The following is a 72,089-nucleotide window of genomic DNA, read 5'->3' on the forward strand; positions in this document are numbered from 1 at the left end:
CAATCGCAATCCAAATTCCAACGGCATTTTTTAATGAGATGGAGAAAAAAATTCAACTTCATATGGAAAGGGAACAGGCCCTTTATATGTATAGCATTATGGAAAAAGAAGAACAAAGTGGGAGACCTCACAGTACCTGATTTTAGAACCTATCATACCGCCACTGTAGTCAAAAGAGCCTGGAACTGGTACAACAGCAGATACATAGACCAATGTAACAGAATTGAGAATACAAACATAAGTTCATCCACCTATGAGCAGCTGATATTTGACAAAGGCCCAAAGTCTGTTAAATGGGGGCAAGACAGTCTCTTTAACAAATGGCGCTGGCGTAACTGGATATCCAGCTGCAAAAAAAAAAAAAAAAACAAGGCCCATACCTCACACCACGTACAAAAACTAACTCAAAATGGATCAAAGGCTTAAATATAAAATCTAAAATGGTAATGATCATAGAAGAAAAAATAGAGACAATGCTGGTAGCCCTGTAGTATACAAACCATAACTAACAATGCACAAACACCAGATGAGAAACTAGATAACTGGGAGATCCTAAAAATCAAATACTTGTTCTCATGAGAAGACTTTATCAAAAGAGTAAAAAGAGAACCTATAGACTAGGAAAAAATTTTTGACTATGACATATCCAACAAGGGTCTAATCTCTAAATTCTACAAGATACTGCAAAATCTCAACAAGAAAAAGACAACCCAATTAAAAAATGGGCAAAGGATATGAACAGAAACTTCACCAAAGAAGACATTCAGGCGGCTAAAAGATACATGAGGAAATGCTCATGATCAGTAGCCATTAGAGAAATGTAAATGAAAACTATGAGATACCATATCACACCAAAAAGGGTGGTACTAATCCAAAAAACAGAAAATAATGTTGGAGAGGTTGTGGAAAGACTGGAACACTTATGCACTGCTGGTGAGAATGTAAAATGTTCTAACTACTTTGGAAATCGATTTGGTGCTTCCTTAAAAATCTAAAAGTAGAAGTACCATAGGGTCTACCAATTTCACTCCTTGGAATATATTCTAGAGAAATAAGAGTTGTCACACAAATAGATACATGCACATGTTCATTGCAGTACTGTTCACAATAGCAAAAAGACAGAAACAACCTAGGTGCCCATTAACAGATGAATGGATAAACAAATTATGGTATGTACATGCAATGGAATACTACCCAACATTAAAGAATAATGATGAATCCTCAGAACATCTCACATGGATGAATCTGGAGGACATTATGCTAAGTGAAATTAGTCAGTTGCAAAGGACAAATATTGTATGAGACCAGTATTATAAGAACTCAAGAAAAGACTTAAACACAGTAGAAAGTATTCTTTGATGGTTACTATGTTGGGGAGGGAGGGATTGGGGAATTCATTAAGTAGACAGTAGACCAGGATCATCTTCAATGAAGGGAAGGACAACACACAATACAGGGAAAGTCAGCATAATTGGACCGAGGGAAAAGCTAAGAAATTTCCTGAACACATCCAAACACTTTGAGGAACAGAGTAGCTGGGACTGGAGCCTAGGGACCATAGTTTAGGGGGACATCCAGGTCAACTGTCTTAACAAAGTTTGTTAAGAAATTGTTCTGCATCCTTCTTTGGTGAGTGGCGTCTAGGGTCTTAAAGCTTGCGAGCAGCCATCTAATATGCATCAGTTGATCCCAACCCGCTTGGAACAAAAAAAAGGAGAATGAAAAACACCAAAGACACAAGGCAAATATGAGCCCAAGAGACACAAAGGGCCATATAAACCAGACACACAACCAGTCTGAGACCAGAAGAACTAGATGGTGCCCAGCTACCACCAATGATGGCCCTGACAGGGAACACAACAGAGAGTCCCGGACAGAGAGGGAGAAAAGTATGGAGCAGAGCTCAAATTCACATAAAAAGACCAAACTTAATGGTCCGACAGAGACTGGAGGTACCCCTGAAACTATGGTCCCTGGATGCTCTGTTAATCCAGAACTAAAACCATTCCCAAAACAAGGAGGAAAAAAAGAAAAGAAAAACTGCTTCTGTTTCTTTTTTTGTAAATTATTTTTCTCTCTGATATTAGTATGTTTTTATTTAGCCTGTTAAGCAAATAAATTCACAATAGGGTCATTTTTAATACATTTGTTTCTCGAAAAAAAAGCAAAATGGTATAAAGAATAGGTATCCTCCTAGCATCCTGGTCAATATTACATGGTCAAGGTAAGAACAAGTTATTATTATCTTGTCCAAATCACCCTTTGAATGTGAATAACATTAGACTGAACAAGGATGTAATGTGCTGTTACAGGGAGCAGTAACATTCAAAGATGTGACTATGGCCTTTACCCAGAAGGAATGGGAGCAACTGGATTCTGTTCATAAGAACCTGTATAAAGACGTGATGCTGGAGAACTACAGTAACCTAGCCTCAGTGGGTAAGGACAATTCCTTTGTAATTCAAAATATGTCCACTATGATAACATCCTCTCTAAAATCCTTGATAAATTTGGCCTCGATTTTTATGGGTCAAAAAATTTTGGGTACTAGAAAGGATATTTATGCCCCCACCTCCAAAACTGAAGGTAAGCTCAGTTGAGGTACCAAACCAAAACCAAACCCACAGCTGTTGAGTTGATTCCAACTTCTGGTGACCCCATAGGACAGAGTCGAAGTGCCCCATAGGGTTTCCAAGGCTGTAAAACTTTACAGAAGCAGACTGCCACACCTTTCTCCCAAGAAGTACCTGGTAGGTTCAAACCACTGACCTTCTGGTTAACAACCAAGTGCTTTAGCCACTGCACCACCAGGGTTCCTTAGTTGAGGTACAGGAACATCTAAATTGTGAAGCTTTAGAAGTCATGTCTTTTTTATCCTTTAAAGGCCCTGAAGCTCAAATGTCGGGGCTTGATTTCTGGAGTGTTTGTCGCTCTGCATTCAATTTCTGCCATTTCCCACAAGCAGGGTATGAAGCTCCCAAACCAGACATAATCTCCAAGTTGGAAAAAGGAGAAGAGCCATGGTCGAGGAAGAGGAGGAGACCCAGTCAAGGTTGCCCAAGTGAATTAGCGAGATGTACGCAAATAGGAGCCAATGGAGGTAAATTCCTAGTTTGGTCACAATGGAATTTTTCAAAGAATAATTAATTCTTAAATTCTTTTTAAGGACTTAAGATCATTCTTTATTAACAAGGAAGTGGCAGTAGAAAATTATCAGAGTCCCTTGGGGGAAGTGCAATTCAAACTACAAAAATTTTCTAACTTTGGCGATTCTGACATCTTTGTCTTCTATAAGCCTCTCCACGTGAGAGGTTCCCATGGGAGGTTCACTATATAGTGAGACATTCTTACTTATGGGAGTTTGGCTATACCATGTTTATCAATCAGCTTAGGCTAAGGTATGCTTCATTAAGAAATGATCCAAAATCTTAGTGACTTAAGAACAAGAAAAAACTAATTCTTACTCAAGCTGCAGCCCTGTTGCACATTATCTTCATTTGGAGACCTAGGATGAAGAAGCAGTCCCTATCTGGCTCATGCTGGTCTCATGGCAAAGGGGTAAAAGGGTGAGTGGAACCACATGGTGACTCAAAATTGCTGATTGCAAGTGTAGTTCTCTCTTTCAACTCATATTTTATTGATCAGAGCAGATCTCTTGACCACTCCCAAGTTGAAGAGAGCAGGAATGTATAATCCTTCCCCAGGAAGGAACACTGCAATCCAAACAACCAACCAGTGGGGCCCAAGAACAATACTACAGTCTACCATACTACTCAGGCTGTGGTAAGAACAAAATAGAAAACCAAGACTCCAGACTCTAATATCAATGCCAGTTAGTAGCCTGACCTGACAAGGACAAAGGTGTGTTCCCTAGTAAACTATTGAAAAACAATCTTATGTATATACTGTGAATCCAAATGCTGTAAAGTTTGTTTGCCAAGCTGATTACTGTTAATTTTATCATTTGATAAAAGCATCAGGGAATTCAGAATAATTATAGGTTTTTTTTTTTTTTAAACACAGATTTTCATTAGTATACTGGTCATGGGTGGTACAATGGAACATCCTTTCCTGCTTAACTGCTTCCAAACCAAACCCAGTGCCGTTGAGTCGATTCAGACTCATAGTGACCCTACAGGACAGAGTAGAACTGCCCCATAGAGTTCCCAAGGAGCACCTGGCGGATTCAAACTGCCAACCCTTTGGTTAGCAGCCATAGCACGTAACCACTATGCCACCAGGGTTTAATTGCTTAGTCACCTATAAAGTGTTGGATGCTCCTTGGCGGACTCACCATATTTTCTCTATTCTGGTCTTTTGGTTGTAATAACAAAAATTTACTTGATCTAGCCTAAGTAGAACAGAGGAATTTATTATACGGACATGGGTATAATTATATTATACCCTATTATAACCTAAGGGCAGGTACTTCAGCCAGATCTTACCAAGGACTAGAATCAGGAACTGGGAAGCCATTAGGAATTGGGGTTATGTGGATGGTCTCATTGGGGATATATGGTCTTACATCCCTGCTTCTGTGTGTGTATAAGCTTCATTCTTTCTACTGATGAGCTTTCTGTTTACACAGGGAAAATATGGCTATACTAAAATGAAACACAAACCAAACCCAGTGCCGTCAAGTCAATTCCAACTCATAGCGACCCTATACTAGAACCATCTTAAAGGAGCCCTGGTGGTGTAACAGTTAAGCACTTGGCTGCCTACCAAAAGGTTGGTGGTTTGAACCTACGCAGTGTCTCCTGCTTCCATAAACTTTACAGTCTAGAAAACCCCATGGGGCAGTTCTACTCTGTCACATGGGGTCACTGTGAGTCAAAAATTAACTATACTTAACACAACAACAGAAACCCTGGTGGCATAGCGGTTAAGTGGTACGACTGCTAACCAAGAGGTTGGCAGTTCAAATCCGCCAGGCGCTCCTTGGAAACCCTATGGGGCAGTTCTACTCTGTCCTATAGGGTCGCTGTGATTTGGAATCGACTCAACGGCAGTGGGTTTGGTTTGATTTTTAACACAACAACAGAACCATCTTATATAACTTCTTTAATTTATGCATCCAATGGAGACCAGAGTCTAAATCTTTAGGAGGAAGAATCTTAATGGACCTCTTGGCTGTGACTGTAGAGAGTTAGGGTACTATAGCACAGCCTCCAAGAGCTACTGTGAGTAGGTTGGCAATTTTCAGAGCTGGGCAGCTTAGGCTGGAGAGAAACCTCAAAAAATGTCAACTACAGTCACAAACTCTTCTTTTCCCTAATTATCTGTTCCTTATCTACTGCATCTGTGTTTATTTCATCTTCTGGCCCAGGTTGAAAATTCATATTTGTAAATAGTCAAAGCTATTTCTAATCATTATTGTCAATTTTCTTTCCTGTTTTTACTACAGCAAGTCCAAGAGGATAGGGACATTTTCTCTTGATATTTCTTTCTCTTTGGGAGATTAGGCTTGAATAAAGACTCAACCCTACAACAGGGCATTTTATTATAAATTTTATTCCATAATATGAGAGTGGAAAGATTCATAAGAACATCTCATTGAATTTTATTTTAGAAGAAGATCAGCAAGGTGATGGCCAGGTAAAGAAGCACCAGGAATCTCAAAAGAAACTCTTTAGGGATACTGTATTCAAAAAGGAAATTCCAACTAAGAAGACAGGCCTTGAGTGTAGTTCATTGGGGAAAAAAATCAGTGTGAGTACAAAACATGCTCCTTCCCAAAAAAGGCTTCTTAAATTTGCTTCACATGGAATGAGTTTGAAACAGAATTTAGACTCACCTGATCATACAAGAAACTATGTAAAAAAGAAACCTGATGCAGCTAAAGAACACAGGAAATCATTCAGCCATAACTTACCTGTTACAAAGAAAGACAAACCTCAAACTGGGAAGAAACATAAGAAATTATCCAGCCATAGCTCATCTGATAAGTGTGACAAACCTCAAACTGGGAAGAAACATGAGAAATTATCCAGCAATAGTTCATCTGATAAGCATGACAAAACTCAAACTGGAAAGAAACATGAGAAATTATCCTGTCATAGCTCATCCCATACTAAGCAGGACGAAATTCAAAGTGGAGAGAAATCATCGAGCTATAACTCACCTTCTACTAAGTGTGACAAAACTCAAGTGAAACCCTATGAATGTAATCAGTGTGGGAAGGTTCTTAGCCATAAACAAGGACTTACTGACCATCAGCGAATTCATACTGGAGAGAAACCATATGAATGTGATGAATGTGGGCTAGCTTTTAGCCAGAAGTCACACCTTGTTGTACATCAGAGAGTTCACACTGGAGAAAAACCATATGAATGTACTCAGTGTGGCAAAGCCCACAGTCATAAACATGCCCTCACTGACCATTTAAGAATTCATACTGGTGAAAAGCCCTATGAATGTACTGAATGTGGGAAAACCTTCACACATAGCTCAAACCTCATTCAACACGTGAGATCTCACACAGGTGAGAAGCCCTATGAATGTAAGGAATGTGGAAAATCCTTTAGATATAACTCATCTCTTACTGAACATGTGAGAACGCATACAGGTGAAGTACCATATGAATGTAATGAATGTGGAAAAGCCTTTAAGTATAGTTCATCCCTTACTAAACATATGAGAATTCACACAGGTGAGAAACCCTTCGAATGCACAGAATGTGGGAAAGCTTTCAGCAAGAAGTCACACCTAATTATACACCAAAGAACTCATACAAAGGAGAAGCCCTATGAATGTAAAGAATGTGGAAAAGCCTTTGGACACAGCTCATCTCTTACTTACCACATGAGAACTCATACAGGTGAAAGTCCTTTTGAATGCAATCAGTGTGGGAAAGCTTTCAAACAAATTGAAGGCCTTACTCAACATCAGAGAGTTCATACTGGGGAGAAACCCTATGAATGTAATGAATGTGGGAAATCCTTTAGCCAAAAGTCACACCTTATTGTACACCAGAGAATCCATACTGGGGAGAAACCCTATAAATGTAATGAATGTGGAAAAGCCTTCTGTGCAAAGTCACAGCTTGTTATACATCAGAGATCCCACACTGGAGAGAAACCCTATGAATGCAGTGAATGTGGAAAATCTTTCAAACTAAATGCATCCCTTACCAAACATGTGAAAACTCATTTAAATGCAAAATCTAATGAGTGAAATTAATGTGTGAAAATTTTGCACTGAACTAAAGGTTTTATATAAGTTAGAAATATTCTGAATTTAATGAATGTTAGAAAGCCTTTATCAAGAAGCCACACCACATTGCACATGAGAAAATTTGAAAATGATTCTTTGCATAGAAGTAGTGGATGGAAGTAAGGGTTCAAACTTGATATCAAATCTCTTATAGAAAAGAGTTTTAAAAATACTCAATTATAAATGATCTGCATATTCAGTTTGAAATATAAAGCTTTTAAAATTGTAAATAAATTGAATAAACAGAACAGTAGAGGAATAAATTGCAAGTATCAACAATTCCTGAGTTGCTTGGATTTTGTGTATTTAAGCATTACATATTAGAACTCAATTTGAAAATCTTTATTGCCATGTATAAGTAGGTGTGGCTATTGGTATGAGTGTCTTCTCTGATATTATTACCCAGCTCTTAATGTCTTTGCTTCTGTAACCCTAGAAAACTTAGCGGTTGTTATTTATGTAAAAAAAATGTTAACATAAAATTGAGAGAGAATGAAAAAAGCAGATGAGAATATACCTGTGCTGATAGGGAATGATGTCTGAGATGTATTGTTAAGTGAAAACAGCAGGTTGTTGAACCATGTATATAGTATATTCCCTTTTGTGTATGAAAGGGTGTATATGTGTTTGCCTTTGTCTCTCTGAGTCTCTGTATTTGTGTGTAGATATATTCACATATTTGTATGTAAATAGACTGTGTTTCAAAAAATACAGAAGAAACTTAAGCAGGGTTGCCTTTGTGCACAGAGCATAGGATTGGGGATCTGTGATGGGAGGTAGACCTCCTTTTACTGTATACTGTTTAAATTGTTTTATTATGTACAGATATTATATTCATAATTAAAATACTTCTAGTATGCATAAATCACTAATTAAAATTTTCAGTGAGCCCACTGCATAATGTTGTTTGATAAAGAAAAAAGTTTCTAGGCCTATTCATGAATGATGATGAATTTCAGAGGTACATGGCATTAAACTTGACATTGAATTCATAAAAACTTTTTTTATGAAATACAAATTCTTTCATTAAAATAGTGAATTGCAACCATAACTCAGTACTGTTTCTTCTGTTTGCCATTTTTCAAGAGACTGAAGATGAATTGTGATTGCAGGTGAATGAAAGTGATTTCCTGAACAATTATTACATTTTGTCTCATATTTAGGGCACTAATGCATAAATACCTGTATTGCAACAAATGCCACCACTCCCTGCTGTTGCTCAATAGCAGACATTGTTAGTCGATCACTGTGGAGTAAGCCCAGAACTGGTCTCAAAATCATTCCAGTCATTATCTAGAAGGTACTGTGAGTTCATTTGGGTTTGCACAGATGACCTATTTGCCATTGCATACCTAGATATTTTTTACTCTTGAGTCATATTTGATGAATATAGCTGAATCATTTTTTTAAATAATATTTTATTGTGTTCTTAGTGAAAATTTACACAGTAAATTAAGTTCCCATTTAACAATTACTACACAAATTGTTCAGTGACACTGGTTACATTTTTCACAATGTGTCAAAATCCTAATTCTATTCTGGGTGTTTTGTTTCCAGTAATCTGGTTTCCCTGTCCTCTTACCCTTTCATCCTTGCTTTAGAGTAATTGTTGACCATTTGGTCTCATATAGATGATTTTTAAAGGTGTTCAGTACTCACAGGTAATATTCTTTATTTTATGAGCCAACCTGTTATTTAGCTAAAAGGTGACCTCAGGGGGGTAGTTTCAGTTCAAGGATTAGCTGAACTATTTTAAAAATCATGTTGCTACGCTAAAAACAGACGTAGGACAAAAAATGATTTGTAATATAATATTTGGCATTATGTCACCTTTTACATTTTTCACAACATATTCACTATATTATCTCATTTATTTCTCAGAACAGACATGAGACAGTAAGCAGAATTTGTCTAGTCATTTTCAGTGCTGTTCAATAAATATTTCACCTCCTTTCCACTAAGATACTAGTCTAGCATAATGATAGTCCTTTAACAAGTATGTGATTAAATGTCATGTTTGCAAATACTTCCAGCTGAAATTCCTTCCATCCTAAATCCTCATTTCAAAGACTTATAAAGTGTAAATATTGAAAATTGTGTGTGTGTTGAGAGAGCAGTTCATGGATATTTTTCCCTCATCCCCAAGTAGCTTACTTACGCTCAGCTGAAGAAAATGCAATGTAAGAGCCATCTTCATCAGCAATTTCTTATTAAGTGAAAGTTTAGCATTATGCACAGAATAAATTCTCACTGACCGGAGATTTAGATAACCTTCACTTTTTAAGATAAAATGGTTGCAAGTTATGGCTAAGATGAGTTTCCCACTCCTCTTGGAGAGTCCATAATGATGCCACACCTGGGATAGTCAGGAATATAGGTATGCCTGAACAGTAGGAATGAATGCTGGAACCTGTTTAGCGCATTGACATCTGGGTGCCTCAGATTCCTCTGTAAAATGGGAATGTTGCTGTTAGGTGCTGTCGAGCCAGTTCCAACTCATAGCAACCCTATGTACAACAGAAGGACATACTGCCTGGTCCCTCACCATCCTCACAATTGTTGCTATGTTTGAGCCCATTGTTGCAGACACTGTGTCAGTTCATCTCATTGAGGATCTTCCTCTTTTTTTGCCGACTCTCTACTTTACCAACCATAATGTCCTTCTCCAGGGACTGGTCCCTCCTGATAACATGTCCAAAGTATGTGAGACAGAGTCTCGCCATCCTTGCTTCTAAGGAGCATTCTGGCTGTACTTCTTCCAAATCAGATTTGCTTGTTCTTCTGGCAGTCCATGGTATGTTCAGTATTCTTCACAACATAATTCAAATGTTCAATTCTTCCTTGGTCTTCCTTTTCACTGTCCAGCTTTTGCATGAATATGAGGCAATTAAAAATACCATGGGTTGGGCCAGGCACACATTAGTCCTTCTCTTAGTCATCTAGTGCTGCTATAACAAATACCACAAGTGGATGGTTTTACCAAAGAGAAATTTATTCTCTCACAGTCTCAGAGGCTAGAAGTCCGAATTTAGAGCATTAGCTCCAGGGGAAGGCTTTCTCTCTCTGTTGGCCCCTGGAGAAAGGTCTTGTCATCAGTCTTTCCCTGGACTAGGAGCTTCTCAGCGTGGGGACCCCAGGCCAAAAGGACGTGCTATTCTCCTGGCTCTTGTTTCTTGGTATGAGGTATGAGGTCCCCCTGTCTCTCTGCTTGCTTCTCTCTTTTATATCTCAAAAGAGATTGGGTTATAATTCTAGATTAATCTTGTAGATCGAGTTTACATAACTGCCACTAGTCCCATCTCATCAACATCATAGAGATAGGATTTGCAACACATAGGGAAATCACGTCAGATGACAAAATGGTGGACAATCATACAATACTGGAAATCATGATTTAAAGTTGACAGATATTTTGGGGGGACATAATTCAATCCATGACAATCCTCAAAGTGACATCTTTGCTTTCCAACACTTTAAAGAGGTCTTTTGCAGCAGATTTGCCCAATGGAATATGTTGTTTGATTTCTTGGCTGCTGCTTCTATGAGCATTGACTGTGGATCCAAGTAGAATGAAATCCTTGATGATTTCAATATTTTCTCCATTTGTCATGGTGTTACTTATTTGTCCAGTTGTGAGGATTTTTTTTTATGTTGAGGTATAATCCATACTGAAGGTTGTAGTCTTTATCAGTAAGTGCTTCAAGTCTTTGCTTTCAGCAAGCAAGGTTGTATCATCTACATATAAAAATATATATATATATATATATATTTTATCATCTACATATAATAGCAGGTTGTTAATGAGTTTTCCTCCAGTCCTGATGCCACATTCTTCATATAGTCTTGCTTCTTGGATTATTTGCTTAGCATACAGGCTGAATAAGTATAGTGAAAGGATACAACCCTGATGCACACCTTTCCTGATTTTAAATCATGCAGCATCGCCTTGTTCTGTTCGAATGACTGACTCTTGGCCTGTGTACAGGTTCCTCATGAGCACAATTAAGTGTTCTGGAATTCCCATTCTTCTCAATGTTATGCATAATTTGTTGTGATCTATACAATCAAATGCCTTTGCATAGTCAATAATGTTCCATGAATGTTAGCTATTGGTGGTATTATTTTTCAGGTAAAGAAGAAAGTCAATGAGAAACTGAGTGAGACCCATCATGGGGTTTGAGGTTAGTTCTAAAGAGAATACTGGACTTATATAGGTAATGGTTTAATTAGATTCAGTCTGAGCCACAAGCAATAATCCAGGACCTGCTGTGTGCACTGTGCTGCCCTGGGCAGTGGGGGAGGGCAGATGGATATCAGATAAAGTTCCTGCCTCCACAGCTCCCCAGACCTGCCCTGAAACCCTGGGTTCTAGTCATCCAGGGTGTTTAGAAGTCCTTAACTTTCCAGGCTGTTTGCTGCATGTGGATCATTGTACTGCTGTTCTTCTGCAGAGATCTCCATTCCCTACCTGTCTTCTGACAAATTCCTGATCCTCTTCCAAGATTCTGTTTTTATAAATCATGTCCTAAGCCTTCCTGAGACCCTCTGCTCACACCCCCACCGCTACCACTTAAGCCCTGGTTGAGTTAGTCCTCTCTTTCTCTGCCCCTACAGCACTACTCATGCCCATGTCTCATCACTGATCACAGTGTATCGTTACTATCAATGTCACACCCAACTCTGAGCTCCTTCCTTGCGTTGCTTAGCATGGATCCAGAGACTCCTCAGGCATCAATAAATGTGTGTGTAAATGAATAATTTATAAGGATTAGCACAAAACTGGTTCCTACGAGGCAGAGGTTAAAGATGTCCCGAATGTCCAACTTTTCCAGACAGTTTTAACACTCCATTATCTCTCCCCTCAGTATTCTTCCTCTGGTCTTTGGGTTTCCATGACTCACTGCAACTTCTCACATAACTCACAAACGATATTAAGGAAATGGCTCATGCTGTTGTGGAGTTTGGCAAGTCGCAAATTTGTGGGTCAGGTGTAAGCTTCTCCTAACCCATGTGGCTGTAGGGGCTGATGAACCCAAACCAGCCATTCAGACCACAGGCTGCTGGCTCATGAGGCTGCGGAAGCTGTTGAATCAGGTCAGATGATAGGCTACCAGCTCAAATCCCAAGAACTGGAGGTTAGATGATCACGAACTGGACACAGGGTCCAAATGCAGAGAGAAAGCCCCAGCAGGGCATCCACATATATACCTTATATGCAGGCCATGACCCAAGGAACTGTGTAATTTGAGCAAGGGTGGGACTTGAGTCACCCAAGGCACATCCCACACCAATCCTGCCTCATTAACAGTAGAGGTCAGGATCCACAACATATAAAATGGAGGACAACCACACAATACTGAGAATCATGGTCTACCCAAGTTGACACACAACCCCTCACAAATTCTGTATACCTTATGTGCATAGTCTCACCCAATAATTGTGTGTGAGTCACAAAGACCTTGTGTAGAAGGGCCACATTAAGTAATTCATTGCACCACAGTGTGGGATGAAAAAATGAGTGAGTTCACATTACAGAAAAAGAGTCAGCAGATATAGATGTATATACAACAAAAAGACAGGGAAACTAAGCTGACTCCAGCCCAGTCTCTGCTCTGAGTAGCTCTTGAACCAAAGGGTGGGAAAGATACCAACACTGAAAATCCCAGTTTCAGGTGACAAGATCTGTGATAGAAGGAGGCATATGCAGCTGTGCCTGTAAAAAGAACAGATCCTTGGGGGCTCTGGAAAAATCCTAGAGAGAAATGGGATGTTGGAGCCTGGCATTGAAGCATGAATAGCAGTTTTCCTGACATATGGTTGGGTAGGACAGTCCAGACGCATGAAGTCACCATACCTGGGAAAAATCTCTGTTTTAAAGAGCTGAGTGAACTCTGAAAATTAATCCATAGTGCCTAAGGCTAGATATTCTGTAAGAATAACACTATATGGTTTTCATTAACAAATGTGTGGATTCTAAAGTGCTTTCACTGATATTATAACTTTCTTCTTTACCTCAGCAAACATTGGCTTAAATGAGTATTTCACAACCTTCCTCTGCTTTACAAATGAGAGACGTGAAAGCTGATGTGGAAAAGTGGCTGGTCCAAGGCCACAGAACAAATTCAAGACCAGGATGAGACAAGAATTCAGGGTTTCTGAATTATCCTTCAGAGTTTATCCCCAAACACTTCCCCTCTGCTTATGTCTGATGTGTCTTTAGTAGGGGACAGAGTCTTTTCATCCTGATCCAGCAAAGATTTCCCAGGAAGGGACATTTGATTTAATTTTCCAGGATGATTAGTTGGAGTTCAGATGAAAAGCATCTTGACTTGCCCTCTCCCAGGGCTATCTCCCAGGGGATGACTGCTCCATTCTGACTTTGCCACCTGTATGGATTGAATCATGTCCCCTAAAAATATGTGTTGAAAATCTTAACCCCTATTCCTGTGGTTACAATCCCGTTTGGGAATGGATTTTCTTTGTTATGTTAATGAGGCAGTATTAGTATAGGCTGTGTCTTGAGTCAATATCTTTTGAGATATAAAAAGGACAGATTAAGCATAGAGAAGCAAACAGAGATGGGGGAAGAGAGATGCCAAGGCCATATGAAGATTCCCCAGAAGCAGGAGCTCAAAAGAGACAAGGACTTTCCTCCAGAGCCGACAGAGAGAGAAAGCCTTCCCCTAGAGCCAGCCCCCTGAATTTGGACTTCTAGCCTCCTAACTGTAAGAAAATAAATTTGTTAGAGCCACCCACCTGTGGTATTTCTGTTATTACAGCACTAGATTGTTGCCAGGTGGAAACCCCAGCTTCTGCTTGGCGTGACTTGTATTGGCCAATAAACAAGAGACCTAGACGGGACAGCAGAAAGGTGTCTTCATTCTGTTGCACAAGGAAAGGAGACAGTCGGAGTTGTTGCTGTCAAAACTGCTCAATGAGGGTGAGGGGAAAGGTTGCTTTCAAGGGGTTTACAAGTAGGAAGTTCAGACAAGTTATATCAGCAACATTTGTAATCATACTATGCAGGTGCAATGGGGTTTACATATAACTTCATGCATCGCCAGGATTTTAATGTAAAGTTAGGGAGTGTGCCAGCAAAGGAAAGAGGATTCTAATGCAAAGCTGTAGAGGGGTGGGAGAGCCGTGCAAAGGAAACAGGATTCTAATGCAAACTGCTGGAGGCAGTGGAATTTCCCACAGCCTGGGGACCTTGCTCCCTGAAAGTGAAGAAGACTTGAAGTACTTACTGAAGAAGTTCAAAGACCACAGCCTTCAGTATGGATTACAGCTCAACATGAAAAAAAAAATCCTTATTAAGACACTACCTTAAATAAAGCCTAAATTAAATAACCCACATTAGTAAATGTATTATTTCCTAGAGTTGCCATAACAAAGTACCACAAATGGATGGCTTATAATAACAGAAATATATTGTCTCACAGTTCTTTGACTTCTAGATCATTCTAACCTCTGCCTCCATTTTCATATGGACATCTTCCCTCTGTGTCTGTACTTACGTCTTATATTGGACAATGCGTAAAATCTCGTCTCGAGATGGCCTCTAAATTCAGGTGGGATATACTCAAGGGTGTACTTTGGTTCTGGTGGACTTGTTTTAATTTTCTTCAACTTCAACTTACATTTGAGCAACTGATGGTCTGTTTCACAGTCGGCCCCTGGCCCTGCTCTGACTGATGATATTGAGGTTTTCCATTGTCTTTCCGTAAATGTAGTCAATTTGATTCCGATGTATTCCATCTGGCTAGGTCCATGTTGCCATTTATGTTTGTGAAAAAAGGTATTTCCAAAGAATAAGTCGTTGGTCTTACACAATTCTATCATGCTATCTCCAACTTTGTTTCTATCACCAAGGTCATATTTTCCAACTACCAATTCTTCTTGTTTTCAACTTACACATTCTAGTTATCAATGCATCTTGACTGCATGTTTGATCAATTTCAGACTGCAGAAGTTGGTAAAAATCTTCACTTTCTTCATCTTTGGCCTCAGTGGTTGGTGTGTAAATTTGAATAATAGTTCCATTAACTGTTCTTCCTTGTAGGTGTAAAGGTATTATCCTATCTCTTACAGTGTTGTACTTCAGGGTAGATCTTGAAAAGTCTTTTATGACGACGAACACGGCGCCATTCCTTTTCAATTTGTCATTCCCAGCATATGATTGTCTGACTCAAAATGGTCAATAGCAGTCCATTTCAGCTCACTAATGCCTAGGATATTGATGCTTATGAGTTCCATTTCATTTTTGATGACTTCCAATTTTCCTAGATTCATACTTTGTACATTCCACATTCCAATTATTAATGTATGTTTGCAGCTGTTTCTTCTCATTTTGAGTCATGCCACATCAACAAATGAAGGTCCTGAAAGCTTAACTCCATCCATATCATTAAGGTCAACTCTACTTTGAGGAGGCAGCTCTTCCCCAATTGTCTTGTGAGTGAGTGCCTTCCAACCTGAGAGGACTCATCTTCTGGCACTATATCAAACAAAATTAGAACAAGTCCACTAGAGGCAAAGTATGACTGTGAGTATATTCCACCAGAATTTAGAGACCATTTCAAGAATAGATTTGATGCATTGAACACTAATGACCGAAGAACAGATAAGTTGTGGAATGACACCAAGGACATCATACATGAAGAAAGCAATAGGTCACTAAAAAGACAGGAAAGAAAGAAAAGACCAAAATGACAGAAGAGACTCTGAAAGTTGCTCTGAACATACAGTAGCTAAAGCAAAAGGAAGAAATGATGAAGTAAAAGAACTGAAAGCAAGATTTCAAAGATCAGCTTGAGAAGACAAAGTAAAGTATTATAATGAAATGTGCAAAGATCTGGAGTTAGAAAACCAAAGGGGAAGAACATGGTCTGCATTTCTCAAGCTGAAAGAACTGAAGAAAATATTCAAGCCTCGAGTTGCAATATTGAAGGATTCAATACTAAATGATGCAGGAAGCATCAAAAGAAGATGGAAGGAATATACAGAGTCACTGTACCAAAAAGAATCAGATGGCATTCAACCATTTCAGGAGGTAGCATATGATCAAGAACCTATCATACTGAAGGAAGAGGTGCAAGCTGCACTGAAAGCACTGGCGAAAAACAAAGCTTCAGGAATCAACGGAATACCAATTGAGATGTTTCAGTAAGTGGATGCAGCACTGGAAGTGCTCACTCATCTATGCCAAGAAATTTGGAAGACAGCTACCTTGCCAACTGACTGGAAGAGATCCATACTTGTGCCCATTTCAAAGAAAGGTGATCCAACAGAATGTGCAAATTATAAAACAATATCATTAATATAACACACAAGTAAATTTTTTCGAAGATCATTCAAAAATGGTTGTAATAGTACATCAACAAGGAACTGCCAGAAATTCAAGCCAGGTTCAGAAGAGGGCATCGGAACAAGGGATATCATTGCTCATGTCAGATGGATCCAGGCTGAAAACAGAGAATACCAGAAAAATGTCTACCTGTGTTTTATTGACTATGCAAAGGCATTTGCCTGCGTGGACCGTAAGAAATTATGGATAACATTGCGAAGAATGGGAATTCCAGAACACTTAATTGTGCTCATGAGGAACCTGTACTTAGACCAAGAGGCAGTCGTTGGAACAGAACAAGGGGATACTGCATGCTTTAAAGTCAGGAAAGGTATGCATCAGGGTTGTATCCTTTCACCTACTCATTCAGTCTGTGTGCTGAGTAAATAATTCAAGAAGCTGGACTGTATGAAGAGGGACAGGGTGTCAGGATTGGAGAAAGGCTTATTAACAACCTGCGTTATGCAGATGACACAACTTTGCTTGCTGACAGTGAAGAGGACTTGAAGCACTTACTGATGAAGATCAGAGACTACAGCCTTCAGTATGGATTACACCTCAACATAAAGAAAACAAAAATCCTCACGACTGGACCAATAAGCAACATCATGATAAATGGAGAAAAGATTGCTGTTGTCAAGGACTACATTTTATTTGTATCCACAATCAACGCCCTTGGAAACAGCAGTCAAGAAATCAAAGGACATGGGACAAGGAGAGAAGGCATGAGGGGAAAGGAAAGCTGGTAATACGGAACCCAAAGTCAAGAAGGGGAGAGTGTTGACATGTGGAGTTGGCAACCAACATCACGAAATGTTATGCTTACTAGTTGTTTAATGAGAAGCTAGTTTGTTTGGTAAACCTTCATCTAAGGAGCCGTAAAAGAGAAAAAAATCAAACAACACATTGCATTGGGCAAATCTGCTGCAAAAGATCTCTTTAAAGTGTTAAAAAACTAAGATGTCACCTTGAGGACTAAGGTGCGCCTGACCCAAGCCATGGTATTTTCAATCACCTCATATGCATCCAAAAGCTTGACAATGAATAAGGAAGACTAAAGAAGAATTGATGCCTTTGAATTATGGTGTTGGTGAAAAATAGTGAACATATCATGGAGTGCCAAAAGACAGACCAAATTTGTCTTGGAAGAAGTACAGCCAGGATGCTCCTTGGAGGCAAGGGTGGGGAGGACTCTCTCACATACTTTGGACATGTTAGCAGGGAGGATCAGTCCCTGGAGAAGGACATCATGCTTGGTAAAGTAGAGAGTCAGCGAAAAAGAGGAAGACCCTCAATAAGATGGACTGACACAAGGGCTGCAACAATGGGCTCAAGCATCACAAGGATTGTGAGGATAGCGCAGGACCTGGCAGTGTTTTGTTTAGTTGTACACAGTGTTGCTGAGTCAGAACGGACTAGAGGGCACTGAACAACAACAACAATAACATCCTAGGACACCACGCACTAGGACTCACCCTACTCTGACATGACCTCATATTAACTTAATTGAGAACCTCTTCAAAGACTGTTTCCAAACAAGGTCAAGCTCGCAGGTACAGCGAGTTAGGACTTCAACATATCTTTCTGGGGGACACAATTCAACCCATAGCAATAATCATCTAGTAAGCTCTCAATAAGTGTTAACTCTTATTATTACTGGAGCCCTGGTGGAGCAGTGGTTAAGAGCTTGGCTGCTAAGCAATATGTCCACAGTTGGAATCCACCAGCCACTCCTTAGAAACCCTGTGGGGCCGTTGAGTCAGACTCCACAGCAACGTTTTTTTTTTTTTTAATTTTTTTATGGGTTTGTTATTCTTACCAGTCTTCAGATTGGAAAAGTGAGGCTGTGTGATTTAGATCAACTGACTTAAGCTCTCTGGCCTCATTCTCCTCAACTGCTTCGTAAGAGGGCTTCCCCACTTCCCTTCCCTGCCTTTGCTCAGGGCTTCCTTTTTCTACATATTTTAGCTGGATAGATTGTTTGACTCCATCCTCAGATACCTGGAATTCTTTCCTAGTTTATGTCTTTGCTCCCGCTTCTCCCCGCCGCCCCCCGCCCCCCCTTTCCATAGCTTCTACATTCCTATTCCCTGCGGTGAGAGATTTGAACCGCTGTACGGCACTAACATCTACTTGAAACATGGCGTCATTTATTGTTTCACTCTGGGAGCAGCCATATTAATTCCTCTGGCTGACGACTCAAAAAAACCACACCCACTGCCGTGGAGTCCATTTCCACTCATAACGACCCCGTAGGGTTTCCAAGGCTGTAAATCTTTAAGAAAGGTAACTACCACAACTTTTCCCCAGCCAGTGCTAACAACTGGGAAAGTCTCGCGATATAGGCGAATCACGGGCCGCGCCAGACCCCGCCTGGATACGGAGAGTCCTGCAACCCCGGAAGGGGCGGGGATGTGGCACTTCGCTGAGGACGCCGGAGAAGAGGCGGGAAGTTGAGGAGTCCGGTTCTCAGAAGAGGAGGTTTCTGCCGCTGCCCGCGGTGTGGGAGTAAGGGCATCATGTTTGGTTAGCGATTGTGCGTCTCTAAAAAAAAAAAACCCAGTGCAGTCTCTAGCGGTCCCTAATTTTAGACCTTGTTGCGGTTAGTAATTAAGGGGACATGTGGTGGCCCCTGGTGGCGTAGTGGTTAAGAGCTGCGGCTGCTAACCAAAAGGTCAGCAGTTCAAATCCATAGAGTGCTCTTTGGAAACCCTATGGGGCAGTTCTACCCTGTCCTATAGGGTGGCTGTGAGTCGGAGTCAGAATCGATTCCATGGCAAAGGGTTTTTGTTTGTTTTTGGTGGCGGCGCAGTGGTTAAGAGCTGCAGTGAGCTACGGCGGCTAACCAAAGGCCTGCAGTTCGAATCCACCAGTCGCTCTTTGGAAACCCTGAGAGGCAGTTCTGCTCTGTCCTGTGGGTCGCTGTGAGTTGGAATAGACTCCACGACAACGTTTTTTTTTTTTTTTTAAACCGGTTAGCAGCAGTTATTGCCGCCCTGTGGGACTCTTGATTTTGCTGGTGGTGGATCCTGAGGAGGGTCAGTGACTGATTTGAGATATTGGGCGAGGGGGAGGCGGTTAGTGATTAGGGGTGTCTGTATAAGTGATTCTGGGTTTCTCAGGATTAGGGATTGAGGTCACAGAAATTAGAGGCTGAAGCCCTGAAAAGGGGGAATCTGCTTTAGGATTACTTTGTGGGGGATCATTGAGTGAGGGCTGTAGTGGGCAACGGAGCCTGGGGGTAGGCTACATGTCATCAGTGCTTGGGGAGAGGGGTGCTTCAGCTCTGAATTATGAGAACAGTTTGCACTCAGCATACATGTTATTGTGTGCTGGGTTTCCTTTTGTGGATTTATGCATGTAAAGATATGAGGGTCTGGAAGGGTTCCCATTCATCTCCCAGAGGTCCTGCTTCCACCCTTGGATCTTGTGAACAGAGCTGAGGCTTCACATTCTCTACTGCTGTTTTGCAGCTAGCTAAGTACAAGTAGTTTCCGACTTAGGACAGACAGGGCACCATTCCCATGACTCTGTCCTAAGTCGATTCTGAGGTAAGTGGAATACCTCTTTTTTTCTTTTTAGTTTTCATTATTGCCTGCTGTAGGCCAGTGTTTTGAACAGAAAACTCTAACATTGAATGTCTGTGAATGAACATCTGAGAATGATAACATCAGTGAGTTGTGTGCTGCAACATTGTAGTACATATTACTAAAGATAAGATGCACAAAAAATAGAAATAAAAAAAAGAGGGTCTTAAGTGCGGTTTGTCGTACGTTGAATACTTCCTAAATCGGAGACTACCTGTACTTCATGCCCAAGTCTCTCCTTAAACCCCTTTCTCAAAGCCCCTTTGTCTTCTCCCTGCTTTTCAGTCTATGTGCTATCTCTGGACAATTTCAGCCATACTCACTTCATCAGCTTCCAGCTTTAAACTCACATCTTGCCAATCTATAGCCCTAGTTTAGACCTTCGTTTTAAGCTCCAGATTCACGTAGCCAGATGTTACATATCTCTATGAGGGTTACTCACAAGCACCTCAAACTTAAGATGTTCAAAACAGTTTTTAAATCTTTCTTCTCCTTACTTTACCTACTCATCCTACTGTATTCTCCATCATGGTAAATGGCATCACGCATCACCCAGATGGCCATACTAGAAACCTGGGACACATCTAGTTTCCTCCTTTCTGTATCTGGTCAGCCTTCAAATCTTGGTGATTCTGCCTAGTGACATCTCTCTGGTTTGTCCTCCCATTCCCACTTCCTTGGTCTTGTTCAGGCTATAACATCCTTTGCCATAAACCTGTATCAGGAAAGACCTATAGCAGAGTCTGGGGGGAAGTCAGAGGAAGGAGTGGCCAGTTCTATCCAGGAGACATCGGAAAGGTTAGAGAAGGAGACATTTGAACTCTGCCTTGAGAGAACATTAGGAGTTTACCAGGCAGAGAAGGGGTAAAGGTATTTTAATTAGAGTGATGGCCACTCTGTGCTTTAAACCATGGGTAAACAACCCAATTAGGAGCAGAAAGAATGAAACATTCTTGGGGGCAAAGTAGGGGAGCTGATGAATTATCTAATGTGTGTGACGCTATTCAAAGTTTTTCAAGTTCTACTGTGAAAATAGTATAATAGAAAACTAAGCCATTAGGAGAAAAATTAAATCCGAGAAAAATAGAGCAGTAATATTTGAGGTATTCTCTAGTTTCACCTTATTTTAAAGATTAGTGAGGCTGGGCCTAAGTGAGTGTTAGTTGCAGAACTCAGGTCTAGAACGCACCACACCACAGTTCATCAATGACAAAACAGGATATAAGTTTCAAGAAACTGCAACCAAATTAGAAGAGGCAATAAAAAATGTAGACCAGATCCACACAAAGACTCGTATGCGAATGTCCATAGCAGCACGTTATTATTAATAGTCCAAAAGTGGAAACAGTCCAAGTGTCCATCAACTGAGAACAGATAAGCAAAATGTGGTGTATGCATACAATGGATTTAGAAATTAAAAGGAACAGACTACTGATACATGCTACAACATAGATGGACCTAAAAAACATTATGCTAAATGAAATAAACCAGACGCAAAAGACTATATGATTCCATTTATATTAAATTCTTAGAAAAGGTAAACCTATAGAGACAGAAAGCAAATTAGTGTTTCCCTGAAGCTGGAGGTGGGAGGAGGAATTGACTGCAAAGAGGCATGAGGGAACTTCCTGGGAGATTGAAATGTTCTAAATCTGGCTTGTGATAATGATTGCACAACTCTATAAATTTACTAAAAATCATTGAATTGTACATTTACATTGGGTACATTTTTTGGTGTGTAAATTATATCTCAATAATTTTGTTTAAAAAACAAAAAAGATAGACTAGCGTATAAAAAAAAAAGCATATAGATAGAAAAAAATGAGGTGACATAAGAGTTTTCTCGTCCAGTCAACATGACCCAATAAATCTATGGATGAGAGTGCTGCAGCTCATTGAACACCCTGTTTATTTTCTCATAGCTAACCCCCCTGTTATGAATTGTGCTCTTTGAAACTTCCATGATATTAGTTTGGGATAAGAGGTGAGTAGGATAATAGATGTTAAAAATAACTATCATTTTTTATTTCAAAAATACGTTTATTTCAGAAAACTGAAAATGGCAAATGGAACTCAATAGAAATCACTTGTAATCCTGCATCCAAAGGTAACTGTAAATATTTTGATGTATGTCCTTTCAGACATACACACTTTTCTTCCAAAATGGGATCGTATCTTACATATTGCTTTATGATCTTTTCTTACTTTTGAATACATTTTTCCAGGTCAGTAAATACTTTTATAAGAAATTATATTAACCGTATAGTATTTTATCCTTCCCACAACTGATTTAACTAATCCCTATTGTTGGACTTCAGGTAATTTCTACTATTCAGGTGATAAAGCAGCATTATGACAAATAACCCTTGCAGATGTATCTTTGTGTGCCTTCATAGATTTGTAGGATCAAAGTAGGGGAAACACTTTTGACATATAGTGGAATATAAATATTCACATCCTCAACGTAAAAAAATTTCATGCCTGCGATGGTTAAGGTTATGTGTCAACTTTACTAGGCCATGACTCTCAGTGGTTTGGTAGATATGTAATCATCCTTTATTTTGTGATCTGATATGAGCAGCCAGTCAGTTGAAAGGGGAGTTTCCTTGGGGTCGTGGCCTGCATCCAGTGTATATATAGATGTTCTCGCAAAGCTTGCCCTATCTGCATCCTGCATCCGACTTGTCATCCTCTGACTTCTAGTTCTTGGAACGTGAGCCAACAGCCTGCCGCCTGACCTGAAGTATTGGGTTCATCAGCCCCTGCAACCACATGAGTCTGGAGAAGCCTCCAGCTTGACATCTGACCCACGGATTTGGGACTTGCCAGCTTCCACAACTGCTTGAGCCATTTCTTTGATATAAATTTTTCTCTCTATATTTATAGATGTATGTGCTTCACTGGTTTTGCTCCTCTAGAGAACCCAGCCTAAGATAATGTCCAAGGGCCACCTGGTCTTTTCAGAACTGTGAGTCAGCAGGTTGATGTTATCACAGCATAATTCTTTGTGGTCTCTTTGAAAGTAACCTTTGAAAGGGGTGGTCTCCAAAGGTCTTTTGTGTAGTTGATCATAGGGATTTCTAGGCTCATGATTCTGTAAATTGTAGGGCAGGCACAGATGGTCAGTGTTATCCACTCCCTGCTTATCCTAGCTCTGCCTTTACAGATATCTGCCCTGGGTGATGCAAGCGGTTTGCACTCAACTACTAACTGAAAAGTTGGCGGTTCAAATCCACCCAGTGGTGCCGTGGAAGAGAGGCCTGGCTTTCTATTCCATAATATTACAGCCATTGAAAACCCTATGCAGTGCAGTTCTACTCTGACACACATGGGGTTGTCATGAGTCAGAATCAGCTTGACGGCAATGGGGCCCTTTCTGAAGAAGAGCAGAAAATGATCAAGTCTCAGGTAAGTGAGCTAACTATTTATATCCCATTTTGTTTTCCAGTGGAGTTGAGACAGTTTTAAAGAATTCAATTAAATAGAAAAATGTTAATAGGGAAAATAAAAAGAAAACAGAATATCTAGATGAAGGAAATTTGGAACATAGTCATGTAAGTTATAGGATCTGTCATAGCTGATTGAAGTTGAGCTGCATATCATCTCCAATTATATCATCTGTGTTATTTGTTAGATGTGATAATTTTCAAGATTTGTTTTTGGCGTTTAGGTCTGAAGTTATTCTCTGGATGGATCTTCATGCATATTGTCCTCAATATTGATAACTTTCATAACAGGTTTCTCTATAACCCTTCCTTAGAGAATTTCTCAAAATAAGTATAGGACATAATAGTATAGCAGAATTTAATAATTCAGATGTTCTGGACACCGAAATCATGAGATCCAGGTACGCAGCTTTTGTGAGTCTGCCTTTATCAAAAAACAAAATCTGTAATTTTTAGAACAGCATTTCTTAGCCCTGGGAGTTTGTGAAATTGGTCCAGGGTATTCATGTCATTGAAAGTAATGATAGCATTAGTTTTAATGTCTATTTTTTTAACCAGTAAATAAGATAGTCCAGTATTTTCCCTTTAAAATGCCACAGGCTGAGAGCCTTGAAGGCCATATCAAGTGATTATGTTTGGTGGCTTGTGGAAATCAGGTGAATGTACTCATGTCTCAGTTGGTTTATCACTCAGCTGAACCCTGCTAGACAGCATCGTTGTGGGTTTAAGTGTCATGCAGTTTTAAATGTTTTTATTTGAAGGTACATATTGTTTAATTCTTACAGTGTTTCAGTGGTTATATCCATCATGTAGCTTGTAGCTTCAGTACAGTAGTCTTCAAGGCAAGGAGTATACATTTCTCAGGAGATACGCAAGATGATTCTCTGGGGCATGGGGAAAAAATACGAGAACTTGTACTTTTATATCTTTTTAATGAACATAATATCTCAGTATTGAAGTACATGGAAATCCTGGTGGCGTAGTGGTTAAGTGCTGCAGCTGGTAATCAAAAGGTCAGCAGTTCAGATCCACCAGGTGCTCCTTGGAAACTCTATGGGGCAGTTCTACTCTCTCCTATAGACATATGAGTCGGAATTGACTCGACGGCAATGGGTTTTTGGTTTTGGATTGAAGTACATGATACAGTTTTTTTAAAGGCACATACTGGTGGTGCCTGCTTTTTTTTTTTTAACTGAACTGTCTCTGATGTAAAAAGTTTGGAGATCAGTGGGTTATGTACCACTGATACCAGTGTACCTGCTCATTTCCAGAGATCATTTTCTTTCGCCTCATCGTGGTGACCAACTCCCATAGTTATTTTCTAAATTTTTAATTAATAACAGCTCTGCCACCTCCAAGCATTTCATTCTTTGACCATTATCTCCTATTTCTAGTACCTTCACTCCAGCAAGTCTTCAGCTCCCTCCAGACCTCTGATCTGTTATTCACTGCATGTTATACCTCCCTCCCCCTCTTCTTACTTCCCACTTTTCTCAGCTTGAATTCTGAGCTTCTTGGTTTTTGGTCTGAGCAACTGGTATCTCACTGAAGTCCAATTGCCTAGTCATTATTGCCACTTAGACATCTGTTATAATGAGTATCTCAAACTTAACTTGGACAAATAGAATTCTTGATTCCGTCCCTCTCCTCTGCCCAAACCTGCTCTTTCTTGTCTTTTGGACTTAAAAAAAAAAAAAAAAAAACCCATTGCTGTCGAGTTAATTCCTGTTTTGGACTTCAGTGGATGCCAGTTGTTCAGACCAAAAACCAAGTATTCTTACCTGATTCCTCTCCTTCCCTCACATGCTGTCTTTCAGGTGTATCTTGGTTGGATTTGATTCAATATAGTATTGTGGAATATGAAATGCGTTCCATAGACCTTTATTACTGGGTTTTAAATGTATGCAGTCCCATTTCTATGGAGTGAACAAATCTTCAGCTTCTTTTACTTTGTATACATTATGCTAGACTGGAATATTGACCAGAATATCCATCTGGTAGCAGTGTTATCATGTGTAAACTGTTTTTTCCCTGAGAGCGAAACTGAGAAGGAGTTTATATAATAAAGGAGATGGAACCCTCTTATAGCATTGCCAAATTTAATTGTTTGCCCCCATCTACTAGTTTGTAAGCTTTCTATATTTTATTCATATTTTTATTCCCATCACTAACACTGGCCACATAAAATCCAAAAACACCCCAAACACATTGTCATCGAGTCAATTCTGACTCTTGGTAACCCTGTAGACAGAGTAGAACTGCCCCATAGGGTTTACAAGAAGCAGCTGGTGGACCTTCTGGTTAGCAGCCATTCTCTTAACCACTGTGCCACCAGGGCTCCTCCATAAAGGTGACAACCTTGGAAACCCAGGCCTGCCCACATAGGTACTCAATAAATACTTGTTGATAGAATGGATGATTTTCAATGGTAAAGTTTTTCTAATATGAGTTTTGCTTCCCCCACGTAGTAGAACTCAAAATTGGTCTCATAATAAATGTCTAATTTATTATGATGAACTCTGAATGATGAAAACATAACAAGTTCCCATACCTCTTTTATACATTACCCAGTACTTTCCATCATAGATTGAACAGAAATGTCCTGTTGCAGGAATTAGTCTCTTTCAAGGATGTGACTGTGGACTTCACCCAGGAGGAGTGGCAGCAGCTGGACTCTGCTCAAAGAAACCTATACAGGGATGTGATGCTGGAGAACTATAGCAACCTTGTCTCAGTGGGTAAGGACAGCTTCCCTCATACGGTACCTGTATGAGTTATCTACTACTATGTAACAATTATGCCAAAATTTAGTGGCTTAAAACAAACATTTTTTACTGTGGGTTAGGAATTTGGGAATGATTTAGCTGGTGGTTCTTGTGCATGGTCCATCTCTCCTGTGGTGCAGTCAGATGTTGGCAGGGGCTGCAGTCATTTGAAAACTTGTGTGGGGTTGGAGGATCCATTTCCAAGGTGGCTTACTCACATGGCTATGGACAGGAGGCTTCAGTTCCTTGCTGTCTGTTAGCAGGAGACCTCAGAGCCTCACTGTGTAAGCCTCTCCTCATGGCAGTTGACTTCCCCCAAAATGAGCAATCCAAGAGAGACAGCAAGGAGGAAGTCTCAGTGCCTTTTTTGACTAAGTCTCTAAAATCACACACCATTATTCCTTATTGTATTCATTAGGAATGAGTTACTAAGTCTAGCCCACACTCAAAGGGAGAATTATCAGAGAATTTATGGGACATATTTTAAACACACCACAGTACCCAGTTGACTATATTTCTTTTCTTATTTACTAAAAGCTGTTGGGTCTCTGAATGTTTAATGAGCCTGGTTTCAAGCTAATAGAGTAAAAAAAGTATTAATTTTGTGTACAAAAAATGTGCTTCTACCTCCAGTGAACTTTGATGAAAAGAAAATGGGTACTGTGTTTTCATTCTTGGGAGATTGAAGACAAGGGCATGATCCCAAATTCTACTTTGTTTTTATAAATTAATGGAGGTATAACATATATAGTAAAGTGTACAAAATCTTAAGTATACAACTTGATTAACTTTTAAATATGTGTATATCTGAATAACGTCTACTCAGATCAAGACATAGAACATTTCTAGCACCCCAGAAGGCTCCTTTGAGCCGCTTGCAAGTTACCTCCTCATAGGTAACATCTATCCTGGCTTCTGTCACTGTGGATTAATATTGTCTGTTCTTAATTTCATGTGAGTGGAATCACACAGTAAGTTTTTGTTGCCTGGCATCTTTAATTTAAGATATTTGTGGAATTCATCAATATTGTTGTATGTAACAGTGCTTGTTCCTTCTTATTGCTGCATTATATTCCATTTAATGAATATACAATAATTTATCAATTTTTTAAACCCATCCTACTGTTGATGGTCTTTTGGGTTTTTTCAGATTTGGGCTATTAGAAATAAAGCTGATATGAACGTTTTTATATATAATTTCTGGTAGGGCATATGTATATTTAGCTTCAGTAGATATTACCAAACAGTTTTCCAAAGAGGTTATACCAATTTGCATTTCTACCAGCAATGTATGAGCGTTCCATCAACCGTTGGTAATGTCAGTCTTTTTAATTAGCCAGTCTGGTGGATTTGTAGCATGCCTGAGTTCTAGATCGGTTGATTGTCCACCAATGACCAAGTCCTATATTATTTCCCATAAACAGGGTATCAGTCTCTGAAGTCAGATTTGATCTTCTTGTTGAAGCAAGAAGAATCATTGATGGAGGAAGGAAAAATCTCGAGCTGGGTCTATTCAGGTGAGAACTTGGCAGATGGGAGGCAGGAAAGTAATAATTCTTATTGATCAGTGGGACGTTTATCTTTTTTTTTGTTGTTGTAATTTAGATGAAGGTCTACAGAGCAGACCAGTTTCTCATTAAACAGTTAATACACATGTTGTTTTGTGACATTGGTTACCAACCCCACGACCTATGAACACTCTCCCCTTCTCGACCTTGAGTTCTCCACTACTGGCTCTCTTGTCCCCTCCTGCCTTCTCATCCTTGCCGCTGGCTGGTGTGCCCATTTAGTCTGGTTTTGTTTTATGGGGCTGTCTGATCTTTGGCTGAATGGTGAACCTCAGGGTTGATGTCATTATTGTCTCAGGGTTTCTCCAGTCTCTGTCAGACCAGTAAGTCTGGTCTTTTTTTTTCTTTTTGCGTGTGTGTATGTTAGAATTTTGTTCTACATTTTTCTCCAGCTCTGTCCAGGACCCTCTATTGTGATCTCTGTCAGAACAGTCAGTGATGGTAGCAAGGCACCATATAGTTGTGCTGGACTCAGTCTGGTGGAGGCTGTAGTAGTTGTGGTCCGTTAGTTTGGACTCATCTTTCCCTTGTGTCTTTGGTTTTCTTCTTGTCTCCCTTGCTGAAGATGGGGTAAGACTAGTGCAGTATCTTAGATGGTTCATAAGGTTTAAAGCCCCAGATACTACTCCCCAAAGTAGAATGTAGAACATTTCCTTTATAAATTATGTTATGCCAATTGAGCTAGATGTTCCTTGAACCGTGGTCCCCAGAACCCTCAACCCAGTTATTTGGTCCCTCAGGGAGTTTGGATTTGCCTACGGAGCTTCCATGATGTTGCCATGGGCAAGTTGTGCTGGCTTCCCTGGTATTGAGTACTGTCTTACCCTTCACCAAAGTTACCACTTATCTATTGTCTGTTTAGTGTTATTCCATTCTCAGTCCTCCCCTCCCTCGTAACCGTCAAAGATTGTTTCTTTTTGTGTATAAACCTTTTCATGAGTTTTTACAGTAGTGGTCTCATGCAATATTTGGCCTTTCGTGATTGACTTATTTCACTTAACATAATGCCCTTCAGATTTTTCCACATTGTGAGATGCTTCACAGATTCATCGTTGTTCTTTATCTTTGCATAGTATTCTATTGTGTGTATGTACCATGAATGGTTTATCCATTCCTCTGTTGATGGGCACCTAGGTTGTTTCCATCTTTTTGCTATTGTGAACAATGCTGCAGTGAACATGGGTGTGCATGTCTATTCATGTGTGTCTTAGTCATCTAGTACTGCCATGACAGAAATACCACAAATGGATGGCTTTAACAAAGAAAAATTTATTTTCTCACAGTCTAGTAGGTTACAAGTCCAAATTCGGGACATCTCCAGGGGAATGCTTTTTCTCTCTGTCAGCTCTGGAAGAAGGTCTTTGTCCTCAGTCTTCCCCTGGTCGAGGAGCTTCTCAGGTGCAGGGACCCCATGTCCGAAGGATGTGCTCTGCTCCCGGTGCTGCTTTCTTGGTGGTACGAGGTCCCCTACTCATTGCTTGCTTCCCTTTCATCTCTTGAGAGATAAAAGGTGGTGCAGGCCACACCCCAGGAAAACTCCCTTTACACTGGATCTGAGTAAGGGTGGTGTTACAATCCCACCCTAATCCCCTCAACATAAAATTACAATCACAAAATGGAGGACAACCGCACAGTACTGGGAATCATGGTTTAACCAAGTTGTTAACACATTTTGGGGGGGACATAATTCAATCCATGAGAGTGTGACAGCTCTTATTTCTCTAGATATATTTGTAGGAGTGGGATTGCTGGATCATACGGTATTTCTGTTGCCAGCTTTTTAAAGAAGCACCATACCGTTTTCCAAAATGGTTGTTCTATTTTGCATTCCCACCAGCAGTGCATAAGAGTTCCAATCTCCCCATAGCCTCTCCAACATTTCTTATTTTCTGATTTGTGCCAGTAATGTTAGGGTAAGATGGTGATCTCATTGTGGCTTTGATTTGCATGCATTTCTCTTATGGCTAGTGATTGTGAGCATTACCTCGTGTCTGTTAGCCGTTTGAGTGTCTTCTTTGAGGAAGTGTCTGTTCATATCCTTTGCCCATTTTTTAATTAGATTGCTTGTGTTTTTGTTGTAGAGGTGTTGGATTTTTCTGTAGATTTTAGAGAGTAGGCCTTTGTCAGATTTGTCATAGCCAAAAATTTTTTCCCACTCTGCAGGCTGTCTTTTTACCCCTTTGGTGAAGACTTTTTTTTTTTTTTTTTTATTAACTTTTATTGAGCTTCAAGTGAACGTTTACAAATCAAGTCAGACAATCACATATAAGTTTATATACACCTTACTCCGTACTCCCACCTGCTCTCCCTGCAATGAGTCAGCCCTTCCAGTCTCTCCTTTCGTGACAATCTTGCCAGCTTCCAACTCACTCTATCCTCCCATCCCCCCTCCAGACAGGAGATGCCAACACAGTCTCAAGTGTCCACCTCCTATAATTAGCACACTCTTCATCAGCATCTCTCTCCTACCCACTGTCCAGTCTCTTTCATGTCTGATGAGTTGTCTTCGGGAATGGTTCCTGTCCTGTGCCAACAGAAGGTTTGGGGACCATGACCGCTGGGATTCCTCTAGTCTCAGTCAGACCGTTAAGTATGGCCTTTTTATGAGAATTTGGGGTCTGCATCCCACTGATCTCCTGCTCCCTCAGGGGTTCTCTGTTGTGCTCCCTGTCAGGGCAGTCGTCGATTGTGGCCGGGCACCAACTAGTTCTTCTGGTCTCAGGATGATGTAGGTCTCTGGTTCATGTGGCCCTTTCTGTCTCTTGGGCTCTTAGTTATCGTGTGACCTTGGTGTTCTTCATTTTCCTTCGCTCCAGGTGGGTTGAGACCAATTGATGCATCTTAGATGGCCACTTGTTAGCATTTAAGACCCCAGACGCCACATTTCAAAGTGGGATGCAGAATGTTTTCATAATAGAATTATTTTGCCAATTGACTTAGAAGTCCCCTTAAACCATGGTCCCCAAACCCCCGCCCTTGCTCCGCTGACCTTTGAAGCATTCATTTCATCCCGGAAACTTCCTTGCTTTTGGTCCAGTCCAGTTGAGCTGACCTTCCATGTATTGAGTATTGTCCTTCCCTTCACCTAAAGCAGTTCTCATCTACTAATTAATCAGTAAAAAACCCTCTCCCACCCTCCCTCCCTCCCCTCCTTGTAACCACAAAAGTATGTGTTCTTCTCAGTTTATACTATTTCTCAAAATCTTATAATAGTGGTCTTATACAATATTTGTCCTTTTGCCTTGGACTAATTTCGCTCAGCATAATGCCTTCCAGGTTCCTCCATGTTATGAAATGTTTCACAGATTCGTCACTGTTCTTTATCGATGCGTAGTATTCCATTGTGTGAATATACCACAATTTATTTACCCATTCATCCGTTGATGGACACCTTGGTTGCTTCCAACTTTTTGCTATTGTAAACAGAGCTGCAATAAACATGGGTGTGCATATATCTGTTTGTGTGAAGGCTTTTATTTCTCTAGGGTATATTCTGAGGAGTGGGATTTCTGGGTTGTATGGTAGTTCTATTTCTAACTGTTTAAGAAAACGCCAGATAGATTTCCAAAGTGGTTGTACCATTTTACATTCCCAGCAGCAGTGTATAAGAGTTCCAATCTGTCCGCAGCCTCTCCAACATTTATTATTTTGTGTTTTTTGGATTAATGCCAGCCTTGTTGGAGTGAGATGGAATCTCATCGTGGTTTTAATTTGCATTTCTCTAATGGCTAATGATCGAGAGCATTTTCTCATGTATCTGTTAGCTGCCTGAATATCTTCTTTAGTGAAGTGTGTGTTCATCTCCTTTGCCCGCTTCTTGATTGGGTTGTTTGTCTTTTTGTGGTTGAGTTTTGACAATCATATAAATTTTAGAGATCAGGCGCTGGTCGGAGATGTCATAGCTGAAAATTCTTTCCCAGTCTGTAGGTGGTCTTTTTACTCTTTTGGTGAAGTCTTTAGATGAGCATAGGTGTTTGATTTTTAGGAGCTCCCAGTTATCTGGTTTCTCTTCGTCGTTTTTGGTAATGTTTTGTATTCTGTTTATGCCTTGTATTAGAGCTCCTAAGGTTGTCCCAATTTTTTCTTCCATGATCTTTATCGTTTTAGTCTTTATGTTTGGGTCGTTGATCCACTTGGAGTTAGTTTTTGTGCATGGTGGGAGGTATGGGCCCTGTTTCATTTTTTTGCAAATGGATATCCAGTTATGCCAGCACCATTTGTTAAAAAGACTATCTTTTCCCCAACTAACTGACACTGGGCCTTTGTCAAATATCAGCTGCTCATATGTGGATGGATTTATATCTGGGTTCTCAATTCTGTTCCACTGGTCTATGTGTCTGTTGTTGTACCAGTACCAGGCTGTTTTGACTACTGTGGCTGTATAATAGGTTCTGAAATCCGGTAGAGTGAGGCCTCCCACTTTCTTCTTCTTTTTCAGTAATGCTTTGCTTATCTGAGGCCTCTTTCCCTTCCATATGAAGTTGGTGATTTGTTTCTCCATCACCTTAAAAAATGACATTGGAATTTGGATCGGAAGTGCACTGTATGTATAGATGGCTTTTGGTAGAATAGACATTTTTACTATGTTAAGTCTTCCTATCCATGAGCAAGGTATGTTTTTCCACTTAAGTATGTCCTTTTTAATTTCTTGTGGTAGAGCTTTGTAGTTTTCTTTGTATAGGTCTTTTACATCCTTGGTAGGATTTATTCCTAAGTATTTTATCTTCTTGGGGGCTACTGTGAATGGTATTGATTTGGTGATTTCCGCTTCGATGTTCTTTTTGTTGATGTAGAGGAATCCAAGTGATTTTTGTATGTTTATCTTATAACCTGAGACTCTGCCAAACTGTTCTATTAGTTTCAGTAGTTTTCTGAAGGATTCGTTGGGGTTTTCTGTGTATAAGATCATGTCATCTGCAAATAGAGATAATTTTACTTCCTCTTTGCCAATCCGGATGCCCTTTATTTCTTTGTCTAGCTGAATTGCTCTGGCTAGGACTTGTAGCGCAATGTTGAATAAGAGTGGTGATAAAGGGCATCCTTGTCTGGTTCCCGTTCTCAAGGGAAATGCTTTCAGGTTCTCTCCATTTAGAGTGATGTTGGCTGTTGGCTTAGCACAGATGCCCTTTATTATGTTGAGGAATTTTCCTTCAATTCCTATTTTGGTGAGAGTTTTTATCATAAATGGGTGTTGGACTTTGTCAAATGCCTTTTCTGCATCAATTGATAAGACCATGTGGTTTTTGTCTTTTGTTTTACTTATATAGTGGATTGCATTAATGGTTTTTCTGATATTAAACCAGCCTTGCCTACCTGGTATAAATCCCACTTGGTCGTGGTGGATTATTTTTTTGATACGTTGTTGAATTCTATTGGCTAGAATTTTGTTGAGGATTTTTGCATCTATGTTCATGAGGGAGATAGGTCTGTAATTTTCTTTTTTTATGATGTCTTTACCTGGTTTTGGTATCAGGGAGATGGTGGCTTCATAGAATGAGTTGGGTAGTATTCCGTCATTTTCTATGCTTTGAAATACCTTTAGTAGTAATGGTGTTATCTCTTCTCTGAAAGTTTGGTAGAACTCTGCAGTATAGCCATCCGGGCCAGGGCTTTTTTTTGTTGGGAGTTTTTTGATTACCGTTTCAATCTCTTTTTTTGTTATGGTCTATATAGTTGTTCTACTTCTGATTGTGTTAGTTTAGGTAGGTAGTGTTTTTCCAGGAATTCATCCATTTCTTCTAGGTTTGCAAATTTGTTAGAGTACAATTTTTCGTAATAATCTGATATGATTCTTTTAATTTCAGTTGGGTCTGTTGTGATGTGGCCCTTCTCGTTTCTTGTTTGGGTTATTTGTTTCCTTTCCTGTATTTCTTTAGTCAGTCTAGCCAATGGTTTATCAATTTTGTTAATTTTTTCAAAGAACCAGCTTTTGGCTTTGTTAATTCTTTCAATTGTTTTTCTGTTCTCTAATTCATTTAGTTCAGCTCTAATTTTTATTATTTGTTTTCTTCTGGTGCCTGATGGATTCTTTTGCTGCTCGCTTTCTGTTTGTTCAAGTTGTCGGGACAGTTCTCTGATTTTGGCTCTTTCTTCTTTTTGTATGTGTGCATTTATCGATACAAATTGACCTCTGAGCACTGCTTTTGCTGTGTCCCAGAGGTTTTGATAGGAAGTATTTTCATTCTCGTTGCTTTCTATGAATTTCCTTCTTCCCTCCTTAATGTCTTCTATAACCCAGTCTTTTTTCAGGAGGGTGTTGTTCAGTTTCCAAGTATTTGATTTCTTTTCCCTAGTTTTTCTGTTATTGATTTCTAGTTTTATTGCCTTGTGGTCTGAGAAGATGCTTTGTAATATTTCGATATTTTGGGTTCTGCAAAGGTTTGTTTTATGACCTAATATGTGGTCTATTCTAGAGAATGTTCCATGTGCGCTAGAAAAAAAAGTATACTTTGCAGCAGTTGGGTGGAGAGATCTGTATAAGTCAATGAGGTCAAGTTGGTTGATTGTTGTAATTAGGTCTTCCGTGTCTCTATTGAGCTTCTTAGTGGATGTCCTGTCCTTCTCCGAAAGTGGTGTGTTGAAGTCTCCTACTATAATTGTGGAGGCGTCTTTCTCACTTTTCAGTTCTGTGAAAATTTGATTTATGTATCTTGCAGCCCCGTCATTGGGTGCATAAGTATTTAATATGGTTAGATCTTCCTGATCAATTGTCCCTTTTATCATTATGTAGTGTCCTTCTTTATCCTTTGTGGTGGATTTAAGTCTAAAGTCTATTTTGTCAGAAATTAATATTGCTACTCCTCTTCTTTTTTGCTTATTGTTTGCTTGATATATTTTTTTCCATCCTTTGAGTTTTAGTTTGTTTGTGTCTCTAAGTCTAAGGTGTGTCTCTTGTAGGCAGCATATAGACGGATCGTGCTTCTTTATCCAGTCCGAGACTCTCTGTCTCTTTATTGGTGCATTTAGTCCATTTACGTTCAGCGTAATTATAGGTAAGTGTTTTTTTTTTTTTTTTTTAGTGTCATTTTGATGCCTTTTTATGTGTGTTGTTGACAATTTCATTTTTCCACTTTTTCGTGCTGAGACGTTTGTCTTTGTAAATTGTGAGATCCTCATTTTCATAGTATTTGACTTTATGTTTTTTGAGTCGTTAACGTTTTTCTTGGCTTTTATTTTGAGTTATGGAGTTGTTATACCTCTTTGTGGTTACCTTAATATTTACCCCTATTTTTCTAAGTAAAAACCTAGCTTGTATTGTCCTAAATCGCCTTGTATCCCTCTCCATATGGCAATTCTATGCCACCTGTATTTAGTCCCTGTTTTTGATTATTGTGATCTTTTACGTATTGACTTCAATGATTCCCTGTTTTGAGCATTTTTTTTTTTTAAATCTTATTTTGTTTTTGTGATTGCTGTATTTGAGTTGATATCAGGATGTTGTGTTCTATGACCTTGTGTTGTGCTGGTATCTGATATTATTGGTTTTCTGACCAAACAATTTCCTTTAGTATTTCTTGTAGCTTTGGTTTGGTTTTTACATATTCTCTAAGCGTCTGTTTATCTGTAAATATCTTAATTTCACCTTCATATTTCAAAGAGAGTTTTGTTGGATATAGGATCCTTGGCTGGCAGTTTTTCTCCTTCAGTGCTCTGTATATGTCATCCCATTGCCTTCTTGCCTGCATGGTTTCTGCTGAGTAGTCTGAATTTACTCTTATTGATTCTCCCCTGAAGGAGACCTTTCTTTTCTCCCTGGCTGCTTTTAAAATTTTCTCTTTATCTTTGGTTTTGGCAAGTTTGATGGTAATATGTCTTGGTGTTTTTCTTTTTGGATCAATCTTAAATGGGGTTCGAGGAGCATCTTGGATTGGTATCCTTCCGTTTTTCATGATGTCAGGGAAGTTTTCTGTCAGGAGTTCTTCAACTATTTTCTCTGTGTTTTCTGTCCTCCCTCCCTGTTCTGGGACTCCAATCACCTGCAAGTTATCCCTCTTGATAGAGTCCCACATGATTCTTAGGGTTTCTTCATTTTTTTTAATTCTTTTATCTGATTTTTTTTAGCTATGTTGATGTTAATTCCCTGGTCCTCCAGATTTCCCACTCTGCATTCTAATTGCTCGAGTCTGCTCCTCTGACTTCCTATTGCGTTGTCTAATTCTGTAATTTTATTGTTAATCTTTTGGATTTCTACATGCTGTCTCTCTATGGATTCTTGCAACTTCTTAATTTTTCCAGTATGTTCTTGAATAATGTTTTTGAGTTCTTCAGCTGTTTTGTCAGTGTGTTCCTTGGCTTTTTCTGCAGTTTGCCTTATTTTGTTTCTGAGGTCATCCCTGATGTCTTGAAGCATTCTGTAAATTAGTTTTTTATATTCTGTATCTGATAATTCCAGGATTGTATCTTCATTTGGGAAAGATTTTGATTCTTTTGTTTGGGCGGTTGTAGAAGCTGTCATGGTCTGCTTGTTTATGTGGTTTGATATTGACTGCTGTCTCCGAGCCATCACTAAGATATTGTAGTGATGTATTCTATAATTGCTCACTGAGTCTTACCTTGTTTTGTTTTCTTTCAATATACGTGGATGGGCTACTAGATTGTGCTGTCTTGTTTGTTGTAGCCCTTGACTTACTTATGACCTATTACCAGGTGGTTTGGGCTGTTGCCAGATATATATGCCTGAGTCTATTCACTATTCTTGAGTAGAATCTGATTTTGGGTCATCAAGTGTGTGCTGCCCCCTAACACCTATCCACCTCGAGAAGTAGTGGTGATAGTTGTGTGCACCAGATTCTGTTAGCAGCTGGGGTTAACACTCCAGCAGGGGCAGGATGCTGACAGGCTTTCCCCAAGTGTCAGTGAGGTAGGTGTGTCTCTATTCCTATAGCACCTTGGTGGGAGGGCTCTGCAGCTGTACCTTAGGCCCCCAGTGCAAGTACCTGTAGAGATTGGTAGGTGTCACCCTCCTTAGACCCCTAAGGCAAGAGGCTAGGTGGTCTGGGGGGAGCTTCAGCCCTCAGTTCCCTGTTGTGGGTCAGTTAGGGCTCTGTTGAATAAGCAGAGATATCAGACCTGGGAAACTTGTATTTCCAGTAAATCTGCTAAAAAAAATGCAGTCAGATCCCTATCAGAACTGCCTTTGGATTATAACCGCCACCTTGTTCCCTGTAAGGATGAAAGCCCGAGATTTGGATCATATATGCTTGGCTGGAGCTGGTTTTGTGTTTTTAGTCCAATTAGGGAAGGATTTTTGGTCCCTGGGTTTTTTGTGGTTCCTTCTCTCAGGCCGGAAGAATGGGTTAAGAAAAGACTAAAAAAAAAGAAAAAAGGGAAAAGCAAAGCCGCGGAGCCAGAGCCGTTCTCCCTCTGGCTCAGGAAATTCCAATGTTAATGAAGCCGCCTGGGAAGGGGTGGGGAGGGTTCAGAAAAACAGGAGAGAGTAGCACCCCGGAATATAGCCAAAGTTGCTTATCTTGCTTGGGATGACTATTTTATCTGAGATTCCCCCGGGGCATGTCGCGTATGTGTGCTGGCTGTGTGGAGATTGTCCCTGAGGGTCTGGCCCGCTGAAGCCACGGTCAGATCCTCCGCTGCCAGTCCAAAGCCCAGCATCAAGGTTCCCCTGCTGGGATGCTGCACTCTTGGCTCCAAAATCAGTCACTGCCTCCCGGGGACTTCTTGTCCCGCCAGCCGCATCACCGTACCGCCCCCGCGGACCGGCTGGGCTCCCTCCCGGGGTCAGTTCAGGGGGATAGGGCTGCGCCCCGTGTTTGCGCCGTCACAAGATGTTGTGTTCAGCTCCCCTGGGCCCAGTCCTAAGCCTGACGCCAAGGTTACCTGACTGGGACTCTGACTCCAGGCTCCGAAAACAGTCGCTGCTTCCCCGTAGTTTGTTCTCTGTCTCTGTCACTCAGGTTAACTCTTTAAATCTGTGTTTGTTGTTCAGGGTTCATAGATTGTCATGTATGTGATCGATTCACGTGATTTTCCGAGTCTTTGTTGCAAGAGGGATCTGAGGTAGCATCTACCTAGTCAGCCATCTTGCCCCCCCCCCCCCCCCCCCCCCGGTGAAGACTTTTGATGAGCGTAAGTGTTCATGGACGATCCCAGTTATCTACCTTATCTTCTGGTGTTTGTGTATTGTTAGTTATGGTTTGTGTACTGTTAATGCTGTGTATTAGTGCCTCTTGTGTTGACGCTATTTTTTCATTTATGACCTTTATAGTTTTTGGTTTTGTATTTAGGCCTTTGATCCATTTTGAATTAGTTTTTGTGTGTGGTGTGAGGTATGGGTCCTGTTTCATTTTTTTTTTTTTTTTGCAGATGGGCATCCAGTTTTGGTTGCACCATTTATTAAAAAGACTGTCTTTTCCCCATTTGATGGACTTTGGGCCTTTGTCAAAGATCAGGTGACCGTAGGTAGATAGATTTACATCTAGGTTCTCAATTCTGTTCCATTGGTCAAAGTGTCTGTCATTGTACCAGTACCAGGCTGTTTTGACTACTATAGCTGTATGGTAGGTTCTGAGGTCAGGTAGTGCGAGTCATCCTACTTTATCCTTCTTCGATAGAGCTTTACTTATCTGGGGCTTCTTCCCTTTCCATATAAGTTAACGATTAGTTTTTCCATCTCTTTAAAGAATGCTGTTGGTATTTGGATTGGGATTGCATTGTATTTGTAGGTTGCTTTGGGTAGAACTGGTATTTTCACAATGTTGAGTCTACCTATCTGTGAGCATGGTATGTTTTTCCATTTATGTCGGTCTTTTGGTTTCTTGCAGTAGTGTTTTGTAATTTTCTTTGTATAGGCCTTATATATCCCTGGTTAGATTTATTGTTAAGTATTTTATTTTTTTTTAGGGGCTATGATAAATGGTATTGTTTTCCTGATTTTCTTTTTGTAGTTCTCTTTATTGGTGCGTAGGAATCCAACTGATTTTTGTATGTTTATCTTGTATCCTGCTCCTCTGCTGAATCCTTTTATTAGTCCCAGTAGTTTCCTTATGGAGTCTTATGGGTTTTCTATGTATAGTATCATAAAAAAAAACCCAGTACTGTCGATGATAATATCATATCATCCACAAATAGGGACAGTTTTACTTCTTCCTTACCAATTTGGATGCCCTTTATTTCTTTCTCTTGCCTTATTGCTCTAGCTAGGACTTTCAGCACAGTGTTAAATAGCAGTGTTGATAAAGGGCGTCTTTGTCTTGTTCATGTTGTCAAGGGGAATGTTTTCAGCCTCTCTCCATTAAGAACGATGTTGGCTGTTGGTTTCGTATAGATGCAAAACCATGTTTTGAGGAATTTCCCTTCTATACCTATTTTATTGAGAGTTTTTATCAGGAACGGATGTTGGACTTTGTCGAATGCCTTTTCTGCATCAGTTGAGATGATCATGTGATTCTTTTATTTATGTGGTGGACTGTGTTGCTTGATTTTCTAATGTTGAACCATTCTTGCATATCTGGTATGAGTCCCACTTGATTGTGGTGTATTATTTTCTTGATATGATGCTGAATTTTATTAGCTAGAATTTTGTTGTGAATTTAAGCATCTGTACTCATGGGCGATACTGGTCTGTAATTTTCTTTTTTTGTGATGTCTTTGCCTGGTTTCGGTATCAGGGTTATACTGGCTTAATATAATGAATTTGGAAGTATCCCTTCCTTTTCTGTGTTCTGAAATAGTTTGAGTAGTACTGGTTTAAGCTCTTCACTGAATGTTTGGTAGAATTCTCCAGTGAAGCTGTCTGGGCCAGGGCTTTTTTTTGTTGTTGGAATTTTTAAAAATTACCTTTTCAGTCTCTTGTTATGGTTCTGTTCATATTTTCAACATCATTTTATGTTAGTTTGGGTAGGTAGTGTGTTTCTAGAAATTTGTCCATTTCCTCTAGGTTTTCAAATTTGTCAGAGTATAGTTTTTCATAGTACTCTGTTATGATCCTTTTTATTTCTGTTGGGTCTGTTGTAATGTCCCCCATTTCATTTCTTATTTGTGTTATTTGCATTCTGTCTTGTTTTTCTTTTGTCAGTTTTGCCAGTAGTCTGTTGATTTTGTTGATCCTTTCAAAGGACCAACTTTTGGTCTTTTTGATTCTTTCTATATTTCATTTATTTCTGCTCTGATCTTTATAATTTCCTTTCTTCTGGTGACTGTGGAAACCCTGGTCACATAGTGGGTAAGTGCTATGACTGCTAACCTAGAGGTCAGCAGTTCAAATCCACCAGGTTATCCTTGGAAACTCTATGGGGCAGTTCTACTCTGTCCTATAGGGTCTCTATGAGTCGGAATTGACTCGATGGTAGTGGGTTTGGTTTGGTGTTTTTCTGGTGGCTGTGGGTTTCTTTTGCTGTTCTATATTTGAGTTGTGTAGCTAATGTTTTGATTTTGTCCCTTCTTTTTTGATGTGTGCATCTGTTGCTATAAATTGACCTCTGAGCCTTGGCTTTGTTGTGTCCCAAAGGTTTTGGTATGGTATGTTTTCATTTTGTTTGATTCTAGGATTTTTTTGAGGGTTGCTTTACGGTCTAAGATGTAGCCTATTCTGGAGAATATTCCATGTGCATTGGAAAAGAACATGTACTTTGTTGCTGTTGGGTGGAGTGTTCTATATATGTTTATGAGGTCATATTGGTTGATTGTGGCCTTTAGATCTTCTGTATCTTTGTTGAATTTCTTTCTAAATGTTCTGTCCCTTACCCAGAGTGATGTGTTGAAGTCTCCTGCTATTATTGTGGAACTATCAATTTCTTTTCAGTGTTGTTAGAGTTTGTTTTATGTATTTTGGAGCCCTGTCATTGGATGCACAGATATTTATTATGGTTATGTCTTCATGGTGGATTGTCCCTTTAATCATTATATAATGCCCTTCTTTGTCTTTTATGGTGAATTTTAAAGTCTGTTTTATCTGAGATTAGTATTGCCACTCCTCTTTTTTGGTAGCTGTTTGTGTGATATGTTTTTTTCCATCCTTTGATTTTTAATAAATTTGTCTTTGTTTCTAAGGTGTATCTCTTGTAGGCAGTGTATTGATGAGTACAGTTTTTTAAACCCATTCTGTCACTGTTTATGAGTGCATTTAAGCCATTTATATTTAGTGTGATTATTGATAGGAAACCCTGGTGGCGTAGTGGTTAAGTGCTACAGCTTCCAACCAAAATGTCTGCATTTCAAATCCACCAGGCACTCCTTAGAAACTATGGGGCAGTTCTACTCTGTCGTATAGGGTCGCTATGAGTTGGAATCATCTCGATGGCAATGGGTTTGGTTTTTTTTTATTGATAGGTGTGAGTTTATTGCTGTCATTTTGTAGTGCTTTTTTTATGGTACTGATGTTTTCATTGTTCCTCTTACTCTTCTGTGCTGAATTCCTTTTATTATTTTTTTTCCATTTCTTTCGTTTTTGTAGATTTTGTGTTTACTGAGGCTTTGTTTTTCTTCTTTATTTTGGTGGGTAGGTTTGTTAACTTTCTTTGTGGTTACCTTGAAATTTATCCCTATTTTCCTAAGTATAACCCAGTCTTTTATTACTTGATAATGCCTTGACTTCCTCTCCGTTTGTAAGGTCTATACCTACACTGTTTATTCCCTCTTTTATTCTGTCATTGTGGCCATTTACAGATTATGTCTCTGGTTCTCTCTTGTAAATTTTTTAGTTTTGTTTTATCCTTGAGAGTTCATTGTCTAGGTTGGTATTTGGCTGTTGCTGTCTTATATGTTAGATTCAGGGCTTTGTCTGATGTTGCTGGTTCTCTAACCGAAGGACTCCCTTTAATAATTCTTGTAAGTTTGGTTTGATTTTTATGTATCCCCTTAATTTCTGTTTATCTGGAAATGCCCTAATTTTGCTATCATATTTGAGGGAGAGTTTTGCAGGATATATTATTCTTGGTTGGCAGTTTTTTTCTTTCAAGATTTTCTGTATGTCATCCCATTCCCTTCTTGCCTGTACGGTCTCTGCTTAGTAATCAGAGCTTTGTCTTACTGGTTCCCCTCTGTATATGACTTTTTGTTTTTCTTGAGCTTTTCTCAGAATTCTTTGTCTTTGGTTTTAGCAAGTGTGATTATAATATGTCTTAGTGTTGTTCTTTTGGGATCTGTCTCATATGGGGCTCGTTGAGCTTCTTAGATAGTCAGCTTATTGTCTTTCATGATATTAGGGAAGTTTTCTGTCAGCACATCTTCAGTGAACCTTTCTGTGTTTTCTCTGTTGTAGAACTCTGATCACGTGCAGATTTTTTATTTTGATTATATTCCACATCGTTCTCAGAATTTCTTCATTCTTTTCTCTGATTTTTCCTCAAATGTAGTGGTATCCAAGGATTTGTCTTCAATTTCACTAGTCCCGTCTTCCATTTTTTCAAATTTGCTTCCAAACCCTTCTATTGCAGTGTTCATTTCTGAAATCTTCTTGTTTATTTTTTTGATTTCTAATTGCTGTTTTTTTTTTTTTAATGATTTCTAGTACTTTATGCAGTTTTACATTTTGTTGCTGTATTATTTTCCTGATTTTTTCCATTATTTTGTCTGTCTTTTCCAGGATTTTGTCTATTTTTCCCTTATCTTTGTCTGCATTTTCCTTTATCTGTTGGAGAACCCTGAATATTAGAGTTCTCAGTTCCATATGAGATAGTTTCAGTGCCTTTTCTTCTAGCAGAAGGTCATCTGGTGTTTTATTTTGGTCACTTTCTGGAGCCATCTTCTCCTATTATTTTATATGTTTTGATATTGTCTGTTGTCTCTGGGACATTCAGGGATTATTTTCTTTGCTTATTGATTGTAGATTTCATTGTTTTGTCTTGCTTTTTTTAATTTGGTTATGTCTGGGCAGGCAGGCTTGGTGAGTTTTGTCGTTTGCTCACCTGTGGGCACGAGTCTTCTCACCACCTTGTCCAAGTGGGTAGGGCTGGTCACTCAGCTATGGTGCAGCAGGACAGGTCCAGCGGGGGGGAGAGGGTAGAATGGGTAGTTTGCAGTACGAACTGGGGGCAACGGGGCAGGGCTCAGGGGCAGCAGGGCAGGGTCTGGGGACCATGCCAGTACCACTCGGCTTGGCACTTGGCACATGGTGCAGATAAGCAGGAGAGAAAGGAGAGGATGTGATGTGCAGAGTTAAGTGGGTGGGTGAAAGAAGGGAATGGAGAAAAACAAAGGCAAAAAATGAAGTAAAAAATAATAAAAGGAAAGTAAATAAAATGGCAGTACAGTAGAATTTGGTGGGTGGGGGTGGGGCAGACCTGGCAAGGCCATATGCTGGTGGCTTTCTAGCTGAGTGATGTGCCTCAGCCTGTTGAGAAGCAGTGTGGATGGCACACGGGACTAGGTGGGCGGGAGAAATGAGAAAGAGGAAATAGAAGAAACCACCAGTTAAAGAAACAAAACAACAAAAAATGTGGTGGATGCGCCGGCCGCTGGGTGTGGGGCTGAATTGGAATGGTAGTGAGCTGATGTCTCTTTTGCTGGGTGGCACAGCATGGTCTGTTAGGAAGGGGTAGAGGCAGCAAAGGCCCAGGTGGGAGGGAGAAGGAAAAGGAGACGGGCCTGTGGAGGTGGCGTAGACCCAGTGAGGCCGTGTGCCAGAGGCTCTCCAGCCGAGTGGCACATCATAGCCCACCAAGAAGCTGGGGCAGTGCACAGGGGTGGGTGGATGGGAGAAAGGAAAGGAAGGAAGGGAGAGAGAGAGGAGAAACAATAAACAACAAATAAACAATAAACAAACAGAAAAAAATAGACCAAAAAGCAAACAAACAAATAAGTAAATAAAATGGCACTGAGGAAGCCAGTCAGTGACTGTGGTGCAGACCCAGGGAGGCCACGTGCAGTGACTCTCCAACTGAGCCGTGCAGCACAGCCCCTCCACAAGGGGCAAGGGTGGTGCACAAGGCTGGATGGGTCGAAGAAAAGAAAGGAAGTAAAGGAGAGAAGAAACAGAAAAAAAAGAATGAAGCAAACAAACCAAAAAATCACAGCCATCAAGAAGAGGAGGGGATGGCACACAGGGCTAGCCGGGTGGGAGAAATAAAAGGAAGGAAGGGAGAGAGAGAAAAGTAACAAAAACTCCCTTCCCAAAAATCAAAACTACAAATAAAATGAAAAAAAGAAAGCTGACAAACCAAACAATTATACCTGTCAAGAAGGGGAGGGAATGGCACATAGGCCTGGAGAAACAAGAACACCAAAAAAAAAAAACCAAGAAGCCCCCCCCAAAAAAATTAAAAAAGAAAACAAGCAAAAAAATGGGCAGAAGAGGCCAGCCAGTGGGGTCGGGGTGGACTTCAGTGGCAGTGAGCAAATGCTACTTTGGTTGGACAACTGTGGCCTTTTGGCAAGCAGCGGAGGCCTCGTAGAGGTAAGAAGGATGCGGGGTGGGAAAGAAAGTGTCCCTGGTTACTGGGTGCTCTTTCTCCTGCTGGGAGCTCTGTGAAGTTGTCTTCCCGTACTCCTTGTCTGAATTTTTTGGTAGCTGAAGCCCAAGGTGGCAAATCAGGCCACGTTAGCTGGTATGGGACCTCCACTCCGTAGCTCTCCTTATTCTCTGTTCTATCAGTTTCTTATTCCATTCTGTGCCTGATTGAGTTCTTTATTCCTTCATTTGTTACTTAAAACAACAACAACAAAAAACCCACTGCCATCGAGTCGATTCCGACTCATAGTGACCCTATAGGACGTTGTAGAACTGCCCCATAGAGTTTCCAAGGAGTGCCTGGCGGATTCGAACTGCCAACCTCTTGGTTAGCAGCTGTAGTGCTTAACCACTATGCCACCAGGGTTTCCATTTGTTACTTAGGGTTCTAGAATTGACATTTGTATCTGTTTTACTTAGTTTTTTTTGGAGCATTGCTGCAGAGGGTGGTGCTTCTGTCTATAGCGCCATGTTGACTGCCTGGTTACTTTTTAAAAAACCCTTTTAGATTTACTGTGGATTTAATCTTCCTGATGGTCACTTCAACTCATCCGCAGCCCCTTTGCTAGCATCCCTACTCTGTCTTTTCTGCGTTTTTTTTTTGTTTTGTTTTGGTCTGCCTTTGCTCTTCATAGAGCCCTGTGGATGGGGTGGAGGTGGGGTAGAAGTTCATGGGACCCTGAGTTCATCAACTCTTCTTTTTCCACTTCTTATACCCTCAGATTTTATAGTCATATTCTTAAATTTCAAAGCTGACCATACTCATCCGATTTCTAAATATTTTCATTAAAATGAAGAATTTTGTCTTTTGGTTTATTTTCTTCAAAGCTTAAGAGCAAAGTAATATCATGTACACTTGGACTTTCTTTCAGACTTTGACATTAGACCTGAAATAAAAGAATTAAACCCACAAAGGAGCATATCTGAAGAAGTTACACTTAGTAACATAGTGTATTCAATTTTTGAAGACTGGAAACTTGAAGTAGGAAGTCACCAGAAAAACCAAGACAAACTTTTGAGCCAAGACACATTCTTCAACAATAAGTTACTGACTGAGGAGATAGATCATGGATGTAATGCACAAGGAAAAGTAGTTCACCTGAACGGGAAATCTAATGAACACATCAGAGGCTTCATGCAGAAGTCACACTTCCTTGCACAACAAAAAATTCTTTCCAATGAGAAACCACATAAATGTATTCCGTGTGGAAAGTTGTTCAGTGGCAAGTCAGGACTCATTGTACATCAGAGAATTCATACTGGGGAGAAACCATACAAATGTAATGAATGTGAAAAAGCCTTTATTCAGAAGTCACAACTCACTGTACATCAGAGAACTCATACAGGAGAGAAGCCCTATGAATGTAGTGAATGTGGGAAAGCTTTCATCAAGAAGTCAACACTTAGTGTACATCAGAGAGCTCATACTGGAGAGAAACCATATGAATGCAATGAATGTGGGAAAGCCTTCATCAGGCGCTCACAGCTTATTGAACATCATAGGATTCATACTGGGGAGAAACCTTATAGATGTAATGAGTGTGGTAAAGCTTTTAGCAGGAAGTCAAAACTGAATTTACATCACAGAATTCATACTGGGGAGAAACCCTTTGAATGCAATGAATGTAAAAGAGCATTCATTAAGAAGTCAGATCTCATTGTACATCAAAGAATTCACACTGGGGAGAGAAGATATCAGTGCAGTGAATGTGGGAAAGCCTTCATCCGGAGTTCACAGTTAATCGAACATCAGAGAATTCATACTGGAGAAAAACCATATGAATGCAGTGAATGTAGGAAAGCATTTATCCAGAAATCACAACTTATTGTGCATCAAAGAATACATACTGGGAAGAAACCCTATGAATGCAGTGAGTGTGGAAAAGCCTTCAGAAGGAAGTCACACCTCACTGTACATCATAGAATACATACTGGAGAAAAACCCTACAAATGCAGTGATTGTGGAAAAACCTTCAGCAAAAAATCTACTTTTCTTATTCATCAGAGAATTCATATTGGACAGAAACATTTTTAGTGGAATGAGAAAACCTTAATTCATTCATCAAAACTTTATTACACATCATAAAATTCATATGGGCTAGAAACTTTATAAATGTACTAAATGTGGGAAGCCTTCAACAATAACTCTGGTATTATTAAGCACCAGAAAATTCATACTGAGAAGCAATTCTGTAAATTTAAAGAATGTGAAATAACGTTTCCAAAGAAATAACATTACATTTGACATGTTGGTCTAGACCTAATACTAAAGATTTTTAAGAGGTATTTTAGAAATATTTCAGTTGTATATGATTGATATTCACTGTGAAATATGCATATTTTTAAAAGAGTAAATAAGTTGATTAATCACAACAAAGTAACTAACATGTATGTAGTCATTCTCCAAATGAGGTAGAGGTGGCATTCATAACCCATATTATCTGTAGGTTGGAAGCAGATATGGATATTCACACCTGCCTTGCTAAATGACACCATTTTTTCCTAAAACACAAAATATAAAATGACAAATCATAAGTGAAAAAGCAATATGGTTGTGTCCCCTCAAACTGTGTCAACTTGGCTAGCCTGTGATTCCCAATATTGTGTGATTGTCCACTATTTTGTCATGTGATGTGATTTTTCTTTGTTTTAAAATCCTACCTCTGTAATGTTAATAAAGTGGGAATTAGTGGCAGTTATGGTAATGAGACAGGACTGAATGTACAAGATTAGGCTGTGTCTTGGTCAATCTCTGAGATATAAAAGAAAGAAGCAAGCAGAGAAAAAGGCAACCTCATACCACCAAGAAAGCAGTGCTGGGAGCAGAGTGCATCCTTTGGACCTGGGGTCCCTGCACAGAGAATCTCCTAGACCAAGGAAAGATTGATGGCAGGGACTTTCCTCCAGATCCAACAGAGAAGGCTTTCCCCTGGAGCTGGCACCCTGAATTCGAACTTCTAGCCTACTCAGCTGTGAGAGAATAAACTTGTTTGTTAAAGCCACTCGCTTGTGGTATTTCTGTTATAGCAGCACTGGATAAGAAAGACAATGGTTTGTTTTTTAACAAGTGTATGTAAAAATATTACATACAACTTATCCTCCACTTATTCTTGTTATGTAATGAATGATCAAGTCAAAATATTTATAAAGCTTTCTAAGCTAGTAGTAGACTTTAAAAACTTATTGCTTTATGTAAAGGATGCACAGGTAAGAAAGACACAGAATATCAGAAGTCCAAACGAGGGGTGTAGACTGTATTGGCACACTTAGCACATGATAAAGGTAGTTCTGTACAAGGAACTTTGTTCATACTCTTGTTGGTTTTCAACTGAGTAGAGTATTTACACTAGAACCATTATGCATAGCTTGGGTTCTTTCTATCAATGGAACAATCAGAGTTGACTTTTTAACAACAAAATTTCTTTATTGGATGTTTCTACCACACAGACATTCTACAGAGCATTTCACATATATTTTCGTATTTAATCATTACAACAAATTTATGAGACTGGCCTTATTGCCATTTTATAAATGAAACAAGTGGAGCCTAGAGAGATTCCCTGACCCAGCTCAGGGCACGTGAGTAGAAAGCGAAGGTTATGAATTCAGACTAAACACCAGCCCCTATACTATACCCCTGGGGACATGGAGGAGTGGGTGACATGTCACTTCAGCTCCAGGTAGAAATGAATTTGATATGATAGGGTATCAGCACCATGGCATCATAGGGTACCCTGTTCTTGCATTATGTTGAACAAATTAACAAATATGTATTATAAAAGGGCTATTATATCCAAAATTCTTATATTTACAGGCTGTTTTCTGAGGTGTTGCTTCAGGAATATCTGTTTTGCTGCCCTGTAAATTTCCTTGTGACCAGCTTAAACATTAGAAATTGCATATATATATATTTTTTACTTTATTTGAAGGGGATTAGTCTTTCTGCTGTGTTGAACTGTCATTTTATTATCACAAGTAACTTCTCTCATATCTCTGTCAGTATCCAAGGCATGCTTTCCTTTTAAAACACAATAACCTAACATTGTATGTTATAAATGTTTATTGTCAACTACGTTATGGAAAGAGGGACTGATATCAAAAAATCCTTTAAAGCCTTTCCTTGAATGAAGGTGAAGCTGACATACCATACTGAGTTAATCCTAAATTTCCCTAAATCAAATATTTCTAAGTTTTTCAATTAAAAAAATTGTTTTAAATTGAAAGTAGTCATTTAGAACTGTGACTTTTAATTTAAATTTTAAAAATTTAAATAATGGTTTTACATTAAAAGTAGTGAATTGCAGTCATGATCTGGCCTAGCATTTTTGAAGATGAATGTGGAGCTGGGATTATAAATGTATAAGACTAGTTTTCTAAACAAACTTATAAGAAACTAAATATCCACATGTGAGTTGTCCTTTCAAAATGTCATATTGTGAAATTGTATATTAATGCTATTTGTGCAGTACCATCAATAATTTGTGGAATTCCTTTTAGAATTTCCTTCAGATGCCTCATATGAGGCCAAGTAATATTTTCAGAGAGCCTTTATCATTAGGATTGTCTTTCCCATATCGCTCCCCATTGCTATCACAACCATTCCTATCAATTCTGTGCATGGCTTCTGCAAGAAAAAAGCCCAGACTCCTATATTCCATTCATCTCAAGTCCCTAGAATATTCAGTATCTTTGTGTTCAGTTTTTACCTTCTACATCATAGCCTTTTCCACATAGCTAATATTGCCATAAACATTAAACAGGAATAAAGAAAGAAATTCCTTTATTTTTCTCACTTGCCTCTCATTATATTTGACATCTGAGCCTTATTTGCTCTTTTCTTTTTCAAAGAACATTTGATACTGCCTCTTTCTACTTCTGTATTATTACTGTTACTAAAGATATTAGATGCTCTGTGCTAGGCACTTAAGCACTTTACATATACAGATGCATGTAATACAAAAATCCTATGAGTCAAGTACTATTATCCCCATTTTATACAACTGGAATTTGAGGCACAAGGAAAATAACCTGCCACGGTCGCACAAGGAACCAGGATTAATACGGAAGCACTCTGAACTATTCTGTTATACCATACATGAATAAGCTCAGATGTTTCGGTTTTTCAGGCAGACCTAAAGGTTGTAACAAATCGGACTACTGTTATGATGCTGAAAATGTGATAAAAATTGTTCGCAAATTAAATGATTAAACAGTTAAGCCTTTCATTGAGATTCTAATGTTAAAAGCTTATATGGTGATGGTCACTCAATAAATGCTTAGTCGTGTTTGTTTCAACTTCTATTTCAAGTTCCTCACGGTTTAATCTACCCTAGTTTAGACATTCTTATGGTATGAGGGACTGAAAAATGGAATTATGTGAGTGTATGTGTTGCGAGGATTTGAGGGAGTTAAACTATGGTTTTTTGTTTTTTGACAAGGTAGAAAAAATGGAATTTCAAATCTCCTTTTATCTTTGGTATCCTAGGGAGAGGTGAGTCAAAAGAGTATATAGCTCTTGCAGAACAGGCTCTGAGCTAGCCAGAGGAATTAAAAACAGCCTATTCTGTTTTTCTTATTTGTACTAATCAAACAGTAATCAACTCCTGGAACTTAAAAAGGTACAATAAGACTTACTCAGTCGCTCTAGTGAACAGGAAAGTGGTACCAACCATTCCCCTATTACCTTCCTGGCTCCAGGGCACATTGTGTTATCTGGGGGCAAAGATGTAATGAGCAAGACTTGCCTGAAAATTCTCAGTTTACCAAATCTATTGTTTGGAGGATGTTAGAAGTATAGAATTGAATCTCAACAGCATAAATAAATAAATAGATAAATAAGTAAATACATAAGTAAATAAGTGCCCATGACAATTCCCACCTTGTGACAAGCATTCAGTCACTTTATAGTATTGATACACATAAATAATGAAAATCAGAGTAAGGATATATGCGCGCACACACACATATCCTTACTCTGATTTTCATTATTTAAGCAATATCTGCTCTTCATTAGATGTCACGTTTTGGAGAATTTTCCAAGCAGGAGATTGTTTTTTGTTGTCTTATGTACCAGTAAGATCCTTGGAGAAAAACAGATGTTTAATCATCATTGATTAAATTACTCTATCATACTTCTTGTTATTGTTGTTAGGTGCCATTGAGATGGTTCCAATTCATAGCGACCCTAGGTACAACAAAATGAAACATTGCCTGGTCCGAGCCATCTCCACAATAGTTGTTATGTTTAAGCCCATTGTTGCAGCCACTGTGTCAATCCATCTCATTGAGGGTCTTCCTCTTTTTTGCTGACCCTTCTCCAAGCATGATGTCCTTCTCCAGGTACTGGTCCTTCCTGATAATACATTCAAAGTACGTGAGAAGTTTTGCTTACTTAGGAGATGACATTTAACAAAAGAAATGAAAACATTCTGTGGTTAGATTATGCTCACTGTTTCAAAGTTAACCAAAAGCAAATATCACTTAAAGCAGCACGCTTCAATTAAAAACATACATGCAAAATGTCTATTAATCATTTATCTAGAGTGAGATACTTAAGCAATAATTTATAGGGAATCCCTCATACATTGGCAGTAAGGGGAAATTTTCACACAGTAAAGCGACAATAGTTTTTGGTTTTGCAGATAAACTGACATTGCTTGTAGAAGGGATCAATGGGAGAGCTGTAAGATTTATCTGGGGGTAATTCTTTAGTTCCAACTGCATGAGGCCTAGCTGAAGTGTGGCTATGCAAAGCACTTCTTTAGCATGGGTTGTAGTAGTTTGAACATGCTGTCTTATAATGTGAAGTAAATGAATAGATTTAAAATGATAGAATAAATTATCACTGCTTAATGGGTTCAGTTTTGTTTAATGGGTTCAGTGATAGAATATTTGCCTTCCATGTGGGAGACCCAGGCTTACGGGTAAGCTTGGATTTCTGGCTGACCTGTTTCCCTTTAACCGTTTCAAGATTGTCCTAAGGGTGCATAACAAATAAACATTCAAGAAATGTTCAATTTCAAATCAAAACCACAATGAGATACTTTACACCAGGATGGCAATTATTCAAAAAATGGAAAATAAGTGTTGGCCAGGATTTGGAGAAATTGGGAACCCTCATCCATTGCTGGGAGGACGTTAAAATGGTACAGCCACTGTGTAAAGCAGTTCGGTGGTTCCTTATAAAGTTAAACATAAAGTTAATATATGATCCAGCAGTTGAAGCCAAAAGAATTGAAGGCAGGGACTCAGATACTTGTATACCAATTTCATTGCAGCATTATTCATAATTGCCAGAAGGTGGAAAAACAATTCAAACGTTTATTAACCGATGAATGGATAAACAAAATTGTGGTATATCCATACAATGGAATATTATTCTGCCGTATCTTAGTTTTTTAGTGGTGCCCTGGTGGTGCAGTGGTTAAGAGCTTGGCTGCTAACCAAAAGGTCAGAAGTTCAAATCCACCAGCCACTCCTTGGAAACCCTATTGGGCAGTCCTACTCTGTCCTATAGGGTCCACTTGAGGGTAATGGGTTTTTTGGTATAGCGGAAATACCACAAGTAGGTGGCTTTACCAGACATTCATTTTCTCACAGTTTAGGAGGCCGGGAGTCAGAATTCAGGGCACCGGCTTTAGGGGAAGTCTCTGGCTACTAGGGCGGGGGGAAGGGGGAAATCATTTCCGCTTCTCTTCGGTTCCTCGGTGATCTCCACGTGGCATCGATCTTTCCCTGTTTGTGCTTCCTTGCTTCTGTGCCTAATCTCTCCGTTTATATCTAAAAAGTGGTTGGTTTAAAACACAGCCTTCACTAATAAGGCCTCATTAACATAACAAAGAAAACCCATTCCCAGATGGCATTACATCCACAGGTATAGGGGTTAGAATTTATAACACATAAGGAATGGAGTTCTGATACATGCTAGAACATGGCTGAGCCTTGAAAATATGCTAAGTGGAAAAAGTCAGCCACCAAATAATAACTATTGTATGATTCTGCTTATATGAAATATCTACAATAGGCAAATGCATATGGACAAGGCTTATCAGTGGTTAGCCGGGGCTGGGGTGAGGAGAGGGAGGAATGAGGAGTTATTGCTTAATGGGGTCTGAGTTTCTGCTTGGGGTCATAAAAAGTTTTGAAGATATTGGTGATGGTTGTACAATATCGTGAAGGTAATGTCACTGCATTATACATCTAAAAATGGTTAATGTGGCAAATTTTATGTTACATATATTTTACCACAATAATTAAAAAAAAGAAAAACCAAAGAATGGGAGAAAATATTTGCAAATCCTGTATCCAATAAGCAATATAAAATTGTACAGCCACTGGGAATACAACTTGGTGGGTCTTCAAAAAGTTAAGCACAGAGTTACCATATGAACCAGCAATCAATTACCAGAATTATTCCCAAGAGAATTAAAGGCATGTGTTCAAAGAAAAACTTGTACACAAATGTTTATAGCTGCATTATTTATAATAGCCAAGAAATGGAAAAACTCAGATATTCATCAGGGTAAACAATATGTGGTACATCCATACAATGGATGCAATAAAAAGGAGTAAAGTACTGATACATGTTACACGTGTATGATCCTTGAAAACATCTTAAGTGAAAGAAGGCAGTCTCTGTGGGAATAACAAGGAGGCGATAACTAGAATGCACTTTATCCTCTGGGATTTTGTCCTAATCAAATAAGGGTACTGTGTTAGTTTCCTGGAGCCCTGGTGGTGCAGTAGTTAAGAGCTAGGCTGCTAACCAAAAGGTCAGCAGTTTGAATCTACCTGCTGCTCCTTGGAAACTCTATGGAGCAGTTCTACCCTGTCCTATAGGGTTGCTATGAGTCGGAATTGACAGCAACTTTTTTTTTTTGGATTAGTTTCCTAGGGCTGCAGTAACAAAATACCACAAACTCGGTGCCTTGTAAGAACAGATATTTATTGTCTCACAGTTCTGGAAGCTAGAAATCCAAATCAGTGTTCCCTCCGAAGTCTCCAGGGGAAAATCTTTTGTTGCCTTTCCCAGCTTCTGGTAGGTATATCTTCACGTGCATCCTCTTTCTGTGTCTCTTCTCTTTTATAAGGACATCACTCAGATTGGATTAGAACTCACCCTCCTCCAGTGTGACTTCATGTTAACTGAACTGATAACATCTTCAAAGATCCTATTTCCAAATGAGGCCATGTCCACAAGTACTAGGGGATAGGACTTCAAAATATCTTTTGGTGAGACACAATTCAGTTAGTAACAGGTGTGGATAAAGACTTAGCTATAAGCATATTTATTTCATATTTATAATAGCAAAAATTGGAAATGACAATATACTATTCAAATATTTTATTTAGACCCAGCTTGGTGGAAAACTATTGTAACATCAAAATAATGCAGAATAATATTTAAAGACATGAAGGAATATTTATGAGAAAGTAAATTTTAAAAAGCACTTTCAGTATATTGCACTGCTATATTTTTAATTTGAAATGTATACAAAGGTCATGTAATTATGTACATAAAAATAGCCTATGTATTTAAGTATAACGGTGGGTATCTTCAATGGGGTTTTATCTGATTTTAATTTAGTTCTTTTTCCATATCTCCATTCTCTATTATCTGAGTGGGTTTGAACTGGCAATGTTTAGGCTGGTAGTGTAAACCATTTGCTCCACCCAGGGACCTTCTATTATCTACAATAAATATATATATTCCTTTATATAGAAGAGAGGTATGCACATTCCCTTTCATTAAATTCACTTCTTAGACCTTGGGAAAGAAGAAAATCCCACATTCTGTTAGGAATGAAAGAAAAAGTTTTATTGAGGAATAAAAGTTTTATTGAGCTGGGCAGCGGTAAGTCACTCAGCAGTTCAAGGAGAAAAGGGTCTGTACAGAGAGACAACAAAGGAAAGCTAGGGGGTAACTGATCATAGATAAGATCAACTTGAAGTCCTTTTGAAATGTAAAGGCCAGACACTTGGCTAGGAGGGAGTGAGTTACAACCTGGGTGGTGCCAGCTGGTTCAGCTATATATAATAGCAGTCATAAACACGTTTTTACCTGGAACAAATTGTTTACATCTTGACACATCCTTCCCGTGAACAAATAGTTTACATCTTCATCTTTTGCATCCTGGGAGTGCATGTTGGTACCGTTATTCTTACATCTCCTTCAGTTTGAAAGTTTTCTATTTACAGACTTTATTCTCAAGAATGTATGTGCAGAGCACAGACCAATCTAAAAGGATATTTATCAAAGTGCTATTTCTGGTAGCATTAAATTCCTAACAGACATTTTTACAAAGTTAGGAAAAAGTTTACCCAAAATATTCTTGGTTGGAAAATGCCTCTCTCTGCTACACATACAGACACACACACACCCCCCAAGGAATGAAGATACATACGTCAGGGAGAAATACATGTCAAGGAGAAAATGTTTTAGAACGCTGTATATACACCACTGTTAATAGTTATTATCTCTGTGTAATGGAATTCCATCTGGGTGTTGTTTCCTCATCTATCAAATGAAAGAGTTTATAAACCATTTGTTTATATAATGAATAAGCATTACTTTTGTGTTAGGAGAAAAGGTTCGCTAATGAAAACTTCGCATCTCTTTGGATATATGCATCTTAGGAATCCCTGGGTGGCGCAAACGGTTAACTCTTGACTATTAACTGAAAGGTTGGCGGTTTGAACCCACCAGCAGCACCTGTACCTTAGAAGAAGAGTCCTGGCGGATCAGCTTCGGTAAAGATTATTACAGCCAAGAAAACCCCTACGGAGCAGTTCTACTCTGCAACACATTGAGTCGCCATGAGTTGGAATCAACTCCACGGGGGTTCTTTTTAAAATAGTGCAAGGAAAAAGGCCTTTTTTCTTCTTTTCATTTAAACAACACACGTTTGCAACTCGCAAGGAATTTGAAAGGCACTCTTGGAGCTCCTAGGAGATGACTGCAGGCAGACGCTGTCCCTTTGCAGAACTTGCTGGGAAATGTAGTGCCAGGCTGCATGTGCGCAGGCGCACTTCATCACTTGGGAGGCCTGGGTAGCCTAACGGTGATCTTTTATTTTTTGGTGGAGCGGTGAGTTTGTTCCTTCCTTAATCCTTGCACCGGGGTGGGAAACGGGAGGGAGCTCCGCTCAGGACGTTCCCCCCATCACCGGGGGTGGGGTTGGGGAGTGGGGCAGGAGGGGCTTGAGAGAGTGTATTGGCCTGGCTTGGTGGGAGGGAGGCGGAAGAAAGGCGGAGATTTGGGGGCTCGGTTGCTATCTGGCTCCCGTTGAAGTGGAGTGGGCAATGGTGACCCGGCTTTCGCCTAAGACCGGATTGGGGATGGGGCAGAGCCTGTTTGCACAAACCAACATAAAGGGACAGGGGTCTCATCTCTCGGTTGGGAGATCATGAGGAGAAAGGTTGTCACTTTACGGCCTTTGACCGTGATGGGATCAATGGGGCAGATACTAAGAGAGGGCAGTCGCTCCAGACCTTGCAGGTAGATCTGGGAATTTCAAGAAAACTGTAGCGATTGTGAGGATAGCGCAGGACCGGGCAGTGTTTTGCTCTGTTGTTGTACAAGGGCACCTAACAACAACAACAAGGTACTTAGCTCTAGAATTTAGTTCTCCTCACATCGAGCTCTTTGCTCTTTCCCCTGAAACACACCTTTTCTCTAGAGATTGTTGTTAAATTTCTGAAGCCACTTCTGTAAAGAGCTGTGAAATAGACCCCCCACTTTCAGTGGACCATGAAGAGCTATTGATTGTTGTTCTTTGAGATGGCATTAGTGAATGCGCTTTGAAAAACTTAAAATGCTTTACAAGTGTTACTTATAATTTTGATGTACTTGATGTCACCCGTCATGGGAGGGCCAGAGCTTTGGAGTTAACCCTGTGTCTGGACTGCCAGATTGGAGCTGTGTCCCTGGACGGCGGTGCGGTAAAGACAGGATCAGAACTGCAGACAGTGGTGTCAATAGCCTTTCCCTTTGTTCTCTGTTCCTAGACTCCTGACCTTTTTTAGGGAGGGTGTGGGTTACATCCAGATATTTAGATGGTTTCCATTAAAGACAATCCTGGTTTCTCAAGGCTCCTTTCTTTTTTCAGCTCTGCCTTCTCAGGTTTCTTCTTGCTTATATTACATATGGCATTAAGGAGGAGGATCTGACACTGGCTTCTGACTAAGTTGTCCTCAGTGAGCAAAACTTTTCAAGGCATTTGTACCTTGAGCTGGGTTTAATTTCTGAAGTTGCCACCTGAAGTTTGAAAAATCATATATAGTTAAATAGCCTTTGAAAATCTTTTAAATTGCTCATTATATGTACATAAGGACCCCTGGTGGTGCAGTGGTTAAGTGTTCAGCATTTAACCAAGGTTGGTGGTTTGAACCCACCAGCCGCTCTGCAGGAGAAAGATGTGGCAGTCTCCTTCCAAAAAGATTGGAAACCCTATGGGGCAGGCAGTTCTGCTTTGTCCTACAGGGCCACTATGAGTCAGAATCAACACGACAGCAATGGGTTCATATGTACATGGTATGCGTATACAACTATGCGGTAACATGTATGTGTAAATGCACCAAAATATGTTCTTTTTTATTTTATTTTCAAAATATGTTCTTTAGACATTAAAAGTATATGGAGATATATGGAAAGTGAGACTGAGGAAACAGCAGATTCTCCCATCTCACACTTAACTTGAGGTGGCATACCTTCTTGAGCCTTCTTGTGCATGTAAACCATGCAAGTTAAGTGGGTCATAATGCAATTCTGCTACATTTTTTCTTTTGTGAAATATCATCTCTATGTCAGAGGGAGGAAAGGTTTTCTTTCACTCATTGAACAAATATTAATTGAGGGCTACTTATCGCCAGATGATATTCTAGACACTGGGGACGTGAGCAGTGAACAAATTCCCTTCCTACATGGAGCTGTCAGTCTAGGGTAAGCGCACAGATATTAAACAAGTTAATAGATAGTGTGTCATATAGTGACTATTGGAGGAAAGGACAGCAGAGTAATAGAGTTAAGAAGGACCTGGGGCAGCTGTTATTTTACGTAAGTGTTCAGGGAAGGCTTCACTGATAATATGATATTGAGTAGAGACCTGAAGAAAATGAGAGAGTGAACCTTCCATGTAGTGGGGGGAGAATGTTACCAGGCAAAGGGAACATCAAATGCAAAGGCCCCAAGGTGCAACTGTGCTTAGCCTGTGAGGAGCAGCAAGGAGGCCAGTGTGGACAGAGAGGGCTGAGTGATGGAAGCATAGAAGAAGTTGAGATGAGAGAAGGCAAGAGGGACCCAGATCAGACAGTTCATTCTGAGTGAGAAGGAAAGCTATAGAGGGTGGTTGTGGTAGTGGTAGTGGTAGTGGTGATGTTTAATCAGTTTTCATATGAGAATTTTGAGCAGAGAAGTGACATGACTTAAGTTATATTTTAAAGGAACCATTTGAGAATAGACTACAGATAAAAGGAAAGACCTTTTGGTTAGCAAATGAGCTCTTAACAATTACACCACCAGGACTCCAGAACCACCATATGACCACCCCCAGCAATTCCACTCCTAGGTACAGGAATACCTGCTTTTATTGTACTTTGCAGATATTGCATTTTTTACAAATTGAAGGCTTATGGCAACCTTGCATCGAGCGAGTCTATCAGTGCCATTTTCCAATAGCATGTGCTCACTTCATGTCTCTGTGTCACATTTTGGCAACTCTTGAACTATTTCAAACTTTTTTATCATTGTAATACCTGTTATGATGATCTGTGATAAGTGATCTTTGATGTTGCTATTGTAATTGTTTTGGGGCTCCACGAACCACACCCATATAAGTTGGCAGATTTAGTCGATAACTGTTGTGTGTGTTCTGACTGCTCCATAGACCGGCCCTTCCTCCGTCTCTCTCCCTCTCCTTAGGCCACCCTATTCCTGAGACATGAAAATATTGAAATTAGACCAATTAATAATCTTACAATGGCCTCTAAGTGTTCAAGTGAAAGGAAGAGTCGCACATCTCTCACTTTAAATCAAAAGCTAGAAATGATTAATCTTGGTGAGGAAGGCATGCCAAAAGCCAAGACAGGCCGAAAGCTTGGCCTCTTGCACCAAACAGTTAGCCAAGTTGTGAATGCAAAGGAAAAGTTCTTAAAGGAAATTAAAAGTGCCATTCCAGTGAACACACAAATGATAAGAAAATGAAACAGCCTTATTGCTGATATGGAGAAAATTTTAGTGGTCTGGATAGAAGATCAGACCAGCCACAACATTCCCTTAAGCCAAAGCCTAATCCAGAGCAAGGCCATAACTCTGTTCAATTCTCTGAAGGCTGAGAGAGGTGAGGAAAGTTGCAGAAGAAACGTTTGAAACTAGCAGAGATTGGTTCATGAGGTTTAAGGAAAGAAGCCATCTCCATGACGTAAAAGTGTAAGGTGAAGCAGCAGGTGCTGCTGAAGTTAATTTGGCAGTTATGTAATGATGTGATTTGGAAGTTATGTAAGGATGTAGTCATCCTCCATTTTTGCATAACACTAATTTTACATAACGACCTGGTCCTTGGAATCTAACCGTGTCCATAAATGAGGAGAGAGTGTATTACTAAATAGTAAGGGACTACTAGTGTTTAAGGAGCACTGGTGGCACAAGGCTTAAGTGCATGGCTGCTAACCAAAAGCTTGGCAGTTTGAACCCACCAGCCACTCTGTGGGAGAAAAGACCTGGTAATGCTCCCATGAAGATTTCAGCCTAGGAAACCCTATGGGGCAGTTCTTTAGGGCTGCTGTGAGTCAGAATTGACTCAACAGCACACAACTAGTGTTTGTGTCTATAATTCCCATTTTTTCGTTCTCTGTTAGAATCACTTTACTTTGTATTGATTCATTTTCTTTATATGCATTGTTACCATCAATAGGGTTGTAACTAAGTCCTTGTCTGCACTGTTGACTTATATTTGTACACCTTTTTTATTTCTTGAGTTTGTATTTTGTCTGTTAGAGGTAAGCTTTATGTAAAACCTGAGTATTGCTGTGTATACTCTCAACAGGCACACATTGGTCAGCCCTAAATAATATACTTTTGGCCACCCTTGAACTTAGAACCCTGAACCCTTTCCGAACAACTTCTTAGCCCTCCACTTATATATCCAGTTGCCAGCTTTACCCTTTCTTCCATGAATGTTTACGTGAATGATCCCTTAATGAGTAGGTATTTGGGTAATGTTTTAGGAACCAGTAACATTAGAGGATGTGCTGGTGGACTTGACTTTATGGTAGTGAAAACAACCAGACCATTATCAGAGACACTGTACAGGGATGTGATTTTAAAAAGTCACAGAAGCTTTGTCTCATTGGATAAGTACAGCTTTACAATGACAACAGATTGCAATGACTATTTCTTTGAATGTCAAAATCTCTAGGATTTACAAGTGCTTATCTTCAACTGGGCTTTGAGTTTAAGGACCATAGAGTTTTAATTTATTTGTGTACAGAGAAAAGATACTGCTTTTATTACTAACCAGGTAATAGCACTTTTCTTTATAACATTGTAAATAGATAGCATTATTATTTTACCTTGGAAGCATCAACATTCCTATATCTCAGAGTTCCTAAAGACTTTGTAGGACACATTTCTGGGATGATTGATTGTATGCATTATAAACACACAAAGCCATATCCTTTGCCAAGTGTAAGGCAACAGCTTTCTAAATAAGATGTTATGTTCCAAGTAGGAAGAACTATATCAATAGGTAACTGAGGGGAAAAAAATGGAGAAATGTTACAAGATACTTAGTCGAGAAAGAATCATATGGCTAAGTAACAACGAGGTAGATAGGAATACTTGTTAGTAACAGTCCATCTGTCCATTGTTGTGGTGATAGTAACAATAGTGGTACTAGGAACTAGCTTTGGAAATGTTGGTTAGGGTCCTCTGTTCAGAGCCCTCTTGTCTATGTGGAAGAGAGGGTTCACCTAGTGGGAGCAACGTCTATGTACTATTCTCCCTATATCCATCTTCTCACATATCTCTGTGATCTCAGAGGAAAGTATGGCCCTCTTCCATTGTTAATTAATCTTTCCATCTGTGCCCCAGATTCCATTCTTTTCCACTTGTTCTAGGACCTTACTTTAATGATTTATTCATGCTTTAATCTTTCCTTGTTCATCAGCTCCTTTCCTTCTACTTTCAGGCATTCACAAGTTTTTCTTTAAAAAAAACACTTTGCCTGACAATAATTTAATTTTTATGTACCTTCCAAGTTTATTCTTCACTTTCATTGCCAAATTTTCAAACTTTTAGCTAATAGCATTAATTCCTATTCTCTTCTAATCTTTGGAGTTGAATATCTTCTATATTTCTACTAAAATTATTTTCAGTAACTCCTGAATTCTTCTTGATAGCAGCCTGTTCATAGTTCTTTCTGTATTCATACTTTATGCTACATTTGATATTTTTGTCTTTGCTTGTGTGACATTACCAGGTTCTTACCTGTTCTAATCTCTTTCCAAATGTTTTTTTCATTAGTTTCAATTCCTCCTTAATATAAATGCGTGTACCTTTGAGGCTTTTCTACTCATTTCATTTTTACCACAAAGCATCCATGTATTCTAATATCCTCACATAGTCTTTCCATATCATTAACTCCCTGATATAGTTTTTTTCAGGCCAAATGTCTATTTTGCAAATTGCCATAGTTTCACCTTCTTAGAGTCTGCTTCCACTTTAATGTCCTACTTCACTTTAAATCACTTCAAACTCAGTGTGGTGAAAACTGAAATCACCAACTTTACCTAAGTAGCATATTCTTCCTTCTTCAATATTTCTGTCATTAGCACCACTTTTCTCCCAGCCTCCTAGGCTAGAGACCATTGTATCTCTATGAATACTGTTTTGTGAAAACTGCCAGTAGTCAATATCACTATTTTTTCTTTCCTTTTTATGTCTCATATTTTACTCTTATACTAAATTAGTAGTATTATTTCAATCCAAGCCCATATCATTTATATTATACCTTCTTGCTGAATTTGCTACCCTTAGTCTTTAATTATTCATTTTAGACAGAATAAACAAGACTTTTCATTTAAAATATGTGTTTAACTTGTTGCTCCCATGACAGAGAATTCAAATTTTCTTATCCCCTGCAATATAACATTGAATTTTTCTGCTTAATTTTCAGCTCTCCATTGTCTGGTTTCATTTCATTTATCCTATCTTATTTTTTTCCTCTGCCTTCCAAAGACATTCATTTGCATTAGTCTCGTTGGCTTTTAATCATGTGATAAAATTTTCTGTATCTTCACCTTTGATTATACTATGCACGTTATCTAAATGCCACTGTTTACTTTATCTTGCCTACAAATATTATTTTTTTCTCTAAACTCTCCTATATTAGGAAGTATACTGTACTATTTTACATCTTATTATAGTACTGTTGTATTTTTATTTTTCTGTAAATGGTGATGTCTTGTTTTTCCCTCTTAGATACCAAAGGGAAGAGATCATTATATCTTCTACTTAATCCTGAATGCTATGCCCAAAGTCAGAGCATCAACTCCAAAGCAGAGCATTTCTAAAAAATAGTGTCATGCATGATGCTAGAAGAGTATTTAAATGATGGTTTTTATACTCCACATTAGAATAATTGGAATTTAATGGCCAGTTTGAAAAACAACAGTGTGACCAGATTACAATGAAAACCTGATTCAAGAGGAAGATCATGAATATAATAATTTGGGGGAAATATTTAATCTGAGCGCAAACCTTTTAGAACAACTGAGAGTTCCTTTAAGAAAAAGACTCACAATTGTGACAAAAATGGTAGGAGCTTGAAGCATAATTCTATTCCAGTTGGTTTTTTTAAAGGCAATTCATGAATGAAAAGTATTTTAGTTTATTAGATACAAGAGATCATGCATTTGTACCTCAAACCTTACTTATTCTGGAAACAAGTGTAAAGCCATAGTTCAATATTGATGGAATCTGAGAAAATTTGTATGAGAGAGAAACCTTATCAGTGTACTGCATGCAGAAAAGGCTACACTTGTATTGCAACCTTTAACCAGCATCAGAAAACTCGTATTGGAGGGAAACCTTATGAATGCAAAATATGTGCTAAATCCTTCAGCCGGAACACCAATCTTATTCAACATCAAAGAACACATTCTGGAGAGAAGCCTTATGAATGTAATGAATGTGGAAAAGCTTTTAGTCAGAGCGCTAATCTTATTCAACATCAAAGAGCCCATACTGGGGAGAAACCTTACGAGTGTAATGAATATGAAAAAGCATTCAGTCATAGGTCATCCCTTAGGCATCATGAGGGAATTCATACTGGAGAAAAACCCCATCCTTGTAATGAATGTGGGAAAGCCTTCAGCCATATTTCAGCCCTTACTCAACATCACAGAATTCATACTGGAAAGAAACCATATGAGTGTATCGAATGTGCGAAAACTTTCAACTGGAGTACACATCTTATTGAACATCAGGCAATTCGTTCTGGAGAGAAATCTTACCAGTGTGAGGAATGTCAGAAAGTTTTTTGCCACAGCACATCACTAATCCGAGATCAAAGAACTCACACAGGAGAGAAACCCTATGAATGTAATGAATGTGGGAAAGCCTTTAGCCATACCCCAGCCTTCATTCAACATCAGCGAATTCATACTGGAGAGAAACCCTATGAATGTAATGAATGTGGGAAAGCCTTTAGCCATACCCCAGCCTTCATTCAACATCAGCGAATTCATACTGGAGAGAAACCCTGTGAGTGCAATGAATGTGGAAAGTCCTTCAATTGGAGTGCACATCTTACTGAACACCAGAGAACTCATACTGGAGAGAAACCCTGTTTGTAAGGAATGTGCAAAAACTTTAAGCTGAAGCACACACCTTACTGAACATCTAAAAATTCATTCTGGTGAGAAACCCTATTGATGTAACGAATGCCAAAAACTATTTTGCTATAGAACATCACTAATTTGGCATCAGAGAACTCATACAGGAGAGAAACCTTACCACTATAATGAATGTGGGAAAGCCTTGAGCTTAAGCTCAGCACTTACTAAACATATGTGAACACATACAAGGGAGAAACCTTATCAATGTAATAAATGTGGTGATTTTTTTTGTCATATTACATCATTAATTCAACATCAGAGAACTCATTTCAGAAATGAAACCCTGTCAGAGTAATTAAAGTGGGAAAGCCTGCAGTCATCAGTCATCACACCTGAGCACTCACAGGAGCAAGAAACCCTAGATTGTTATGTAAGAAAAACATGAGCCAAATGCTCATTTACTAAATATTATACTGTTTGTACTGAGAATAAGCCCTCTTCTTATAATTAATCTGAAAAAAATGTGTTACCATTGAGAGAAAATTTTATAATGAAATTATCCAAAACAGGTTTGTTTCTTTTAAGGACATATTTATAAAATTATTTTTAATATAATTCACAAATGAACATATTTGGTTATAATAAAAGCTTTTCTAAGTACACAACATTTTTAGTGAGTTTTTGAGCCCTTGGGTGGGCAAAAGGTTAACATGCTAGCCAGTCCTAACCAAAAGGCTGGAGGTTTGAGTCCACCAAAAGACACCTTGAAAGAAAGGCCTGGTGATCTACTTCTGAAAAATCAGCCATTCAAAACTCTATGGAGCACAGTTCTACCCCAACACACAGGGGGTCACCATGAGTTGGAATCTTGAGTTGTAAGAGTTCTTTTTGTGTACTCTACATACCAGACCCTTACTAGATATATGACTTGAAGTATTTTCTAGTATTTTATGAGTTCTTTTTACTTTATTGATACTGTTCTTTGAAGTACAGACATTTTAAGTTTTGATTTAGTTGAATTTATTAATTTTTTCTTTTGTTGCTTGTCTCCTTGATGTCATATCAGAGTAGCCATTGCCTAACCCAAGGTCGTGAAGATTTACTCCTATGTTTTATAATTTTAGCTCTTGGATTTCAGTTTTTCATCTATTTTGAGGTTTTTTGTTTTGCTTTGTTTTATTAAAAAAAAAAATTTGTTTTATACGTGGTGTGAAATAGTTGCCCAATATCATTCTTTTGTGTGTGGATATCCAGTTGTCCAGCACCATTTGTTGAAAAGACCATTCTTTCCCCACTGAATTGTTTTGGCACTCATGTCACTCAATAGGATTTTAAAATGAAATTTAGCATACTAAGAATAAGTGTATAAGAATAACCAAGAGAATGTTAAAAATTAGAAACGATAAAGGGCGCTTTCCCTCCAAGTTTTTAAAATGTTAGTCTGTAGGAAATAAAACAGTTGGTATACTGCAGATGAAACAAATGGATTTATAGAAAACAGATATATGTATATGTGAGAATTTCATACACTATAAAAATGGCATTTCAAAACAGTGAAAAAAGAATAGACTTATCAATACGTGATATTGGGATAGTTGGCTGTTCATTCGGAAAAAAATTTTTTTTTGCTTCTTAACATTTACAAAATTAAATTCTAGAAGGGAATTATGTGACTGCCATTTTGTGGTAGTTTGCCAGGGTAGAAGATGTGGGCACACACATCAGAGATCCGTCTACAACTATCACTGGATAAATACAAGTTTAAGAAGAGTTTTTAAAAAGTTTTATTATAAGAAGTTTTATTATAATCACTTACAGAATTAAAATGGCATGACTCTCTTCAAGTCATTATGGAAAATGGAAACAGCAAAAACAAGCAAATAAAAAACAATTTTCACAGCTTCCTCCAACAAAAAGACATCCCTGAGTATGGACCCCACAGATTTCAATCACTGGGTGACAACCCCAGTCATGACTACCACTGGCCCCTCCAATCACTGAATTCCATAAGTTCCTTCAACGATTGAATCCTTTATATCCCAACCACATCCCAAAGCAACCAGTCAATGACCTTCATAGATTATCAATACTGACTCCCTAAAGATACTCTCCCAAGCCCCTGTGCCCCAAGTTCTGACCTTCATATCTCCCACAGTCACTAAAACCTATAATTCCCTAATTTAGTAACCTCCACAAGACTGCTCATTTATCTCCTACCAGTGCCCCTGCCATAGGCCCAGATCTCTGAGCTCCACAGACAATGCCAATCATTGACTCTCAGTAACCCTCAGTAGCTGATTCCTCATTCAACCACCTCTTACCAGTTGCCCTTGAGCAGAGCTGCACCCCATAGGGTTTTCAAGGCTGTGACCTTTTGTAAGCAGATCACCAGGCCTTTCTTCTGAGGTGGGTTGAAACTACCAATCCGTTGGTTAGTAGTTAAGCACTTAACTGTGCCACCCAGGGGCCCCAACCCCATCTTAAAAAAAAAAAAAAACCCATCTTAGGCCTTCCCAAAGATGTCCCCAAGGATATTTCCCACTCTCAGTCCCCCTCAGAGATTCTCCCAAATCTCAGAATCCCCAAAATGCCTTCCAAATTCAAGACACACCCCATTCAGAACCTCCATCTGAAAGGCCTTCAAATATGCCTCTGAATCACAGGCTTTGAAGTATGAACCCTGAATCTGACCCCTCCCAAAGCTATTATCTGAAATTTCAAACCCTGTTGTGGGGTATACAGTTAACTTTACCCACAGAATTTGGTCGTCCTTGATTTTTGAGAGATAACCTTGGGAAGTTACTGAATGGTTGGAGTCTTCGTTATGCTATTGAGGTGACTCTGGAGTGGGGACTGGCCAGGCCAGAAAGGCCCACTATGTGATACCAGCCTGACCCCAGGGGAGTGAAGGTTGAGTTCAATCGATCATGCCTTCATAATGACGCCCCGTAATGACACAGAAACTGCATGGGCTTCCAGGTTGGTGAAAGACATTGGCACTTGGGGGGGTAGCGAGTCCTTTGGGACATGGAAGCTGTACACTGGGAACACTCCCAGACTTGGCCCTATACATCTCCTCATTTATATCCTTTTTGCTATAATAAAATCACTATTGTAATCATAGCACTGTCCTGAGTTCTATGAGTCGTTCTAGCAAATTATTGAGCCTGAGGGAGCAGTGGGAGCCTGCAGGTCAGAAGTGAAGTGGTCCATGGGGACCCCCAAGCTTATGGCTGGCCTCCTGAGAGGGCACGGAGAAACCCCTGAATATGTAGCCAGCAGATCATAAGTGAGGTGTTGTGGGGTCCCTCTAGCATGCAGCTGATTTCTAAAGTCTTGAGAAGACTTGGCAATCTGGAGGACAGTGTTCTTTAACATGTGAGCTCTGACCTAGACCTCCCTAGGTAGTTCAGGTCAGAAGAAAATGTACTGCTTGTATAGTTGGTGTCAGAATTGAACAGAATAGATTTGAAATGAAATTGGATTCTTTTATTTATACCCCAAAATGCCCTCAATTTCAGACCCCCAATTTCAGATATTCCTCCATCTCAGAGCCCCCAGGGAAGCCTATGAATTTAAAATCCCCAGAAACCCCCAATTTGACTTTATTAAAGAGGTCCCTGAATGTAATCCAAGGGATATCAATTTCCAGTCCCTCAAGGGCACTCTTCATCTCAAACTTCCCTAATCTCAGACTCCTCCAAAGACAGCCCTCCAATCCAGGCCTCCAGTTTCAGATGTCCAGATGTGGCCTTAGATCCTCTCACACCAGCCCCTTCTCAGACCTCTCAAAGAACATCCTGCAATTTACCCAAGTCCATGGACACCACCAGGTTGCCTTTCTCTAACCCCCTCAGTCACTCCCAGTCATGACCTCACAACAGACACCCCCAGTTGTTAGCCCTCACTGCCCCACCTGTGACTCCCACAGACTCATAATTCCAAAACCCCTCAAGTCCCAGTTTCTGACACAGACCTTCCATATCACACACATCTCCATCACCATCTTCACAGGCTCGTCCCTTCACCCTGATTGTGTTTCTAGGAGCCCCTCAAGTGCCAGCTCAGCCTAACAAGAATCCTCCAAATGCAGTCAGCTGTTGTGACAGACTGAGGGATTGCTTTGGGTCTTTCCTACCTGACATTGCTGTGCTTCTGGTACTGATAGTAAATCCCCTCCCACTTTGTCCCTGCCATGAGTGTGGGCTCATGCTAAGATGGCATATTGACATATTAGAAGAGATCGAATAAAACAAGAGAGGAAGCCTAGCAGATGTGGGAGAAACATGTTACAGGTTGGGGTTTTGAACGGGAGAGTAACACGATCTCATTTCCATTTTCACAGGTTTGCTGTGGAAGCTATGTAGAAAATAGATTGCTTTTGTGAATGTGAATCAGTGAGATGGAGATTAGAGGCAGTAGCCATTACTACACTTCTCAAATTTGTCGAAATAATGGACTGTCCAATTTTCAAAGGGGACCATAATATGTGCCCGTTCTGTACCCTGCTGAGGCTTTCTAGCTAATAGTTGCAAATTACATGCAAGTATACATATGTGACTGTGTATGTATTGATGTGTGTATGTATGAATGTATGACAAAAATAAACAACCATTTAGTACTGACCACAGAAACCTCACATCGCACAGAGGAAGAAAGGAAGTATTAAAAAAAGGCAATGTCAGTGGGCATGGCCAGAGGCGGCAGCGTGGCAGTGGTATGCAGCTCGGTGCTCTGGCTGGCCAGTAGGTGGCGACCCTGAGCCTTTCTGTATTGCCAGCCTCTAGTCTTCTCAACTGCTCACTGGACCAGTCAGATTTCTTCTTTGCCAACTTCACTGAGCCTCAACCGCATCCCAAATTGCTGATGGAAAATGTAATTACAAATTCTTCCCTCTTCTTCCATTGATGAGCTGCAACAGATTTAAGCGTAGACAGTTACTAAGATCTTGGACAGGCTGCTGTCCCAGTTGCCCCATGGGAACAGGTCTTTCTAAGGCCACCTGTTATCTCCAGGATACTCAATCAAATAGATGTTTTCAGTCCTCGTTTTACTTGACTTTTCACCAGCATTTTATCTGCTCCTTCCCGCCTTTGTTTTTTATATACTAAACCAAAGCTTTAGTGAATAAAGAACACTCTCCAAAAATGACTGGCTGGACTACACCACATGTGGTGAAGCTGAACAGGACAGTCATTTAACATGAAATGTCAAACAAATTTTTATTTCTCATTGTGCAAAACTGCATAGCTGTCTTATAATAACATAACGTGTGATACTAGATTTGGAAATGATGTATCTGAAGAAATTGGTACATTTTTAAAGTATGTATTGCAAATAAATCTCTTCCATATATACTATTCAAAAAAATTTCAATTTCTCTTGTATTACAAATAAAATCTAAGTTCCAGCATCAAAACTGATAATCATTCAAGAAAATTGACTCTCAACCTCATAATGAAATCAAGTTCTGAATTATTTTTTTTTTAATATATTACCTAGAGGAAAACAAAGAAATACCAGTTACTGCCAAATTCATGTAGGCATACTTAATATAAAAAAAATATATATATAAGCCCAGGTTTAAACATATCCTTAAGCACTTCTCTTTAAGTTTTCACATTAATAACTAAAATATGTTTACAGCACTACAAATTCTATCACTTTACATCAGTAATTACATTTCAGAAAAACGAAATCATTCATGTCAGCAGTGTCATCACTACCATTCTATTGGCTTATATGAAACTGCCAGTATTTAACTGTCGTTCAACCTAGAAAAATGGCAATTTCATATGGTTCAACTCAATACATTCTAAGGGATAAAGTCCTACCATAATTAATATAACCATTTGCCATAGGATACATAGAAAAATATGTTTTAGGTAAAAAAAAAAAAAAAAAGAAAAAGAAAACCAGGATTTGGCCACATCACAAAATCCACAGAAGGGTTCAAACTTGAAATAAATTCTGTGTGAGCATCATTTTCAAGTCTGTCCTCATGAGAACTCAGCATCTGCTTATGTTAATACACAGTAAATCAAACATACTCCTACACATATGCCCACACAGGTATGATTTTAAAATATTGGCATGGTTTTCTTCCCTGATTCCACTTTGCCTACTTCAAATTTCTACCCTGCGTGTTTCAAAAGCACCTAAAAATCAATGTGTCCAAGACTGACTTACCTTCCTTTTAATTTATCCCTCCTCCAGGTTTTACTCTCTTCATGAATAACTCTGCAATTCAAGTGAAAAACAAAAACAAAAAAACCCCGCTGCCGTGGAGTTGCTTCCAACTCATAGAGACCCTATAGGACACAGAATAGAACTGCTCCATAGGATTTCCAAGGAGCACCTGGTGGATTCGAACTACTGACCTTTGGGTTAGCAGCCGTAGTGCTTAACCACTATGCAATTCAAGTCAGGCTAATAAAAAATTGGAAACTAATCTTGACACTTCACTCTCCCTAAACCCCATAGCTAATACATTTTCAAGCCCTATTTATTTCACTTCTAAAAACCTTCAATCCCATCCACTTCTCTCCAAGTCAACATGATCTCTATCTACCTTGAAAGTTCCAATAGCTTCCAAAGTGACCAACCTCCCAGCATCCTCCTGCTCTTCTACTGCGTGCTCATTTCTATCGGTTCTCTACAGCGTTGCTGGAGTGAGGTGAGCTCTAAAAATACACCTCTGATCATACCTCTCTCTGCTTTTAAAACTCTTCAAAATCTTCCCATTTTTGTTAAGACCAAAACTTTAACATGACCTTCATGGGCCTCCATGATTTGGCCTTTGATTCCCACTTCCATCCAATCTCAGCTCACTTTATAACCCCCTTGCTTGCTCTGCTCCAGTAACACAGTCCTTCGTTTAGTTCCCCCTGAACTTTTCATATTCCCTCTTTCTGCAAGGCATTTGGATATATATATATATATATATATATATATATATATATATATATATATGGAAACCTTGGTGGCAGCTTTTTTTTATGGAAACCTTGGTGGCATAGTAGTTAAGTGCTACAGCTGCTAAGCAAAAGGTAGGCAGTTCGAATCTGCCAGGCACTCCTTGGAAACTCTACAGGGCAGTTCTACTCTGTCCTGTAGGGTCGCTATGAGTCGGAATCGACTCGACGGCAGTGGGTATATATATGCGTATTTGGAAGACTGTTGAACTGTTACTTGGCCAACTGACTGGAAGAGATTCGTATTTGTGCCAAAGAAAAGTTACCCAACAAAATGTGGAAAATATCGAACAATATTAGTAATATCACATGCAAGTAAAATTTTGCTAAAGATAATTAAAAAATGGCTACAGTCCTACATAAACAGGGAACTGCCAGAAATTTAAGCCAGACCCAGGAGAGAATGTGGAATGATGGATATTATTGCTGATGTCAGATGGATCTTGGCTGAAAGCAGAGAGATGTTTACTTGTGTTTTATTGATTATGCAAAGGCATTTGACTGTGTGGATCGTAACATATTATGGAAAACACTGTGAAGAATGAGAATTCAAGAACACTTAACTGTGCTCATGCAGAAACTCTACATAGACAAAGAGGCAGTCCTTGGAACAGAATAAAGGAATACTGCATTGTTTAAAATCAGGTAAGGTTTGCATCAGGGTTGTATCCTTTCAGCATACTTACTCAATCTGGCTCACACAACCTTAATGATTACAGCACTCATCTGTAGTATTTCATAGCACTTATGACAATTTCCAATTTTATTTTCATCTGTGTGTTTATTCAATTAATGTCCATCCCCCAACATGGCGGCAAGAGTCTTATCTTTTTGTTTGCCACTGCAAAAGTACTGCACCTCATCCGAGTGCTTGACACAGTGGATGTACAGTGAAAATGCCAGTATTCACTAAATGAATAAATGTCAATATTTATTAGGTGAGTAAATGCAATGAGTGCTAAAAATTACTCACAAACTCATTGCTGTTGAGTCAATTCTGACTCAGCGACCCTATAGGACAGAGTAGAACTGCCCCATAGAGTTTCCAAGGAGCACCTGGTGGATTTGAACTGCCGACCTTTTGGTTAGTAGCTGTAGCTCTTCACCACTACGCCACCAGGTTTTCCTCAGGATTAAATGTTCAAAAAACTTAAAAAAAAAAAATTGACATGGAGATCCCTCCCACATACTCCCCACGCCCTATTCTCTGGCAGTATCCTGAGTGTGATCCAGTATGCTCCTGTAAGACTCTAAGTTGTGGAAACTAGCAGCAAAATTGTCCCACCCCAAATCGAATTAATCAAAATAAAGTTTTAAAAATTTTTAAAGTTTCTGTTAAAATATACATTTAAATTAAGATATTTTAACTGTTCAATTTCATATCATGACTCTTATCAATAAATACATGCAACTTCCTAATCCCGTACAACTAGACACTTGCTTCTTAGTTCTTCTGTAAGAAAATAAAATCCTATACTGCCACCTTGTGGCTAGTCTGCTAGCTTTTAAGAAAAGAACCTCAGTGGAAGCAAGAATTTAAGGAAGACTGCTTTTCCAGAAGAAAAATCATTTTGTTTCTTGGCTTAAAGGACTTACTTCTTTCTCAGATGCCAGGCAAGAGGGTGAACCTATAGGGAAACTAGATTGGGTATGAAAAGTGTATAAATGTAGTGCCTGCTGTGGGCTAAATCCAGTACTTACAGAAACAGAGAAGAATGTGATCCAGCTGTTTTATCTCCGGAGCTCCAGTGGAGGGAACTATGGAGACAATCACCTGATTCGAGAACATGAACAAAAGAATGAAGAGAAGATAGCTGTTTGGAAGAAGGGACCCACTCAGAACGCAATTAGCTGGCCTGGAACTTTCTCCTGGAACTCTGGGATTAACCTGTGTGGATGCTCTCCATGGTCGATTTCTTGTCTTTCTCCAGCCTGATGGCAGGGACCTTGTC

The 72,089-nt window shown here is 39.4% G+C and overlaps 3 protein-coding genes across 20 annotated transcripts in view; all 3 read left to right on the forward strand.

Moving 5' to 3' along the window:
* Positions 1–7,290, forward strand: part of ZFP37 (ZFP37 zinc finger protein) — a 21,324-nt gene extending 14,034 nt beyond the window's left edge. Inside the window, exons 2-4 of one of the 2 annotated variants that reach the window (XM_010587726.3) lie at positions 2,313–2,439; positions 2,963–3,100; positions 5,573–7,290. In XM_010587726.3, the coding sequence (XP_010586028.3) occupies positions 2,313–2,439; positions 2,963–3,100; positions 5,573–7,176 (1,869 nt within the window). In that variant the 3' untranslated portion in view covers positions 7,177–7,290. The remainder of the gene's footprint in view (positions 1–2,312; positions 2,440–2,962; positions 3,101–5,572) is intronic. The other variant, XM_064291582.1, reaches the window with a different exon arrangement.
* An 11,407-nt stretch (positions 7,291–18,697) lies between these two features.
* On the forward strand, positions 18,698–47,143 carry LOC100664353 (zinc finger protein OZF-like). 17 transcript variants are annotated; one of them, XM_064291593.1, is made up of 6 exons: positions 18,698–22,255; positions 23,035–23,116; positions 23,315–23,556; positions 26,206–26,332; positions 27,784–27,876; positions 45,202–47,143. In XM_064291593.1, the coding sequence occupies exons 3-6, from the start codon at positions 23,488–23,490 to the stop codon at positions 46,362–46,364; spliced, it is 1,452 nt and encodes a 483-aa protein (XP_064147663.1). In that variant the 5' UTR covers positions 18,698–22,255; positions 23,035–23,116; positions 23,315–23,487; the 3' UTR covers positions 46,365–47,143. The 17 variants fall into 17 exon arrangements, with proteins under 17 accessions (XP_064147663.1, XP_064147656.1, XP_064147662.1 ...); XM_064291586.1 differs by having other exon boundaries at positions 18,698–20,112; positions 22,198–22,255; positions 22,852–23,556; XM_064291592.1 differs by having other exon boundaries at positions 18,698–20,112; positions 22,198–22,255; positions 23,035–23,556.
* A 14,761-nt stretch (positions 47,144–61,904) lies between these two features.
* ZNF883 (zinc finger protein 883) lies at positions 61,905–64,209 on the forward strand. Its single transcript, XM_064291601.1, is given in 2 exon segments — positions 61,905–63,171; positions 63,173–64,209. Coding segments are annotated over 2 exon segments (1,221 nt in total). The 5' UTR covers positions 61,905–62,296; the 3' UTR covers positions 63,519–64,209.
* The last annotated feature ends 7,880 nt before the right edge of the window (positions 64,210–72,089 follow it).

This window comes from Loxodonta africana, chromosome 9 (genome assembly GCF_030014295.1).
Source record: "Loxodonta africana isolate mLoxAfr1 chromosome 9, mLoxAfr1.hap2, whole genome shotgun sequence".
Classification (NCBI taxonomy): domain Eukaryota; kingdom Metazoa; phylum Chordata; class Mammalia; order Proboscidea; family Elephantidae; genus Loxodonta; species Loxodonta africana.

Coding starts and splice junctions, on each gene's coding strand:
- LOC100664353 (XM_064291583.1), top strand. CDS start 23,488: ATGAGTCAGAATCAGCTTGACGGCAATGGGGCCCTTTCTGAAGAAGAG. Junction 23,557..26,205: donor AGAAAATGATCAAGTCTCAG/GTAAGTGAGCTA, acceptor GTCCTGTTGCAG/GAATTAGTCTCTTTCAAGGA. Junction 27,877..45,201: donor CTCGAGCTGGGTCTATTCAG/GTGAGAACTTGG, acceptor ACTTTCTTTCAG/ACTTTGACATTAGACCTGAA.